At 39.8% G+C, this 64,046-nt stretch overlaps 2 protein-coding genes across 2 annotated transcripts; both read left to right on the forward strand.

Moving 5' to 3' along the window:
• The first annotated feature begins 7,753 nt into the window (after window positions 1-7,753).
• On the forward strand, window positions 7,754-25,516 carry C7H11orf97 (chromosome 7 C11orf97 homolog). The gene is made up of 4 exons (XM_004427434.3): window positions 7,754-7,922; window positions 12,472-12,576; window positions 21,762-21,887; window positions 25,218-25,516. Exons 1-4 carry the CDS (start codon window positions 7,775-7,777, stop codon window positions 25,220-25,222), a joined length of 384 nt encoding a protein of 127 aa, XP_004427491.1. The 5' UTR covers window positions 7,754-7,774; the 3' UTR covers window positions 25,223-25,516.
• A 15,223-nt stretch (window positions 25,517-40,739) lies between these two features.
• On the forward strand, window positions 40,740-46,607 carry FUT4 (fucosyltransferase 4). The gene has a single exon (XM_004427433.3). It carries the CDS (start codon window positions 40,985-40,987, stop codon window positions 42,200-42,202), a length of 1,218 nt encoding a protein of 405 aa, XP_004427490.1. The 5' UTR covers window positions 40,740-40,984; the 3' UTR covers window positions 42,203-46,607.
• Window positions 46,608-64,046: the final 17,439 nt, after the last annotated feature.

A 64,046-nucleotide genomic window follows, 5' to 3' on the forward strand; every position in this document is an offset into this window, starting at 1 on the left:
GAGGGAGAAAAACTTTCCCAGACAAGCAAAAATTAAAGGAGTTTGTTGCCAAGAAACCAGTACTACAAGAAATGCTAAGGGGACTTATTTAAGGGGAAAAGAGAAGACCACAAATAGGAAAAATTATCTATTTCCATGATAAGAGGGTAATGGATACAAATGCACAAAAAAGAGGTTAGATATGGTATCAAAAACATAAAATGTGGGATGAGGGGAGTTAAAGAGTAGAGCTTTCAGATAGAGGTCAAATTAAAGAGACTATCAACTTAATATAGACTGCTGTATATGTAGCTTACTATATATGAACCCCATGGTAATCACAAACCAGAAACCTATAATAAATACACAAAAAAACTAAAAGAAAGTAACCCAAACATAATACTAAAGAAAGCCATCAAACCACAAGGGAAGAAAGCAAGAGAAGAAGAATGGAACAGAGAAGAACTACTAAAACACCAAGAAAAAATAGTTAAAAAAATGGCAGTAAGTACATACTTATCAATAGCAACTTTAAAGGATAATAAAATCATAGGGTGGCTGACTGGATAAAAAACAAGACCCATATGTATGCTGCATACAAGAGACACATTTCAGACCTAAAGACACTCACAAACTGAAAGTAAAGGGATGGGAAAAGATACTGCATGCTAATGGCAATAAAAAGAAAGCTGGGGTAGCAATACTCATATCAGACAAAATAGACTTTAAAACAAAAACTGTAAAAAGAGACAAAGAAGGGCACTACATAATTATCAAGGGAACAATCCAACAAGAAGACATAACACTTGTAAATATCTATGCACCCAATGCAGGAGCACCTAAATATATAAAGCAATTATTAACAGACATAAAGAGAGAAATAGACAGTAACACAATAATAGTAGGGGACTTTAACACTCCACTTACACCAATGGATAGATCATCCAAACAGAAGATCAATAAGGAAACATTGGCCTTAAATGACACACTAGAAGAGATGGACCTAGTAGATATATAAAAAATGTTCCATCCAAAAACTGAAGAATATACATTCTTTTCAAATATACATGGAAGGTTCTCCAGGATTGATCACATATTAGGCCACAAAACAAGTCTCCATAAATTTAAGAAGACTGAAATAATACCAACCATCTTTTCTGACCACAACGGTATGAAACTAGAAATCAACTATAGGAAGAAAATCAGAAAAGCCACAAATACGTGGAGATTAAACAAAATACTACTGAACACCGACTGGGTCAAGAAAGAAATCCAAGAAGAAATCAAAAAATACCTGGAGACAAATGAAAATGAAAATACGACATGCCAGAATTTATGGGATACAGCAAAAGCGGTTCTAAGAGGGAAGTTTATAGCAATACAGGTCTACCTCAACAAACAAGAAAAATCTCAAATAAACAATCCAACAATGCACCTAAACGAACTAGAAAAAGAAGAACAAACAAAGCCTCAAATCAGTAGAAGAAGGGAAATAATAAAAATCAGAGCAGAAATAAATGAAATGGAGACTAAAAAAAACAATAGAAAAAATTAATAAAGCCAAGAGCTGGTTCTTTGAAAAGATAAACAAAATTGAAAAACTTTTATCTAGACTCACCAAGATAAAAAGAGAGAAGGCTCAAATAAGTAAAATCAGAAATGAAAGAGGAGAAATTACAACGGACACCTCAGAAATACAAAAGATTATAAGAGAATACTATGAAAAACTATATGCCAACCAATTTGACAATCTGGAAGAAATGGATAAATTCTTAGAATCATAGAACCTTCCAAAACTGGATCAAGAAGAAATAGAGAATTTGAATAGACAAATCACCAGTAAGGAGATCGAAACTGTAATCAAAAACCTCCCCAAAAGTAAAAGTCCATGTCCAGACTGCTTCCCTGGTGAAATCTACCAAACATTCAAAGAAGACTTAATACCTGTCCTTCTCAAACTCTTCCAAAAAATTGAGGGGGAGGGGAAGCTCCCTAACTTATTCTATGAAGCTAACATTACCCCGATACCCAAACTAGACAAGGACAACACAAAAAAAGAAAATTACAGGCCAATATCACTGATGAACATCAGTGCAAAAATCCTCAACAAAATACTAGCAAATTGCATACAACAATATATTAAAAAGATTATACACCATGATCAGGTGGGATTTATTCCAGGGATGCAGGGATGGTTCAACATTTGCAAATCAATCAACGAGATACACCACATTAATAAAATGAAGCATAAAAATCACATGATCATCTCAATAGATGCAGAGAAAGCATTTGACAAGATACAGCATCCATTTATGACAAAAACTCTGAATAAAATGGGTATAGAAGGAAAGTACCTCAAAATAATAAAGGCCATATATGACAAACCCACAGCTAATATCATCCTCAATGGTGAAAAACTGAAAGCTATCCTTCTAAAAACAGGAACCAGACAAGGATGCCCACTCTCACCACTCCTATTTCACATAGTATTGGAAGTCCTAGCCAGAGCAATCAGGCAAGAAAAAGAAATAAAAGGGATCCAAATTGGAAAGGAAGAAGTGAAACTGTCACTATTTGCAGATGACATGATTTTATATATAGAAAACCCTAAAGAATCCACCAGAAAACTTTTAGAAGCAATAAACAAATACGGTAAAGTTGCAGGTACAAAATCAACATACAAAAATCAGTTGCATTTCTATACACTGACAACGAAGTAGCAGAAAGAGAAATTAAGAATACAATGCCATTTACAATTGCAACAAAAAGAATAAAATACCTAGGAATAAACTTAACCAAAGAGGTGAAAGATCTGTACACCGACAACTATAAAACATTGCTGAAAGAAATTGAAGAAGACACAAAGAAATGGAAAGATATTCTGTGCTCTTGGATTGGAAGAATTAACATAGTTAAGATGTCTATACTTCCTAAAGCAATCTGTAGATTCAATGCAATCCCTATCAAAGTTCCAACAACATTTTTCACAGAAATAGAACAAAGAATCCTAAAATTTATGTGGAACAACAAAAGATCCCGAATAGCTAAAGGAATCCTGAGAAAAAAGAACAAAGCTGGAGGTATCACATTCCCTGATTTCAAAATATACTACAAAGCTATAGTAACCAAAACAGTATGGTACTGGCACAAAAACAGACACACAGATCAATGGAATAGAACCAAAAGCTCAGAAATAAACCCACACATCTATGGACAGCTAATCTTTGACAAAGGAGCCAAGAACATACAATGGAGAAAGAAAAGTCTCTTCAACAAATAGTGTTGGGAAAACTGGACAGCCATATGCAAAGAAATGAAAATAGACCTTTACCTTACACCATACACAAAGATTAACTCAAAATGGATTAAAGACTTAAATCTAAGACCTGAAACAATGCAACTTCTAGAAGAAAACATTGGCAGTATGCTCTTTGACATCGGTCTTAGCAACACATTTTCAAACACCATGTCTGACCGGACAGGAGAAACAACAGAAAAAATAAACAAATGGGACTACATCAAACTAAAAAGCTTCTGCACAGCAAAGGAAACCATCAACAAAATGAAAAGACAACCTAACAATTGGGAGAAGATATTTGCAAACCATACATCTGATAAGGGGTTAATCTCAAAAATATATAAAGAACTCATGCATCTCAACAAGAAAAAAACTAACAACCCAATTAAAAAATGGGCAAAAGACCGGAACAGACATTTCTCCAAAGAAAGATATACAGATGGCCAACAGACACATAAAAAGATGTTCAGCATCATTAATTATCAGGGAAATGCAAATCAAAACTACAATGAGATATCACCTCACGCCCGTCAGAAAAGCTATAATTAACAAGACAGGAAACAAGTGTTGGAGAGGATGTGGAGAGAAAGGAACTCTCATACACTGCTGGTGGGAGTGCAAACTGGTGCAGCCACTATGGAAAACAGTATGGAGATTCCTCAAAAAATTAAGGATAGAACTACCATATGATCCAGCTATTCCACTGCTGGGTATTTATCCAACGAACGTGAAAACACTAATGCATAAAATACATGCACTCCTCTGTTCATTGCAGTGTTATTCACAATAGCCAAGATGTGGAAGCAACCTAAGTGCCCATCAAGGGAAGAATGGATAACGAAGATGTGGTATTTATACACAATGGAATACTACTCAGCCATAAGAAACGATGAAATCCAGCCATTTGTGACAACATGGATGGACATTGAGGGTATTATGCAAAGTGAAATAAGTCAGAGGGAGAAGGTCAAATACTGTATGATCTCACTCATTAAGTAGTAGATAATAACAACAAACAAACACATAGAGACAGAGATTGGATTGGTGGTTACCAGAGGGGAAGGGGGGAAGGAGAAGGGTGAAAGGGATAATTAGGCACATGTGTGTGGTGATGGATTGTAATTAGTATTTGGGTGGTGAACATGAGAAAATGATGTAATACATGCAGAAATAGAAGTATAATGATGTACACCTGAAATTTATACAATGTTATAAACCAATGTTACCACAATAAACAAACAAACAAACAAAAATAAAGCACTTAGACCCCTAGTTCCCCCATTCCGAGCAGCTAGATGGATGAGCCCCACTCCAGTAGAAGAATGGATGCAATTCTCTGGGGGAAGCCAAAAAGAGACCCTCTGGACTGGAAAGTACAAAGCACAATTAAGGGCAGGACCGCCATATTGAAACACGGGAATTTCATGAATATTTACATACTGCATGTTGAGCCCTCAGTTCTCTTCTCCCACTCACTTCCCAGGGTACTGGTACCAGACTGATACCCTTCAGCAGGGAGACTGGAGGAGTCACCCCATGGAGAATCAGAGTAGTTCAAGAGATAAGAACTTAAAATACTGACATGAGGGGTTCCCCAACTGAGCAGCCCAGACAGATCACCCATCAGTGAAACCCCCAGTCTATAAGTCCCACCATATGCATTCATATGCTCCACTACTAGATAAGGAAAGACAGTCAAGGATCACCTGAAGATTGAGAAAGCTACTAAGAAGAGACCATAACAAACAGGAATGGATAACTTGGAGGAAGCAGCAATTATACAAGAAGAAAATAATGTTGGAAATGAAATATATCACTGATATCCTCAGAGAGATAAGATATTGCATTCATGATATAAGGCCAAGATATCATATAAAAAGGAAGATTCAGAGAGCTCTGAGAAATTAAAAACTGATAGCAGAAGTGAAAAATAGAATGTTTAGAAATAACATTGAGGAAATCTCTCAGAAAATAGTGCAAAAATAGAGATATAAAATAGGAAAAACAGGTCAGAAAATTAGAAGACAAATCAGGAGCTCTAACATGCAAATAACAGGAGTTCCAGGGAAAAAAACAGAGAAAACAAAGAAATTGCAATAAAATAATTCAAGAAAAATTCTCTAAAATGAAGTACATGAGTTTCTAGATTAAAATGATCTGCCAGGGCCGGTCAGGTGGTACAGCAGTTAAGTGCCTGCGCACTCCGCTTCAGTGGCCCGAGGGTTCACAGGTCCCGATCCCGGGTGCACACCAATGCACCGCTTGTCAAGCCATGCTGTGATGGCGTCCCATATAAAGTAGAGGAAGATGGGCACAGATGTTAGCCCAGGCTCAATCTTCCTTGGAGAAAAGAGGAGGTCTGGCATTGGATGTTAGCTCAGGGCTGATCTTCCTCACACACACACACAAAAATTATCTGCTAACTGCCCAGAAAAATGGATGCAAAATTTACCCATTTCAAGGTGTATCATCATGAAATTTCAGAACAATGAAGACAAAGAGAAGATCTTCCAAGTTTCTAGAAAGAAAAACAGGTCTTATGTAAGGGTCAGGAATAGAATGGCAGCAGAATTCTCTATGGCAACACTGGATGCCAGAAGACAATGGTGCAATGACTCTAAAATTCTGAGAAAAATTATTTCCAATCTAGAGTTCTTTACCCAGCCAAACTTCTACTTTAGTAGAGAGTAAAATAAAGACACTTGCAAACCTGTCCGGACTTGGACATGTTACCTCCTTACAGCATTTCTCAAAAAGCTACTAGAGATAGGCTCCATCAAATGTAAATGAGTAAACCATGAAAGAGAAAGAGATGGGATCCACAAAATAAGGGATCCAACACAAGCGAGAGGCATGGTGGTAAAGGGAAATCTTCAGACAACAGCTGTGCAACCGCAGGTCTAGAGAGCAACCAGTCCAGACTGGAGCAGATCAGGAGTCCCTCTGGGAGGCACTTTTTGAAAAAGATGAAATTGACAGAATTCCTCATGTGTTTGAACATATTAAGATATTTACACAAGGAGAAAGAGTTTGGGAATTAATTAGTGCTAAGGACATTAAAAACCAGGCAAACCAAAAAACAAGATAATTCAGCCAGCCCTGAAGGCCTAGTGGTGCAAGTTCAGCGGTTTCCGCTTCGGCGGCCTGGGTTGGGTTCCCAGACACGGGAACCACACCACTCATCTCTCAGTAGCCATGCTGTGACCACAGCTCCCATGGAAGAACTAGAAGGACCTGCAACTAGAATATACAATTATGTACTGGGGCTTTGGGGAGGGGGCAAAAAAAGAGATAGAGGAAGATTGGCAACAGATGTTATTAACTCCAGGTAATTAAAAGATTGTGCAAAAAGGAAAAGTGACCATAGGATCTTACATAGCTCACCCGTGACTAGAGTTTACATAGTCATAATAATGTAAATTCTCTAGCCAGAATTTTAATTTATCTATATTAGGAGTTTGAGGGGAGAGTAAGTACACGTGAGGAGCATGAAAGAGAACTAAATCCTCATCTTCCATAGTAGGAAATCAACATATGATACCTAAAAATGAAAAACATATAAGCAGCAAAATAAGCATTTGGTTATATTGCTGTAAATACTAAAGAGGTGCAAGTGGTTGCCTCTGGGGTGAAATGGAGGCAGACGGGCCCCCCTGTATTTGGTTACAAGCCTTGTAGAAGCATTTAACTCTGTAAAATAATGCACGTTTAGCTTTCATAAAATTAACACCACGCCATAATTTATTTTTTAAATGACTGCAAAAACAAAACAAAAGCAACCTCATGCTCAAATAAAACTCTGGATTTTCCCATTTGCTATTCAAACCAAACTTTTCTGAATTTGATTTCCTCATGTGTAAAATTACTTATTGTATGGATTGAAATAGATTGTGAACACAAAAGTACTTGAAAACTACACGAGTTGTTTAATAATAATAACTTATAATCCAAAAGTTTGGAATCCTCAACATTCATTTATTTGGTCACGTTGTATGAGTAGCAGGGAGTGCGACGCGACAGTATAACGCTGTGTGAAACCAGCGACCTTACGTTGAACTCACTTGTCCAGTATCTGCTTCCGCCCCTACCTGTTCAAGTGGTGATTTATTCTTCTGGCTTTGGGACCAGACTTTTCTGAGCTCAGATTCCAATTGTGCCACTTCCTAGCAATTGTCTGTGTGACCTCAGACAATTTCCTTAACTTTTCTGAATCTGTTTCCTACCTGGGAATAGTAAAGCCTCTCCTGCGAAGTTGGTGTGAGAAACAAACGAGAGATTAGTGGAAAGTCCTTTGTTTTGGTGGGTGAGTAATCGCAGCTCGCCAACTTCAGCGCCTTCCTGGGCCCGCGCGGGACCCCTGGGGCCTGAGAGAAGCCGGCTGAGAGCTGCTGGCAGCCGGGAGGACCCGCAGTCACTATGGCAACCGGAGACGCCTCGCGTTCCCTGGCCGCCTACCGAAGAGCTGAGCAGGTGGGCCGCGAAGACGACCTCAGCAGCATGAGGGGAGAGGAGGCGGTGGTGGTGACCGCGGTGGCGGCGCCCGAGGCGGGCCGCGACGGCGAGCAGCTTCGGCAGCCCGCAGGGCTCGGGTGCGGGGCGCGCGGGGAGCCCGGCGGCGGCGGCCCCCAGGAGTCCCGCAACCAGTGTGAGTTCCGCTCCAGCCGCGGGCCCTGCGCGGAGGGACGTGCGGCGCGGCGAGCGCGTGAAAGGGGCACTGGGGACACCGGAGAGACACTGGCTGAGGCCGCGAAGGTTTGGCAGGGAGCGGGTGGAGCTGCTGTTTTGGCAAAGGCAGAGGAGATGGCGCTGAGGCAAAGAGAGTCCGGTTCATTTCCCCAAGCCTTCCTTTACAAAAGGCTCCCTGAGCCCAGGTAGCCTCCAACTTAACTGGAAGTGGCATTGGCCTGGAAGGTATTGAAAAAAATGTGTGTATATATATATATAAATATATTTATAAAAATATGTAATATATAATTTTAAAATTTATATATAATAAAACATAAAATTTTAAAAACTTTATAAAATATATATAAATTTTATATATACACACATAGAAACACGTATATCATTTTTGCCACTTCCTTCATTTTACAGACCAGGAAACAGGGGTCTAAACTACAGGATAGGAAGCGACTTGCCCACGGTCACTGAGTCAGTGCTGGAAAAATACTTAAAACACTTCAACTCCCGTCTCTTGGGCTTTCAGTCCATAAATTATTGTTACCTGATCCTTTTAGAATCTCACAATTATGGGCCACATTTCAACACACTGCTGTTTCTTCCCTGCCCTGACAAAAACACAAACAATACTCAAGTAAGTAAAGGGAGTTCTGGTCCACAGTCACAACCAACGTGGTTGCAACTTTGATTCGGCGCCTGGTCGCAGCGCTCATCCTATTGTTCCATGAATTTACAGATATTTCACAGCCGTTTGTGCCCCACACGTCTTCAGTAGGTGCTAAGGAATGATGATGGTGAAAATAATAGGCCAAAGAGGAACGCGAGCGGTTTCCAGCCCTTCTGCGGCGCCTCCTTGGTTGCACCTCTGGAGAGCAGCCTCGGGTTCTCGTGCTCCCTCTGCGCTCAGCAGGCCCAGGAGGGGGGGTTGGGCTGAAGCCGCTCAGCTCCCGCGAGACTTGGTCAGGAAGCCGCAGGACCGCCGCCGCTGGTGAAAGCGCCTCCTCTCTCAGCGTCGGCCCCAGTATTCCTGATTATGAGACTTCATTCCTGTTATGATCAACAGCATCCAGAGGCCTTCCTTAGAGCAACTCAATTCAATATATTTAAGTATGCAGTATATTTAAGTAATTCCTTATTCTGACTTGAAAAATTCTGTCTGGGAATTTTCCCATTTAAGAGGCTAGAATTTAAAGGTTCTTTATTCCTGTGGCTGTAGGAGTAAAAGGTGGAATTAATCATTCACTCATCAATTCAACAAGCATTGAGTCTTTAGAGCATGCCAGACATTGGGCAAGTTGCAGGGAAATGAGTAATGAATTAAGGCGGGTGTCCAAACTTACAGGAAGTCACAGTCAGGGTAGGGCGTATAAAGAGTTCCTGCCCCCGCCTCCCTAAGACCTCCTTTTAGGGTCTCAGCCTAAGTAGAGGCAGGTTGTTCACACATTCAACTTTTAAATGTTTTTTGGAAAGGTCTTCAGTCTCTCTACAGTTTCTGCTCCCAGATCTGTTCTCAAATATATATGGAATGAAGTGTTGTCCTTTCACATCAAAGCATCCTTGAATTATATAAAGGCAGCTATTTGAGCACCCACCAAATCTTTCATAAATTTCAGTGTAACCTTTAAAATAATCTGCAGCAGTCTCACCATGCTGGCTGACCCCTTCCAACATTCTCCAGTTTATTAATTCACTGAACCTGGTACTCTAGGTACAATCAGATTATATAGTGTGATGGGACTATAACATCCCTTGATCTGAACATTATAATTCTATTAAATGGATCCAGAATTACATTAGCTGTTTTGGCAGACACATGATATCATTAACACATATAACAAATGCAGTCTCTGATGTCCCTAGTTTCTCTTTCCTCCTTTGTCCAAATGAAAACATTTGATCCAGGCCTTTTCTATCCTACATTTAGGCAGTCCAATTTGTTTGGTCCTAAATACAAGTCGTTATATTTATCCCCATCAATGCCATCCTATGGGTTTTAGCACTTCATTCCAGGTATAGAAGCAGCCTTTTGAGTCCTGAGTTTGCCATTCAGCAAGTTAACCATTCACCAAGTTTGTGCCATCTCACGTCTGGTGAGTTTGCTGGAAGTTCCTATATCCAGATGAGCAAATTAGATGGTGATCCCAATAGTTCCAAGTAGAGTCTCTAGAAGCCCCTGACCGACAGGGTCAATCAGCATCTTTGGCATGGACATCCTGCCTCCTACAAATACATTTTATCAAATGCCTTGCCAAAATGCAGATACTTTGTGACTACATCTTTGTAATCTAGCTAGTTTAGTAACATGGGTTTGGGAGAGTCAGGTAGGCATGGCTTTTAATTTTTATGACTAGTTTTGTGACTTCTGGGAGTTACTTTCTCATCTATAAAATAGGAATAATTATACCTGCCCATAGGGTGATTGTAAGAAAGAGAGATAGTATATGTAAGATGCCTAGGGCGTGGTAGCATTCAATAAATTGTAGCAATTGTCATTAGCTCTTAAAAAAAGAAAGCAGTTTGGTCTGGAATAATATTGTTTTTAGCAGTCCTTAACATTTAGCGATCACTGCTCCTCAATGTACTCACAAGCCAGCTGTTGACCAATCCACTCAAAATGCTGGTAAAGGTCAACAACAAGCTGCTATGTTAAAATTAGTAGAATTTTTTCTTTATTTTTCTCTCTCTTTCTTTCTTTTTTGGAGCAGGGAATATTTGCCTATACTAGCATTTTACTACTCTCATTTTTCACAGAAACCATCAGTGATTTCCTCTATAAATTCTCTTAGCAGCAGGGCTGAAATTTGTCACGAGACTTGAATTGAGAGCAGGTGATCTCTTCCTCTCTCCTGACCTGTTATAGGCTTTTCTTCCTTCTTAGCCATGTTTCTCAAACCTTTTCTGCAGGAAGATCATGATTTAACAAAAAAAAAGATTAAACCAAAGTTAAGCTTGAATAATGCTGACCCACGTTCATCTCTCATATGACTCCTAACTTTTGTGAAACAAGAATGAGACCCAGAAAGTATCTAATTCTACCTCGCCATGTCTAAGGGTGTGTTTGGGTCTTCATGATCGGGAATGACCCAGGGCCATGGTCAGAAGCAGCGGGTCCCTTGGCGCATTTGGGTCCTTCTGCACACAAGTCACATTGATTCAGTTGTGTTCTTTATTGGTTAGTCTGGAAAAGATGAGACATCTGCCATATCTTTCTGAGTTTAAACTCAAATTTTACGTAACGAAAGTATTTGGTGGTTTAGATTTTCCATGGTTCCTTGGATTGAGCTTTCGAATACTGAGACTAGAACTACTGGCTCCCTGACATTCACAAGGTTGCATTGGCACACGTGCATATAGAGTAGTCTTTGCGCTCCATCTTAATTTAACAATGCTTAGTTCTCTTGAACACACATTTGTTGAGCATCTATTATTATGCCAAGCTCTGTTCTAGGACTCTGATGAACAGAACAGACAACATCCCTGCCCTTCTGGTATTTGTGGTCTGGTAAGGAGGACATATATTAAACTAATACTTACACAAATAATTGTATATAAAGTAAATGAAGCCATACAAATTGCAATAAACAAAATGGAAGAGGAAAGTAGTATGAGAAAAAGTAACCAGGAACATTTCGAGATTGTGGAGTCAGGGAAAGTTTCCCTAAAGAATTGACATTTAAGCCTAGACCTGAAATTTGAGGAGGAGTTAACGTAGGCAAAAAACAAAACAGGAGAAAGGCAGTTTAGGCAGATAAAATAGAATGTACAAAGGCTTTGATATGGGAATGGGCAGAAGATGCCACGAGGGAGCTCAGCGAGCAAGAGAGAGATGCCAGCAGGAGGGATTGGAGAGACAGCTGGGGTCAGATAGCACAGAGCTCTCTGGGGTGAGCAGGAGAAGTGTAGCTAAGGTACTTAGAACAAATAATTCAGTCCTCCACTATAGCAGGGATGTCCTACAGGGCCGGGTTTAGAGGCCAGGAAAAAGTCTTATGTCCGTAAGTGGTTCACTACTTATGGTTTAGTAAGTAGTAAGTAAGTATGGTTTAGTAAGAGATTAAACTTCAGGTTTAATCTCTAAAAATGATGAGTAATAATGCTGAGGCTGTTCTGTGTTATGTGTCTGCATTGTAGGCTCTATGCATACATCTGTCTTTTTCATTGCTGTGTCCTCTGCCCCTTGCCAAATGCCTGGCACAGAGTAGGTCTCTAATAAGAATTTATTGAATAAATGAAAGGTTTCTTGAAGCTGATAAGTTATATTTCTCCATAATGCCTAAAAGAGGTATCCACAACTTACCCCCAAAGTTCAGCAATTATATGAAAGTGTGAAGGCCCAAAAGAACCAAAAGTTACAATGGAAGAGATCTTTCCAAAATAGAGTCTGCAGGGTGAATCGTCTGCTATTTGTATAGAAGGATAGGTCTTTTTAAAAAGTAGTTGTTCATGTAGGTATAATGGCTAGGAGATTGGGCAGAATTTATGATAAGTAACCAATTTTGTTAATGTCTTTATAGGGAAGAAATTTTTGTATTGTGAGCCACACAAGAGAATTAAGGAAGTACTAGAAGAAGAACTTTATGTTAAGAGAGATGAATGCCACATTAAAAATCCACCTGCAGGTAATCTCAGTGACAAATGAAGTGTATGTGTGAAATGGATATGAAATTGCCTATTTGATGGCAGAGTGATTGTTTTATTACAAAACCATGACTATCAAAAGAAAAATGGGAAATTCTTGAGCTAATTTTATAATTATTTTGCCTAAATCCAAATAAACTGTTATATTTAGAAAAAATGAGCTAAGTATCAGTATCCACATTGCTGTCCTACATTTTTGGTGGAGCTATTTCTATTTAATGACAAGTAGAATTTTTTCCAAGTGCCCGAAAAGCACAATAACATGTTCAATCTTTGTCAGTAGAGGTATGACAAATAACAGTGGTTCCCACAGTTTAGATTTCATCAGAATTACCTGGGAGCCTGTTAAAAGTAGATTCCTGGGCACCATCCCTAGAGTAACGGACTCAGCAGGGCTAGGGTGGGGCCCAAAGATTTGCATTTCTACCAAGTTCCCAGGTGATGTTGATGCTGCTGGTCCAGGGACCCAACTTTGCAAATCACTGACCCAGGAGAATCTAAGTCATTTGGGTAGGTCAACTCACCCAAGAATTTTATCCCACATACAAATAGTGTATGAGTTATATGGTCTGGGCCTTGATAGCTCTCACTGATGTTTCATTTAAGAAAAGATATGCTCTAGGAGCCTCAGAATCTCTTGCAGATGTTATTTTGAAATTGCTGGAGCCCCTCATTTTCATGGTTCCTTCTCAATGATTACTAGGTGCATGTTTCATGCTCTTCAAATTATCAGGTTTTTATTACAACCCTTTTGGGTGCCATCATTGCTAGAAGAAGTGAAAAAACCATAAGACATGATTCCTATACTCAGAGAACTTGACAGTTTCTGAGGAGGGTTGTTGAAGCCCTGGCAGGTGGGGCCCAAATTCTATCAGGATTCCTAAGAGCAGATGCTACGGGCTCAGAGGTGCGTCATTTCAGACTCCATGATGTATTTGCCTGCTTTACATTTCAACACCAGCCATAGAAACACCTTTTAGGCCTTTTTGTATCACCCATTCTTACAAGAGGAAAGACCAGCAAAATCACCAATTTTGTTCATATGGTATCTTGAAGGAAAGTTTAAAGTCTAGTTTGAACTCTATGAGTGGATGCAGAATGACCTACTAAATTGTTTCTCTGAAACCCAGCCTATATGTACTATTTCTCTGGTGGTTAAAAAAATGTTTTTTTAATTTTTTTAAGTTTATGTTTTGGGTTTACTTTCATTTATACCCTTATAAATTTATAATGAATATACTAGTTGGATGTTGTGTTATTCTTATCAGATACATTTGGTTATGAGACAGTCTAAGTGATCAGGCAATATCATTCTATTTATAAAAGTTTATTTTTCTAAGCAATCTTTTCAAATATCCTTCATGTAAAATGGAGAATGCTTGGGCTGCATTTTTATAACATCCACCAGAGGTCGCACAGATGTTCGCTACTATCTTAGCCTAGAAAAATCTTTCAAAGCTGAGAATAGATTCTACATTAAGTTTTAAAGGGCTCTATTTATGGAAAACAGAGACCTATTTTTTTCTTTTTGTTTTCTTCTTCCTCTCTTCTTCTCCTCCTCCTCCTTCTCCTCTTCTTCCTCCTCATCCTCCTCCTCTTCCTTCACTTCCTTCTCCTCCTCCTCCTGCCCCCCCTTTCTTTTTTTAATGGTGGGAAACCCCATGTACTTGGCCAGAACAGGGAACTAGAACCTAGAGAGGGGCCACACTCTCCCAGCTTAGTCTCAGAGTATTGGCAGCTCCGGGCCAGCCGCTGGACCTTCTAGTGCAGGGTTTTCAGTGATACAATCCTTTAAATATCTGATGGAAGCTATGGCTTCTCTTCCTGGAAAGCACAGCTTGACACAGACACCCAGAATTTGCATAAAAAATTAGGGACTAGTATGGCTCCTATAGCAGCTATTCCTAATGTTAAGAGTAGATACACTTGACACATTGTTTCCACTTCTTTACTTATCATTTGCTCCTTCACCCGTTTCAGTTAGGCTTTTGTTCTCATGAGTCCAGGGAAACTGTTCTTTTCCGGATTGCAAATGACCTCCCTTTTGAAGGTCAAATCCAATGATCTTGAAGGTCAAATACAATCCACAGACTCATCAAATTCAACTTCTCTGTAGCATCTGGCATAATTGTTTACTCCTTTCTGAAAACACTTTCTCAGCTTAGCCTCCAGGTCACATGCTCCAATCTCCTGGTTTTGCTGGTACCACTCTTTCTCTGTCATCTTTGCCGACTCTCCTTTCTCCTAGCCTCTGAACTCTGGAGAACTCAGTCACAAGCCCTTTTCTCTATCTACACTCACTGCCTGGGTGATCATATCTAGCCCTGTTGTGCTAGTGACTCCAAAATTTTTATCTCTGGCCTCTGCTTTTCCCCTCAAATCCCAAAAGCCTTCTTAACTTTCCACTTGGATGTCTAATAGGCCTCTCAAACTTAACGTGTCCAGAACAGAACTCTTGGTCTATACTCCAGCCTTTAAAATCCTACTCTTCAACAGGTCTTCCCCATCTCAAGAAATGGCACACTATTCACTCAGTTGATTAGGCCGAACACCTAGAAGTCAAATCCTCAGACTTCATATCCATCAGCTAATGCTGCTGAATCTACATTTGAAATATAGACTAAATCTCCTCAAGTACAGCCTTGCCCAAGCGTCTGTCATCTCTTGCAGGCTCAGCAGTAGCACCCTATAGCAGCTTCTGCTGTTGTCCCCTACAGTCTATGCTCTACGCAGAAACCAGAGAGATCTCTTACCAACATAAATCATTGCACGTCACCTCCATGCTCAAAACTCTCCAATGGCTTCTTATTACTCCCAGTCTAAATTTCAATCTCCTTATATGGCCTATACTTTCCTACTCCACTCATCTCCTATGCTTTCCCACTCCACTTTAGCCATATTGACTTTCTTGATATTCTGGAACCTGCCAAACCCATTCCCACCTCAAGACCTTTACCCTTCACCTAGACCGTCAAATGTCTTCCTCCCTCTTCATTCAAATTTCAGTTCAAATATCATCTTCTCAGAGGTAATCTCTCCACCAGGTTAAAATAGAAACTACCCCCCATCAGGTTATTCTCTAATCCTTTATACTACTTTCTTCTTTCTGCTTTTTTCTATCACTACCTGCAATTACATATTTATTTGTGTGCTCCTTGATTGACTCTCTCTCCCACTAGAACATAAGCTACCTGAGGACAGGGGCTTTATTTTGCTTACCACAAATCCTCACAAAAGCCATGTGATTATGGGTATTATGATCCCCCTTTTATGGATGAGTAGAAAGATTTTGAGAGGTTTTTACTGTCTAAGGTTATACATTAAGTGGCAAAACTGGATTCCAAATTCAAGTCTGACTCCAAATCCCACTGACTTTCTACTCACCATAGTGTCTCCAGTGACATGTTATGGCTAAATCTGGTGGATACTGTTCTACCCTTGGCTGGCTTGAGATTTCTGCAATATTTGACATAGTCGATGGTTCTTTCCCTAAACCTTGTTCCTTCCTCAAATTCCTTGATGCTAAAATGTCCTCATTTTCCTCTTACTTCTCTGGATATTCCTTCTCATCCCTTTAAGAACACTTTTTACTCACCCTGTCCCCAAATACTGATGTTTACTAGTGTGTTACCCACAGTCTTCTAATCTTGTTCCATTAGCTCTCCTTGGATTGTCTCAGCTATTCCCGTAGTTTCCACTACTACCTCACTACGATGTCCCAGAAATCTGTGACTCCAGGCTAAATTTCTCTTCCTGGATGTCTCATAAGTACTCAGGATCAACACGTCCAAAATGAAACTCATACCTCTCCCCTACTTGTTCCTTTGCATGTATCACCCATCTCACTGAATGACTTGGCCTAATGTCCAAGTCCAAAACCAGAGAGCCATCCTCCATACCCATTCCAGATCACCATGTCCCACCTCTAATGTCAGGGGTATCTTAGTTTGGCTCGGGATCCCAAACTGTTGATCAATATGCCAGATTCATCTTGCAAACGTATAGACATATTTATTTGTTCTGCATTGCATTTTTAAAATATATGAACCAGTTGTCAACATTTAAAAAATCAGGATCTTTTACATATAAATCTAGATTTCTAGATTATCTTGGGTAAAGAGGGAGGAGAGAGAAGAAAGGAAGATGTGACAACAGAGTTGACATTCACGCCTGGCAGCAGTGGCTGGACTTGGGTTATGCTGCCTGTCCACTCTGCTGTTAACCATTGCACATCAAGTTCCCCAGTCAAGCAGGGCATATCACAAGCTAGTTATGTTCACACATCTACTGCAGACTTGCTCTTTTCATGGCAGAAATAGGGAAAAAGTATTTCTCTGGTATCCATGCCTCCAACAAAAGTGGAAAAAAATAAAAGACTGGGAGAGCCAATTATTTCTTACCCTGGCCTGCTTTACTTACTTATTACCTACCTGGCCTCTCCCTGTATACATGTTGGAGTTTGTGACTTAGACAAACAATGTACACTATTTCTTTAGATATACCCAAGTCTATCTAAATTCTAGGGACCTCAAGGTATATGCATGTATCCAAGCATATTTGTGTAGCTATGTATGCATTGGCTGGGTTTGTTTGAATTTTTAAACAATCAACTCCACATGCTCTCACCACAATCTGTTTGGTGAAAGTGAGATTTCCATAAGTGTCCAGACTGGATTTCCCCTCAACCATTGATCAAGCACCAAAACACTGGGCCACACAGCAATGTATGGGTGAACTTACCAAAGGGCTTATGCCATCTATTAAGAGGGGGATTTGTCCTAAAGTTAAACAACTTAAATTATAGCATGTTTTATTTGTGACTGAGATAATGATGACAATTATCAAAGTACCCAGAAGCAGTGGACTTAAATTATTTCTGTGCTTTTTTTCTTTTCCTTTGGTTGAATGAAATTGATAAAAGGTCAAAAGTTTCTACTCCTTGGGTTGAATGAAATTGGTAAAAAGTCAAAAGATCCAGAAGTTAGGTTCTATGGATGTTTAACAGAGTGAACATTACATTTCTTTTGGAATATTGTTGTTTGGGTGGCAATAGGGAAAAAGAGCTGTTTGGTCTTCTGGGGCCCTCAGCTGAATGAGCTGTCCCACCTGTTCTTGCGGTGGTGTTGTGACAACAGTTAATAAGAGCCGTGAAGACATTCAAATGGCCAAGATGTCCCAGGTGGTTGTTACTGTGCACCTCATACTTGGGTCTAGGGAATGGCATCAGTGAGCACAGGAAAATGGGCTGCCAGGCCTCTAAGCCCTCTCTTCCATGGGCTTTTTATTCCTTCCAGGCTCCTGATGCAGAGATATGTGGGCCCAGTGAGAAGCATTGGATGCTGGGGTGAGGGGTGGGGTGGGTGATCAATATCTCTTTACATAATGATGGTGACGATAATAATATAATAATTATTATTATGGCTGTCATTCACAGTGTGTCTTCTGGACATGACAGTTTTTACAAATTATCTCTCTTAATCCTTTCAACAACCCTGTGCTCTTATTATGCCCATTTTGCAGATCTGGAAGCTGAGGCTCAGGGAGATACAGAGATTTGCCCATTGTCACACAGTGGAATAGCTGATATTTGAATGCAGGCTTATCAGAAGCTGATGTCCTTGCTCTTAGCCATTGGGTTATATTGTCTCTCTTTGAGATTATGTTTTCTGAGAGGAAAAAACATTTGAAATTGTATTGGTAGCAAATAGTATTCTCTTCAGTAAAAAAAAAGTTGTCACAGTCTTCTCTAGGTTCAGCCTCATTTTAGGTTCAAACTTGAGGTAGAACAGGTTTCAGAGACTTTACACATTCCTATCAGATAAGGACAGGGGCTGGGATCTACACAAAAAGGTTTTCATCATCCTGAAAAAAAAGAAATGGAATTTTCTGGTCAGATCTTCTGTCAGATAAAAATGGAATTTGGGGCAACTTAAGGAAATTTCTGGATAAGTAAGAATTTAGCTGACATCATCATTCACATATCCTTAGTGATTCCCTGAAGATTTTCTCCTTACAACTTTTTTTATAAAAGAGGTAAGCTTGTGAGGCATGCATTATGGAACTATTGCATTCATTTTACCATTTACCTTAAAACTATTTCTACATTTCTAAGAACTTTTAAAGAGGACTTTACAGAAATAAATTAATGTTCTAATTTAATGTTTTCAAATTGCAAGGGCTTTTATATTTTTCTGGCTAAAACCTGCAGATGTTATGGTACTCATGAAAACTTTGATTAATGAAGCTTACTAGTTTTCTCTTACACATTTTCTTTCCCAGTGAATTTTAAAAGTGTCCTGCCAAATCCATTAATTTATGTCTATGTGTGCCTTAATGCACAGAAACTTAATTTTGAGTCTGGTTTATTTATTATGTTTAGTACTAATTTAGAAAGTGTAAAATGTTGCTCAGCAAGTGTAGATAGTGTTATTCATTAATTCATTCAACAAAAATGTTTTGTGTACCTACAATATACAAGGAAGTTACTAGACACCAAAGGCATGTCAAGATAATTACAGAGCCTAGAAGTCACCAAACATGAATTTAAATTACTTAAGTTGTTCTTCCTCTGGTCAAATCTGTGACCATGTTTACACAAAGGGAGCATAGACAATAGTTTGGCTCTAAACTGGCTTTTCAAGCTCTAATGTTCATCACGCACAGTCCAGAGACAGCTGAAGGGAACAAAAATATTTTTACAAGGTGAGCTTCCGTTCCCTGAAAAACCAAGCCAGGTCTCACTGGCTAGAATTTCTGGCATCAAGGCATGGTTTAGTAACTTTAAAATTCAGGATAAAAACACACCTAAAAAGGTCTCTGAGCAGAAGGGGTTAGGGGCGTGAGAAGGAAGGAGAGAAGAAGAATCTCTAGAAGATTCTGAGCTTCAAGAAAGGATTTAATTCCTTTCTCCTAGCGTCTCTCTTGTGCCTGCTACCCTTTTCCTTTTCAGTTTAAGCGTGCCAATACTGAGGTCTCTCTGGCCCTGCCCCCACTTTGTCTTTCTTCCTCTCCTGGAACACACATGCCAGGGTTGAGAGAGTCAGATTTCTCTGAAGAAGTAGCAGCTTCAAAGGGCATGCGTGCTTCTTTCCAGACCTCTTTTTCTCCAGTTGAATGCATCACCTTCTGTAACTTCTTCACCCAAACATCATATCAAATCAAAGTGCTATTTTCTTCCAGCAGCCTCCATCCCTGAGAAAAGTAAATATTTATGCATAACTGTATTTTGCTTTGAGGTTTTTTTCCATGCATTTCTGAGCATCTGCATTTACATTCTGGTATTTTCCCTATTAACTTGCAAACTTCCAGCTGTTCCTGTGATTACATCTGAAAGAGCACAACTAAATTAGACTAGTACAATTCTTCTATCTAATCTACTGTGGTTTTTCTACATAGTTCTACCTCCTGATTTTAAACTGCTTTCCACTTGCCAGAACTTTCCACAATGTGGAACAAATCTAAATCTATTTCCTTGGTCTCTTACCAGGTGTTGTGCACAGGGGTATTTAATAAATGTTTGTGGACTCCTAAATCTGAGACTCTGTTACCCAGGGGCTGGGGAGTAGCCCTCTTCTATCACTAGACAGGAAAAAAGAAGAGAAAACTGGCTAGAATGGTGGGGAAAGATTTAGGTTAGATAAGGAACAGCTTAAACTTTGTAAGGTCTTGACAGAAGGAGATTGTGGAGCCTTCCTTGAAGGTTTTTGAAGAGGGAAGAAACTAACATTGGCAGATAGCTTCACCTACTCCATTCAGGTGTGGAGCGGAGAGGCAAGTATTGACATTCAGCTTGGTGAGTTAGCTCAGCGACTGTGCCTCTAGAGATGCAATCTGAGGGACCGGCCCGGTGGCGCAAGCTGTTAAGTGCGCGTGCACCGATGCACCACTTGTCAAGCCATGCTGTGGCGGTGTCCCATATAAAGTGGAGGAAGATGGGCACGGATGTTAGCCCAGGGCCAGTCTTCCTCGGCAAAAAAAGAGGAGGATTGGCAGATGTTAGCTCAGGGCTGATCTCCTCACAAAAAAAAAAGAAAGAAAGAAATGGAATCTGAGTCCATGCTTGCACAAGAAAATAGTTGTCCCTGTAAAAATAAGAGCTACCATTTCTTGAGTGCAAAGCACTTTATATCCATTTCATCCAAATTCTATAATAATCCTTTGAGGTAGAAATTATTATCTCTATTTCAAAGATGAGGAAACTGAGACATATTGGGTTAAATAACTTGCCCAAAGTCATATAATTGGTAGGTGGTGGAGCAGATTCTGAAACCCACATCTCCTCTGAACCCAAAGGCTGTGCCCCTAATCATTACATGGTACGGAATCCTTTAGGGAGGGATCAAATGTCAGTGTGGATACCAGTGGGAAGTCTGGGATCTGTGGAGAATATTCGGCATTGAAATTTGCAGCTTCAAAAATGGGAAAAACAACTTATGGCACTAACCTGAATAACCTTACTTGACTTGGGTCCAGTTTTCTAGCAGTAGATTTTCACCAAATGCTTGTTGACTGACTCTCAAAACCTAAATAAGTGATTTTAGGATATGGAGGACAGCCCAGTGCACATCATTACTAAGCCAATACTTATTGAGTGGTGTCAGGATTTAAGACTATCATTTGCCTTGTACCAATGTGTAGATGTCACTTTCTAAATATTTTGCTATAGTGTTTTTCAGTAAATTTGTTGTTTCTTTCAAGGGGAGATTAAATAGCCTCTAGTTCATGGCTTTTAGAAGATTGTTGGATGTATTAGATGAATTAATGTGGTAACTTTCGGTTATATTATCTTTGGAAATATTTGCACTCCTAGGAATTAAATCAGAATCAGATAAAGTTGACTGAATGGAGCCTATTATTAACTGTTATTTATTCCTGATGATTCTGTGTTTTGTTATATACTATGTTTCTATATTGACTTTTCATTTATTTCTTTAGGGGCAAGTTAAATTATCTAATAGCACTGTAGATGTTTAATTGCATAAGGAATAACTGAACGATTGAACTGGAATAAAAGATTAAACAAAGGATAAAGACCTTGGATCAATCAAACCAAATAAACTTCTGCCCAAGTGACTAAAAAAATAATCACCAAGTAAATACTTTAAAAACACTTTGTGCTAAAAAGAGAATAAGCTAATAATCATCTCGCTTTTGAAAATATTGACAGTGGCCCTGGAGGGGATTTGGAGCATTAAAAGGAATCTCCCTGTGGGAGGCTTGAAGCCAGGACTGCCAAACAGAAACAGTTTACTGCCACAAGCCAAGTACTATTCAAGGCACGGAGGACTGAGAAGTAAGAGCCCCGTACCCTTGATCCTGCTGAAGCCCCTGAGGGTGCTGGACAATTTACAGACCAGTAGTGTCTGCTTTATTTATAGTTCTCAATCAAAATTCAATCTTCTTTGGACTTGCTTCTCTCAGGTTACTTTTAGTTTAGCCACATGACCTCACTGTGGAACTGAACAGTAAAGGCTCAGCTAAGCCATTTATCCCATGGAGACAATAGAAGCTCATACTCTGAGTCATACTCCTGACTCTTTACTTTCCTTTTTATCCACGTAAGACTTTCTAGCACACAGTCAGCCTCAGCGGGGAGGAATGTTCTGCTGTCCTTTCTTCCACGTGGATGATCTTTGCTTACCAGTGGAAATGAAGAAAGACAGATGAGGGAATTAAGGAAAAATAAGGCAACTATTTTGCTTGGCTCCCTTAGCTTCACCCTATTTTAGGTAAGAGGGTGCCAGGCTGGACTCAGTGTACTGTTTCTCACAGACATAAAGTTTGGAACAAAATATTACTCAATCCTCACTGTCGTAGCTAGTGTCTGCCAGGAACATTTGTGGCAGGATGTGGAGAAGGCAAGGGTCTTGACATGGAAGCAGTGTCCAGATAGTCTAGGGACATGAAATTGGGCCTACAAATCCTAAAAATAGCTCTACAAGTGAGAGGTTACCTTGAGGTGAGAAAAGAGAAGCGGTAGTGCCAAGCCTACATACTCTTACCCAAGATATGACTCATGATGGCAAACACTACATAGCGCTTATTATTCTAGATTCTTCGTGTATAATAATTTATTTAATCTTTACAACAATCACATGAAACAGGTACAATTCATTTTTCAGAGGAGGAAACCGAGGCACAGAAAGGTTGACTCATTTACACAGAGTCACTCAGCTAGTGAGTGGAAGTGCTGAGATTCAAACCTGGGCAGCCAGTCTCCAGTTTTAACCACTAAGCGCTGCCTTTATAAGCCAAACAGTGCCCAGGAGCTGGAGTGTCTCTGAACCCGGAGTGGGGTGAGAGTTCAGCAAAAGTGCCACAAAGGAGGAGGGTCTCCAGGGAGGCAGCCTGTGGGATATGACTTCAATAGGGAGAAAATACAGCCAGCCACTAAGAGACTGAGACACAAGGTTAAAAAAAAAAAAAAACAACTTGTTACCAAAGGGAATTCATGTAGCAAAAAGGAACCAGAATGGAGACCTGGGTTTAAAAATAATAAAGTAGTAGGAGCCACCATTTACCATGTGCCAGGCAAGGCAGCGAGTGGTTTATATAGTTATGTAATCCACATGGTCACATGAGAGGAGAGTTTTAATCTCCATTTTCCAGGTGAGAAAACTGAGACATAGAGACATTACATCACCCAAGATCCTATGTCTAGGAGGTAGTGAGGCCAGAACTGCAAACCTGTGTCCGTCGGACTTCTGAGACTCTGCTCTTAACTTCTGGGCCATCATGGCAGAGAATCCAGTCACTGGACAACAAGGCTGCAACGGTCGTGGGTGTTGGTTAATCAGGCACAAATACCAGGGCTATGGGAATGCAGGGTTAGGAACCTGGGAGGCAACTACACTCAGAATCCACAAAGATATCAGTGTCCTGCAGCAATGGTTGATTCAACTCAGGTCTGGGCCACTTGCCCATTGGGGGCTGTTTATTTCAACTTTCCACCCAATTTGTCAGGTCCCAATTAAAAGTAGGTAAATCCATCATTCCAGGAAAACTTACAAAGCAATTTATTTTAAAGATGAATTATTTTCTAAATGCCCTATTATAAGACTGGTTAGAAGAACAAATTACCTTCATTTGAAGGCATAAAAGTCCCATAGATTACCCCGTTCATTAATTGGGGACATATGATGAAAAAATGTATGTTTGATTTTGACCATAATTGCATTACCTTCATCCATACAACTTAGGAGAGACTTTTTCATGGCTCCTGCTCATTTTCACTCATCCACATTGCCTTCCTATCAGTCCCCAGCCCTCTATCTAGAGCCTATGTCAAGCCTTTCCACTGATCACGTTACAATATGTAGCTGTTATTGTAACATATCTTAGCTTCATCTCTGTAAATTACCAGCTGCATTTTGCCATATGAACTGCTACTATGTGCTACACAAATCACAACTGATCAATCTATATGAATCAGACTGATGACTAAGAATTAGACATTTCTTATCATCAATGAAAAAAGCTAGATGCTAGGCACAGAAATATCATAGATGAACAAAATCCACAGATAATTTTCAAAAATTCATCAGTAGTAATTCATACACTATTGGAAGTTCCATGAAGGCAGGAACCATGTCTCTTTCACTCACCACTGTGTTTCTGGTAGTTAGCACAGTGCCTGGCACAGGAGGTATTCAATCATCTTTTGTCACAAGAATGACCAATGAACGATGAACTAGGAGGTATATGTGAATGCCTACTGTATGTTCAGAATCTTCTTGCTGCTAACACACATATGTCTCCTTCTCCACAGAAGTATATGGTTTTACTTACTTGAGACTGCCAAATTGAACAGAATGCAAACAATAGAGGGAAAATCAAGGGAACCTATTGACGTTAGTATGTGAATCCTGAAAAGTTGCATATATGTTATATACATTTGGAACTGATGCTTTCTAAGAGAGGTTTCCATGGATTGCAATATTTCCAGGAACTTCTCCTGTGAAGTATACTTCAGTTAGGTAATTCAGTCAATTCTCACTGTCATCTTTTTCCTATTCACTTGTGCTTTTTTTCTCTTTCTCATGAAAAACATGTTCATTGCAGTTGTGACTCTTCCAACATTTAATACACATTATTTAAAATTTAAATTTTAAATCATGATCATCTAATTGTGGTTCTAAAACACGTTTCTCTTAGAGACTGCAAAGCATCTGCTGCTTTCATCACACTAACAAATTTTATGCATTTACTTTTATCATTTCCTTCTTATTCTGTGGCATGTAACAACAACAACAACGCGTTGTCTAGCCCAGTGCTTCTCAAGCTCTAATGTGCCTACAAATTACATGTGTATCTTATTAAAATTCAGATTCTGATACATTAAGTCTGGGGTGGGGTCTGAGATTCTGCATTTCTAACCAGCTCCCACGTGATGCCAATGCTGCTTGTCCGGACACTATACTCTGAGTAATGAAGGTCTAGAAGACTGAGTAGTGGTTTCTCCAGTTATTTGGATCACATGGGTTATGGCTTTTACATTCTGCTCTACCAAATGAAGCACTGTTGGGAACATTAAATCAAGTTTAGAGTCAAATGGAGTTGGGATTAAAGAGCATTTCCCCAAAGTAAAAACTTACTTATTTGTTCACATATTTCTTTACTCTAGGATAAAATGAATAAATTTTTCCATGGAGAAGAAACCTCTTTCTCCTGATGTCTGAAAAACAGAGAAGAAACCCAGGCTTGTTTCACAGTTTAAGACATGTAAAAAAAATGTGTATTAGTCTGTAATTCCTATTATTGGTATTAATTGCTATCTATAAATTAATGCAAAGTAATGAAATATTATTGATAAAGTTTGCTAAGCACCTGAAAACAATGAAGAAAAATATATTTTTAGTTGTCTGAGTTGGAATACATTGGGATTCTAATTCAGCTTATTTTATTAAATATGTGAAACATGATAAAACAAAGACATGTTTATTGAGTCTTTACTTCAAGGTAAATATTGTAAACTTTAACTCTTCCCTCTAGTATAATTATGCTCATCCATAAAAAAGAAAAAAGCAGAAATAAATCCGGGTATAGGTAAGATTCATAAATTAATGACATAGATGAAAAGTCTCTGACTCAGAGACAACCATTTCAATGCAAGCCTTGGTAGAGCTCATCCTCTCTAGAATTTGTCCACTAAATAGTAAGGAGCCAAGAAATTTTTAGAGATCTAAAGAAGGATTTTACTAATACTGCTGAGTTAAAAAGAAGAAAAAAACCCAACCTGTCTTTCTCCCTCTCAATTGTCAAAAGTAACATATATACAGTATAGAAAAATAGGAAAATAAAGAAATGTAAAGGAAAAGAATTCATCTGTAATTTAATTCCCAGAAACAATCACTGATAACATGTTGATATATTTTTGTTTTTTCCCCATGCATATGTTTTATTTTACATGTTTAAAATCACACTGTATAGCATATACGTTTATTATCCCTTTTAACATAACATCATATAATTTCCCATTCATGAAAATATAACTTTAAATAATTAAATTTAAACATCTTCATATGTTTGTACTAAATTTTTGCATTTATTTTTCTATTTTTTGGACATTTGGGTTTTTCCAGTTTTTCATTTTATATACATAACTATTGTGATTTACTCACCCCCTTCCCCTTAAAAAGTTCTTTTACCCAGTATTCTGGTTACACAACTTTTTCTTCTCCTTCTTTTCTAAGCTAAGCTCATCTTAAAACTTCCTCTAGTTCACAAATTCTCAAGTTCATTTCTCAGTTTTAATGTAGTAAATCAAATCAAGTCAACAAAGATTTGTTGACTGGGTGTGTCCCTTCCCTACTTAAAAATATTTACACTGTGAAACAGTCAATAATCTCTTGAGTCAAGATCCAAACTTTTCCAGATTTAATATAAAAATTTCCATTTAGTTACTGCACACTAGAAGAAATCCTCCAAGTAAGCCAGTTCCAGCCACCATCTTGTTTATGGAACTCTCTCATCACTAACTGGCTGCTTCAAAACAGTGTTTTGGGCCAGTGGCTAAAACTGGAGAGATTACATCTTAAATGAGTCAAGAAATATAACAGCAAAACCTATCTGGAGTTGGGCAAAGCACTTACTATTCTTACAAATCGAAAGTCTTAACCTTCTAAAAGTTCTTACTATCAACGTTTTTACATGTATGTCAGGATGCCACACAAAAAGTGCGGTGGGTGGGGAGTATTGACTTTTATTCATCCCTTAGAAATGATGTCCTTTTTGCACTTAAACTCCCAGTGTGACTTTACAAACACACGCTTGGGGATTTCCTTCCTCACTTCCACTCTACTCCTGCCCGACAAACAAGCTCTTCCTGTTTATTCTCAGCCTTGCTGTCTGGGCTGGGTGCTCTGCATCAGTCTCTCCCTTCCTGACTACCTGCTAACGCCACCACGGAGGACTGATCTCCTGGCACTGTTTCCTTGCTAAGGGTTCTGTCCTTATTCCACTTTAGGGCCCTGGTTCCTTTTGTGGTTAAATTTTGTTCTTCAGTGCCCCATTGCACGTTTTCCCAACTGGATTCACGTACAGGGTTTTTCATGCCAGCATTATTTATAATAGTGAATAACTGAAACCATCTAAAGGCCAAATGTAGGGGATGATTTTAAAAATTACTACATGATACAGCTGTTTTTTTAAATTCAGTTAGCATTTTTTAATAAAAACTCTTTGAAAACCAGGATTACAAGGACACTTCTTTTTTTTTCTTTCTTGATGAGGAAGATTGGCTCTGAGCTAACATCTGTTGCCAATCTTCCTCTTTTTGCTTGAGGAAGATTGTCCCTGAGCTAACATCTGTGCCAGTCTTCCTCCATTTTGTATGTGGGATGCCGCTACAGCATGGCTTGACGAGTAGTGTGTAGGTCCACGCCTGGGATCCAAACCCGCAAACCCCAGGCTGCTGAAGCAAAGCAGGCGAACCCAGCCACTACACCCCAGGGAGACTTCTTTTAAATGATACAGCAATCGTAAACCAATAGCTATTTTAATACTTCATGAAATACACTGGAAGCATTCCTTCTGAGGTCAGGAATAAAACAAAAATGCTTTTTTCCTAGAGATGTTTGCAGCTTGCTCACTTTCATTTTTCATTTTCTATGCCCCTGGCCCCAGAGTTCTTGAATTTCCTCAGTTATGCTGGAGAAGTTGCTCCAGGGTACCAGGATAACTTGGTGTCATAGGGCTTGCACCCCACTTCCTAATTTGGCCAAATGGTCATGGCAAAAGTGTCGGTGAACCACCTGGATTAAAAGATTAGAAGTAGAAAATAAAAAGCCAAAATGATTAGGAAAACTATTTAGCTGCATGAGATGGAACAAAGTTTTTCTGAAAAGACAACTTTTTGGTCTTACTTGAAAAAAAATCTATCCCCTAGTTTATTTTATTAACATATCCTTGGTCTTACAACTAAAATATTTATAGAAATAGAAATCATACAATGAGGAGGGTTTTTTAATAAAAATACTATCATTTTACACACATTTTGTAGCCTGCATTTTTTTGCTCAGTCATACATTACAACCATTTTCCTATGTAATATATGTTTATCTAAGTCACGATTTTATAGGCTATATAATATATCCTGATATTTCAGTACCACAATTTATTTGATCTTGTCCCTATTGATGGGTATTCATTTTGCATCCAATTTTTCTAAACTTGGCATTTTAAGTACTGTCTCCCCCTCCTCCTGTCCACACAGCAAATAGGAAACTCCTCAGCTTTCCCTCATAGCTCAGGTGACTCTCTCCCTAATCTTGATAGAAATCTGCAAATTTACACTCTAGAAGGAATAAACCAGGAGGACTTTGGGTGAAAATAGGGTGATCAAGTTGGGAGTCAACATTGTCTATTTCAAAAGCCCCAGTCTCCTTCGTTCCCAGGATGTTTCAGCCAGATTCACACTCTTCTCTACACACACACACACAGGACAGGGGATTGGAGGTTAACATGGATGGACCTGGAGGACATTATGCTAAGTGAAATAAGCCAGTCACAGAAGAACAAATACTGCATGATTCCACTTATATGAAGTATCTAAAATAGTCGAACTCATAGAAGCAAAGAATAGAATGGTGGTTACCAGAGGCTGGGGTAAGGGCAAGTCGAGGAGTTGCTATTCGAGAGAGATAAAATCTCAATTATGCAAGATGAATGAGTTCTAGAGATCTGCTGTACAACATTCTGCCTGTAGATAACAATACTGCATTGTACACTCAAACATCTGTTAAGAGGGTAGATCTCATGTTAAGTGTTCTTACTGAAATAAAATAAAATAAAGTAACTAAAAAACTAAAATGCTGATTAAAACACATGCATGAGCAGGGCTTGTTGACTGGTAGTTTTCCCTCTACATGATATGGTCCAGGACCTGGCCATTGTTAGAGAGAATTCCAACCATTGGTAACTACCGATCCTTTCTCTTGGTCATATCTTGAAACTATTAAAATCATGTTTTAAAAATGCATTTAATGGCATGGGACAAAGCTTATATTAAAGGGGGAAAGTCAAATACAAATAGTATTACAATGTGATCCTAGTTTATATATACTGTATCTTCATTAAATACCAAAATATAAACTGGTTACCTTGGGGTGCAGATGGGAGGGGAGCATTATTTTCTTCTTTATACTTTTCTATGTTTAAAAAATTTCATATAATAAATATGTGCTGTATCTATGAGACAAACACAATAAATGCTATGAAAACATCCCCCCTGACTTTACCAACGTACTTTTATATCGTTTATTTCTTACCCTGTCTCAGTTACTTTTAGTCTTTATTTTTTTACCTTTCAGATGCCCTTTTGATGGTAAATAGTAAAGACATCTCTTAAATAACATAACATACCCATATTTTTTTCTGGGGCCGGTACAATAGATGATACCACTCAAAATGACAATAAAAAATGTTTGTAATGGCTTTATTCATAATAGCCTAAAAATGAAAATGACTCAAATGTCTATCAACTGGAGACCGGATAAACTGGAATATATTCATGGGGTGGAATGCTACACGGAAATAAAAAAGAATGAACCACAGCTACACACAACACCAATGAATATTACGGTCATTATGATGACGAAAAGAAGTCAGACACAAAAGAGAACATATTGGAGGATCCATGCATAGATTTTGAAAAAGAGATAAAACTAATCTAGGGAGACAGAAGTCAGAATAGTGGTTTCCTTTGGGAATTATTGAGTAGAAAGGGGCATGAAGGAGCCTGTTGGGTTTTATGTCTTCATCTGGGTAGTTGATACACAGGTGTGTGGGTGTGTGCGCGCATGTGTAGTACATGTAAAAAATCATCGAGCTGTATGCTTAAGTTTTGTGTTCTTTATGCATAGTATATCTTAAAAACAAAACAAACCAAAAAAGAACATAGGAAAGTCATGTTGGAAAGAAAGGATTGCTTCTCAGAATCTGAAAGCAAATAGGTTAGGATTTCCCTTGCAGCTGGGATTGTGTGGAAACTCTAATTGGGCTTTCTGTATTCTTATTTAAGAGTGTTATCTATTTCCTAAAGAAATCACAATATTACAATATGTAAAGAGAAAATGTAAAAGAAAAATATACCAAAACTAATTATCCAGGGACGTAAGGGGTAGGGTGCAGCATCATTGGGCCTAAGATTTAGGTGTGTCTGAATAGCCAAGATTAGGATTAGGTCCCTCTCAATCTCAATCTCTCTCTCTCTCTCTCCCCTTCTCTTTTTCCTTCCTTCCTTCTCATCTTTTCTTCCTTTGTTCTTTTCTTCCTGACTGCCTGTCAGCCTTCCTTTCTTCCTTCCCCACCCATCCTTTATTTCTTTATACTCTGGTTAGTTTCAAAAGAGATTTAATCTTTCTTACTAGAATTCTTAAAACAATGAAATTTTTGGTCCCTCTACCGTTAGGTGTGCATAGCTCATTAAGATATGTCTTTTTTTCCCCGATCTTGATCTTTACTTCACTAAATTCTTTCATCCAAATTCTAATTTGATGTTTATCAAGTTGGATTCTGGCAGCCAATATTGAAAGGAAAGCCTTGTAAATTAACCAATTCACATTGTTTATAAAAATTTTTTAAAAAGTTCTCAGGAAAAAGGTTGTTTGGGGTTGAATTATGTCTCCCCAAAATTCGTATGTTGAAATCCTAATCCCCAGTACCTCAATAAAGTTGATTTTTGAAAGCACTTAGATTTAAAAAGAAGAAGAAGAAAGAAAAAGAAATCATGGTGCCTTGGAGGAATGTCTGATTCCCGGTCTGAGGCAGGAAACCTCCAGGATGAGCTTGAGACATCTTGTTGTAGCAGAAAACGGGGAATTTTCCAAAGACCACTGGGTCATGCCAACAAGACACGAAGCCAACATGAAGGTAATCCTCTGGCCAAAGATGGGAAAATTTGAGCATGAAATAATTGACACGATGAATATAAAAAGCCATGAGTTCATAAGATATTTTTAAAATGAGAGAGAGAGAATGAAGGAAAATAGCAACAACAAAAACAAAACTCAACTTCATTAAACACCAATTGAAATAACAAAGGCATCAATTCTTACTTAGGAAGGCGGCAACTGAAAAGAAATAATTATCTATTATCCTACCTTTCCTGAACAATTTGTAATTTAAGGTGCCAAATAGCCCTAGGAGATTAAGGGAAGTCCTCTTTACAGAAGAATTTCAGTTAATAAATGTAGGAAGAATGATAGATTAGTAAAATCTCTATTTTACAATCCCCAAAACATTGACTGACTCTGATTGTCAGTGGATGAAATCATTAGACAAACGTTTGGTGGGAGATTCTTTATTGGGGGAGAAGGCTGGGCCGACACCACTAGAACTCATTGACTGGCTCAATCTTAACATCATACAAGTGCAACAATCAGACACTGTGCGCACCCGATGTGACACACATGAAGTACACAGCCACCTATGAATATACTTACCAAAGGAGTTGAACCTAATCAAGCCACAGGAAACTTCTGTTTATAGGAAGTACAGAGATAAGAGGAACAAGGTAAATGACACTACCAGGAAGCAAAGGACAGATCCAGAAGGTGGAACATTGTACAGAACAATTGACCCAGTTTCTGTACAAGTCAATGACACAAGTTTAAATGTCGTACTTAAGATAAGTACTACTTAAGATAAAAAGAAACTTAAAAGATATAACAACAAGATGTAATGTTCGGACCTTCTTTACATACTGATTCAAACAAGCCCTGTTAAAAAGACAATTTTGAAACAATTGAGAAAATTTAATTTTAATTTTTAAAATTTAATTTAAAAAATTGGACTGTGTTTTAGAAAATTCCAGGACAGTTTTGTCAAATTTATAGTCTGATAATAGCATTGTGGTCATGAAAGAAAATATCTATATATTTTTAAGATGCACACTGAATTATGTAGGAGTGAAATGGCATGATATATGGAATTTACTTTAAAATATATCAGAAATAAAAGAATTAGGTGAAGCATATGTGGGCAATCTTTATAATTGTTGAATCTTTTTTTTTTTTTTTGGTGAGGAAGTTTAGCCTTGAGCTAACATCTGTCGCCAATCTTCTTTTCTTCACTTGAGGAAGATTAGCCCTGAGAGAACATCTGTGCCAATCTTCCTCCATTTTGTATGTGGGTTGCCACCTCAGCATGGCTGAGGAGTGGTGGTGGTCTGTGCCAGGGATCTGAACCCTCAAACCCAGGCCAGCGAAGCGGAGCACGCCGAATTTAACCACTACGCCACAGGGCCGGCCCCATTATAATTGTTGAATCTTGATAAAGGGAATTGGGGGTTCATCACCCTATTCTTTCTACTTTGTGTATGTTTAAAGTTTTTCATTACAAATTGTTTTCAAGTATTTACTTTAGACATAAGGAAGCATTTGTTTACGGAAATAATAGAGAGACTGAGGAAGTTCCTTCCTTGGTCATCTATTGAAACACAAAACAAACTTAAGAGGTAGACACCTCTCCAGAACTCACCTCTCACACCTCTCACAAAGATGTTCATTCCTCTGAGAATTGACCATCCCCCACTCCCTGCCCCCACCAACCCACTGACCACTATCACTCTGGACTCTGTTCTAGGCCATAGCTAGTTTCACCAAGGTGAACACCAGGCTCAAGATGGTCCAGTTGGATTCTTGCTGCCAAAGATTTAAAATCGAGATTCAAAACCTGCTTATCAGAATCTGCTGTTGGAGAACTCCAGAGTCAGGGAGAACTATATTCTGCCAAGTGAACTGCAGAAACACATAAAGCTGATCTAGAGGGTAGGGGTGGGAGGGGAAGGAAGAGGATGAAGCAGATGCAGAATTCTGACAGTATTCTCTGCCCTATTTTCATCTCTCCCTGAGGGCCAGCTGTAGTTCTCCTCTTAGGGTCTATGAGACCCACTTCTCCCTGATAGTAAATTTTGTCCAAGGGAGCACTCTGTCACAGGCTAGCCTTGGGAGCAGGACACCAAGACCTTAGCTACTGGTGAGCGTCAGCTGACAGCCTGGGAACCACTGGGCCTGGACGATGTTGCTGGTGATTGTCCTCAGTGGAGGAGGCCTTTGGTCTCACAGAAGGGTTAAGTCTCTCATTATCATTTAAGGAAATTTCTGCCTAATGACTGTTTAACTTAATTATATTAGCTTTTTTACTATCTTTAATAAAACTCTTTAACTATAGAAGAAAAGTGGGTCTCTATGAGACCTACTCACACAATAGTCAATTTTGCCCCCCACCTTGCCCTTTTTTTTTTTGTCTAAAGTTGCCTCCAGTAAGTCACTGTAATTGCAACCAAAAGAATCCTTACTAATACTAACTGCCTTTAGTTTTATCTGGCTTAATTATAGTGCTTGCTTGGAGCACATGTGTGTGGGCTAAATAGCTTCCTTCTGGTTTATAATTCCATATCTCTATAACTAAAGGAGAGAGAGTGGAGACTTTGGGGTGGTACTACTTTGGGTGGACTCATGTCTACCCCCTTGCCCCAATAAAAACTTGCTTCCCTTAAACTTGAAAAACTTCCTTGACAATCTGAGAAACCTTGCCTAATTAATCATAAGTGGAGATAAGACAGTTGTAAAGATAGGTGCCTAAAGGAATTTTCTACGCTGACAATGACACTTGATCAATACAGAAGTGACAAACAACAAATTAACAAAGTAATCACGGAAATGCTTCTAGAGGCAAGTGGGCAGGGTTACTGAAGGCCTAATACATCACAGCTTCCGATGTCCACCTTTGGACTCTTTAGGTCTGGAATTGCTCTAAAGCTATAATTCAAATTGGTGGGTTGAGTGTGATGGCTGGCATATCCCACAAGGGCAGAAATGTTTGTTCAGATATACTTCATGTACCTGCACATAACTGGCTTTCAAGAAATGGTATTGCATGAAGTTATAGCTTTTGTAGGTTTACAAGCCCAAACAAGGCCAGACCCCAATGTAGCCCTGCAAATGTCAATATAGGACAATTCTCAGTCCTGTATTGCTTGGAAAACAGTTTAGAAACAGCTCTACAAGCTGATAATGACAAAGAAGTCATGCCAAAATATATCAAAGTAAAGAAAAACAAATATTTTATCTTTTAAAGTAACACAGCAAATTCTGGGTCATTATCTCAAAATCTAACAACAATCTCCATCACTCTTTCTCAAACCGTAAACCGGGAAATGCGCCCACGAGAGCTTCAAGGGAGCCAAAGACGCAAAACATTTGTTCAGTGGTGGAAGTGATGAACGGTGGGCTCTCTGAATGAGTAGTCAGACAGCATCTACTTCTTTCATTCACGTCTAATTTCTCTTCTCTGACTTTAAGAGTTGCTGCTATTTCCCTGCTGTCTTGGATGATCCAGGAAATTAAGTTGAACAGTGAGCTCACTCAAGAAAGAAGTTTCCTTTTTATGCAGAGCTTTTTAATGCAGTGGTGCTGCCAGGACAGAAGTGGTCCCTGCAATGCAGTTAGACTGTCAGGCAGTGTTTATTCATCTGTCTTTCTCTTTCTCCCAAGACCAAATGATTGTGGAATTGCACTGAACATTACCAAGGATAAATACAAACCAAAGGTTCTTTCTGGAGTGGTTGAAAATAATCTTATTATAACCTGCATTATTCATGTGATTTCACCCTCATGCATCATGCAAGATTTCCGGGCTGTGGTTTATTTAGCCACAGTAAGCTTGACCTAGAATTATAAAATTTGGCTGTCCCACTTCTTCAGGAGTGTTTTTTCCCTTGCCACATGAGCAACATGCATTTACCCTTCCATTTTCACACTTTTTCAAAATCATTTATATGTCACTAATATTGTTTACTTTAATCCGACAAGAATTTCTTTCTGCAAGTGCCTCAGACCCCTTTCAGAGGAAGAATCACAGGAATGAATTGTGATGGAACCCAGTCCAACCACTATTGTGTTCTGATTGGCTGCTTGGGGGGAATTTACTGGTCAAAGCAGAATTACTTGACTTCAAGGAAAAATGCATCTCCTCTCCATTTTCTTTCATGAATCATTCCTAGGGTCTGTGGGGTTAGGACATGAGGAGAAGTGGGGTCAGGACAGGGGGAGAGGGAGAGTAGTCAAGATCCCTTCCTCCATCTGCAGAGAGTTGGGCTGCACCCTGAATTTGGGCCTGGTTGCTTTGAGTGTGGCCAAATGTAAGTACTGATGTGGGGCAGGTACTACAGTAAGCCCAGATCAGATATGTTTGAATTTCTGAAACTGTGCACGATTTGTGCTAACTCACTTGACTGAGGACCCAGGTAGACTTGGGGTGGGGATAGGAGGCTAGTGCTGGTGAACCTGATAAGGATTTGGGAAGGCCAGTATGATACTTACCATTTTTCCCCTACACTTGGGTGCTATTTTATTTATCTTAGTCATTATTTTACAGTTCAAAGTCTTTTGCATAATCTTCATGAGTGCAGAAATTGAATTGTTTCATAAGTGCTTCATGAAATGTAAAATTAATAGTAGTGTTCACTCATTCAGTCACTCATTCATCTATTCATTTATTTAACACATATTTATTAAACACCTCCTATGTGCCAGGCATTGCACTGTCTGATATCAACATGTTTATTTCAATGTCAAAATAATTTTCTTGTATTCCATAAGTTTTACATGTGATTGCAAATAATCTGTATTTTAGGAAAGGATAGTTTAACAAGAAGAATGCAGAGGTAAACCCTCCAAATATTTAAAAATAGCATACAAATATTTCTGACTGTAACCAAAATTTCACTATATATATTTTTCTGAATGTCCAAAATTCTTGCAGTACTTGTTCAGTCAAGTAAGTGTACAAGTTACTCCAGGAAGAACTTGAGTGTATAAAGAGTAAAACCCTAAAATAAATATAATAAGTTCTCATATTGACCATTCATAACACCATATTTAGGGTAAATATTTGCACCTGGATAAAAAGAAAAGACCTTATAAGTTGATGTTAGGTTTCTTTTTCCATCAAGGATTTAATAGGGCAATGAACAATAAATTGTGATGTTGTTGAACTTACACAGTTCCTAATACTTTTTAACTAACAATTATTTCCATACTTATCTGCCCAATTATACATGCTTAAAAAATTGTACCTGACAGGGCTGGCCCCGTGGCTTAGTGGTTGGGTGCGCGCGCTCTACTGCTGGCGGCCTGGGTTCGGATCCCGGGCGCACACCGAAGCATGGCTTCTCCGGCCCTGCTGAGGCCGCGTCCCACATACAGCAACTAGAAGGATGTGCAACCATGACATACAACTATTTACTGGGGCTTTGGGGGAAAAAATAAATAAAATTAAAAAAAAAAAATTGTACCTGACAAAGGAAACAATCTCCACCTATTTGCCTACACACACCCTTTCCAACCATACCTGCTCACTGGCTGCTCCCCATTTCCCGGTAAGTACATAATACTGGGAGGGACTTTGAACTGCCCTTTTCTCCCTTCAAGGAAAAACACTGAAAGTATCTTGGCAAGTCAATGTTCAGCCACAGAAATCTCAGATACAACCAAAAATAGCAAGCCATTGAGCCTCACAGAGCCTAGGCTGACAGAGTATGGTGCTGGGGGGAAGACCTAAGGCAGTCAGAACATGTTCTGGGGCTTCCCTAGGAAATGGCAAATGTCTCTGGTGAGGAACACGAGGACAGGCTTAAAACGAACAATTTTCCTGAGGAAGAGCAAAGAATGAGCTAGGCTTTTAGAAACCACAGTTGGCCTACTTCTTCCCCCAGAGAATTCTGTCCTATATTAAATTTTGGGACTGAATAGGTCATTCTTGGACACATTGTGAGTTGACTGTTCATTCAGCTTGACAAAACGAGCTTTGAATTATGGAGCTCTCTTCTACCCAGCTTTAGCAATCCTCAGGGGCCAAAAGCCCTTCTTTACGCCCAACTTTGTGGTCTTCATGCTTGCAACTGAAAGCCAGCTCTTCCCTGTGTCATATTTTGTAAAAACTGAGAGGTCTTTAAATACACAAAGAATCATTTGTTTATTTTTACCAAATTAAAAAGAATCATAGGATGTTTAAAGTTCTAAGGTGATTTAGAGTTCATTTAGAATAATAATAATTCTTTACACAGACATGTTGTCTTGGCCTGCCCACCATCCCTTCCCTCTTCTTCAGGTAACGGCACTTCATTTTTTCCTTCGGGAAACTACCCTCCCCCACTGTTAGTCCATGAGGTTGAAATGGGGCTGATTCTACCCACAGCTCCAGAAAAGGGTCCAAAGAGAGTCCATATCCCCTGACCACAGTGACTACTTCAAGAATGAGCACCTGGTCCAGGTTGAGCCAACGAGAGCCAGCCTAATTTGATGGAGTTTCTGATGCTTCTCATCAGAGTTCCCATTAATACATATGTAGCATTTTCCACTGAAAGCTTAAGGGGCTTCTTAAGGCCACAGCAAGTCGTTCACATAGCCAATTTCTCCTGATACCAACCCACTTTCTAGTGGGGAATAGAGGTACTGACAGATCATTTCAGTAATACATTAAGAGCATTCATTCATTCAACAAGTATTCAATGAGATGATGAATACTACTAGATGCCTGGTTCCATGCTAGGGATGGAGTTATGAATGAAACATTCATGATTCCTGCTCCATGATGTTCTGAAAGATGTATATATAGGAGCACACAGGAGGGGCAAGTAACCTACCCTGGATATGGGCATATGGGTGTCCAGGAAGGCTTCCTGGAGACAGGGACTGGCCTGCTAAATATCTCTGAATCTGTTCTCCTTTAGTTTTATTTTAATCCCATTCTCACAGCTACTGTCTTAGTGCAGGCCCTTTTTGTTTCACTTCTGAATTATAGAAATAGCTTTCCAATTGGACTAGAAACTTCTGCTCTTATTCTCGTCCCTAATACCCAACTCATTCTTTACTGATGACAAAATGATTTTTTTCTTAGAAACATTTTACTGAAGCATTATATATATATATATACATATATATATATAAAAGTACATATGTAAGCATACAGCTTGATGAATTTCCTCAGCCAAACATACCCATTAACCAGTGCCTACATCAATAAACATGGCCAGCAGACCAGAAGGCTACCTCATATCCCCTTCCATATACTCACCTCCCCTCACAAATGAGCTTTTAAAAATACTAATTTATTATATTGCTCCCTTGTTTTGTTAAAACCTTTTAAGGACTCTCCACAGCCCTCAGGATAAAACCCCATCTCCTTAGACAAACTAAACGCTGGTAATTCCTAACCCACCATCCCAGTCCTCACTGCCTGGCCTTTGCGTATGCTGCTGCTTGTGTTTAGACCAGCTTCTCAGCCCTCTTCCTCCCCCATTTTAATCATTCCTATTTATTCCAGGAGTCCCCACCTCAAAGCCTTCCAAGATCCCTTCCCTCTCCACTGTCTGTTTCTCTTATAGATTTTTGAAGGTGAAAATAGTGTTTTTTGTCCCAGTTTGCCAATTGGTTAAATGAATAAATGAGAATACCTAGCTTTATTACTTTCCTTTGAAGCCTTTCTTCCCCTTTCTTCCTCCCCTCCATTCCTTTTAAATAAGAACAAGCCATTGTCCTGTGAATAAATCAATGTGTGTGGCCTTCAATCAGTAGTTTGTAGAGAAGTTGTGATTGATTTCCATTGATCCAGCCATCCCTCTTGCTGGGTATCCTCTCTTTCCACCAAGATAAGATTAAAGTAGGGACAGTTTGCAGTCCTGCACCCTACCAAGTGGACACAATGGAAACTGATATTCATGAGATCTGAGCCATTTCACCAGTAAAAAGTTGGTTTAACTGGAATATCTGGAGGACTTAAGGGAAAATTGGGAGTGGGGTTAGGAAGCAAGGAACCAGGTTAACATTTACTAAATGTCTACCTATGATATGCTGGATACAGTGTTAGGCTCTATTTATGATGTCTTATTTAACTGAAGTGGAGGAGGAATGTGCATAAATGTATAGATATTTGAATTGCATAAAAAGAAAAACCAATATGTCCTTTCCTTCATTTGGTTGAAAAAAGTTATTTTTGCATTTATAGCTTTTTAAAAAAAATTAAAAATAACAGAGTGGAGAATCGCTGAAATTCTTAATTTCAATGACAATTTGCTTAACTAGATGAAAATGATTCTATGAAATTTAAAAAAACCCAAAAACATTATAAAAGGGTTTAGTGTGCAGGAGAAAGTGTCACTAGGTTGATGAGTATAGCCAGAGCACCTAAAGCTATCCATTCAGCTTTCAAACTGTCACTGCGAGCTGGCAGGTCGTGCCACCTGAAACTACTTTTATTGAAGCTGTTACAATCTGTACTTGATTTTTAATGAAAAAGTTCTTCACAATAAATCCAAACAGCAAACCCAAGTTTATTTTCCGTATGCGTAATGTCAAAACACCTGACAGGTTGGCCTCATTCCCAGCAAGTCTATTTCTCCCCAAACATTCTGTAATTTATATGGCACTGGGCTGGGGCACCACCAATACACAGCTGTGATCTACTAAAAATTCCTCAAAACTGCCTCCTCTTCTTAGGTCGGCAGCCCACTTATGGCCCATTTAGAATTTCGCTGAATAAAAGTGTAATAACACAAATGAAAGCCCAAACCCATAAATTCAAATTCAAGCTGTAGGAAAAAAAAAATTCCTCGAGTGACTGTAGAAGTAGATGCCTCCATTGTTGCCTCACTGATAATCATGAAGAGGCCAGTGTGATACTCATCCTTTACAGCCTAAAATTGGGTGCTATGATATTTATCTTAGTCATCATTTTATAAGTCCAGAGCGTTTTGCATAATCTTCATGAGTGCAGAAATTAAGTTGTTTCTTACGTGCTTGGTAAAATTAACAGTGATTCATTCATTGATCTCACTGAACAGGCAGGAAGTTCCTATAGGACAAAGAGCTCAAGAGGCCTATCTTTATCTTTGGTTTATGAGTCCTCGTAGCCCTAGTACAAAGAATGCTATGAGCTGGCAGTCAGAAGTGTTCAGTGGCGGAGAGAAGGAAAAGAACGTGTTTTGATTGCTCACAAAACGTTTTATTGTTCTCTATTCTCTGCTGGGGCGGTAGGCAAAGGAAATGTTCTTATGACAGTTAGGTTTAACTATGCGCCTTGAAAACTTGGTTTCACAAAATGCACCACCTTCGTGGGCCGCGCCGCGGGGGGCCAACTGCACAACTGGTCCGTCTCGGCGGGTCACGAGCTCACCGTCACCCACGCGGTGGCAGCGCCTCTGCCCGCAGCCTCTCGGGCTCCCTCCCTCCGGCAGGAGTCGCTGGCCGCAGCAGGGCGGTGAGAAAGGAAGCTGACTCCGTGCCTCCGTCCTGCCAGGAGTCTCGGCATCCCGAGCCCGCCTTCCTTCCGTGTCTGCGCCTGCACTCACGCCCCCTGCACGCGCCCAGGGATGCACCGGGCCTTCACTCGGGAAGGCGAGGGTTCGGGCCACTGCGATTGAGATCCGGGGCGCAGCTGGTGGGGGGAGCTCCGCGCGTGCTCGGGCGCAAGGCCAGGGCGGTGGGCACGTGCAGAAAGGCCCGGGACCCGCTGAGACGGGATCCAGAGTAGTGGGTGAGAAGCCTGCGAGGCGCGGTGGAGGGGGTGGGGAGTGGGCGGAGGTGCAGCAGGAAACGCCCCGGGTCTGGCCGGGCTGGTCGGGCTGGGGGCGCAGTGGAGAAGGACGGGGCGGCGCCCGGCCGGGCTGCCCGGCCCGCTCACCTCGCCCTGGCGGCGCGCCCCGCGGGGACTCGCGGGGAGGGGAGCCAGACCCGCGGGCCTTTGGATTCCGGGACCGCCCTCTCCCGCTCCAGGGCCAGCGGCGAGCGGCAACGACGGCTGGAGCCGCAGCGGCAGCATGAGAGCGGGCGCCGCTGCTCCACGCCTGCGGACGCGCGGCGAGCGGCGGCGGCTCTGCCTGAGCGCTCCATGGGGGCGCAGTGGGGCCGGGCGGCCGTCTGGCCGCGCGGGCTGCGCAAAGGCCGAGGGCTGCCACGGACCGCCCGGGCGCTGGCGGCCGCCGGCCTGCTGTGCACCGCTCTGGCCGCCTACGCCTGCTGGGGGCAGCTGCCGCCGCTGCCCTGGGCATCCTCCGCCCCGCCGCGGCCGGTGGGCGTGCTGCTGTGGTGGGAGCCCTTCCGGAGGCGCGACAGCGCCGCGAGGCCGCCCCCCGACTGCTGGCTGCGCTTCAACATCAGCGGCTGCCGCCTGCTCACCGACCGTGCGGCCTACGGGGAGGCGCAGGCTGTGCTTTTCCACCACCGAGACCTCGTGAAGGGACCTCCCGACTGGCCCCCGCCCTGGGGCGTCCAAGTGCACACGGCAGAGGAGCTGGAGCTGCGGGTGTTGGACGACGAGGAGGAAGCGGCGGCGGCGGCGGCTGCCGAAGCCCTAGCCGTCTCGGGCCCCAGACCCCCGGGCCAGCGCTGGGTGTGGATGAACTTCGAGTCGCCCTCCCACTCCCCGGGGCTGCGAAGCCTGGCAGCTAATCTCTTCAACTGGACGCTCTCCTACCGGGCGGACTCGGACGTCTTCGTTCCATATGGCTACCTCTACCCCAGGACCCATCCTGGCGAGCAGCCACCAGGCTTGGCTCCGCCGCTGGCCCGGAAACGGGGGCTGGTGGCCTGGGTGGTGAGCAACTGGGATGAGCGCCAAGTCCGGGTCCGCTACTACCACCAGCTGAGCCAGCACGTGCCCGTGGACGTTTTCGGCAAGGGCGGGCATGGGCGGCCGGTGCCGGACATTGGGCTCCTGCACACGGTGGCCCGCTACAAGTTCTACCTGGCCTTCGAGAACTCGCAGCACCTGGATTATATCACCGAGAAGCTCTGGCGCAACTCGTTGCTGGCCGGGGCGGTGCCCGTGGTGCTGGGCCCCGAGCGTGCCAATTACGAGCGCTTCGTGCCTCGCGGTGCCTTCATCCACGTGGAAGACTTCCCTAGTGCCTCGTCCCTGGCCGCCTACCTGCTCTTCCTCGACCGAAACCCAGCTGTCTACCGCCGCTACTTCTACTGGCGCCGGAGCTACGCCGTGCACATCACCTCCTTCTGGGACGAGCCTTGGTGCCGGGCCTGCCAGGCTGTGCAGATGGCTGGGGAGCGGCCCAAGAGCGTACCCAACTTGGCTCGCTGGTTTGAGCGGTGAGGCCGTGCCCCCCTGGGGGTAACCCGGGAGGCCAGGTCGTCGGCGTTTTGATCCTCTGCCGTGCATCTCCTTGACTGCCGAATCGTGCCGAACACCCATTTTTACTCTATGGGAAAAAAGTGATTTACCAGTTAATATTATTCAGCACAAAGACGGGGTGGGGAGGATCCCCGGTTCTCAAGTTTTTTGCACAGCTAGAAGTTGGGCTCCCTTGGTTGTTGATGGATATCAGTGTTGAGGGGTGACAAAGGGGGCCCTTTCTCACCCTGTAACCAGTGCAGAGGTGAAGAAGTAGTTTAGCTACAAGAAGACTGTTGAGTCAGTTGCTCTGAGTTGCCTCATCTGCCACAGGCGTGTTTGTGGCCTGTGCCCAGTCCAAATCTCATACACACTACTCCTCAACTCAACATTTCCGGGGCCAACGTGCAGCAAACCCCTGGTTTTAGCAAGAGCATTGTTGCTGAATAGTGCAAGGACTGTGGCCACAAGTGGGTCTTTCTCTTTGTTGGTTGAATTCCTCAAAGACTCAGCTCCTAAGAAAGGTGAAGAGGGTGGTCCACGAATCCCTTGGTTGTTCCTTAGCAAGTACTGTTTGTCCCCCTGCCCTATGAATGGAAACAAGATGCTTGATGGTCCTTGGAGAAGATTAGGATGAATATATCGGTGTACCTCACTTTATACAAATGTATTCCTGAAAAGCTGCTTTCAAATCAAATCCCAGATTCACTGCTTGATGAGAGTTCAGTATTTAATGAAATCCTATGGCAAATCCCTTTACAATGTGAATAATCATCTCCTAATTTATTCCTTCTGTGTCTATGTTTTTCTATAACCTGAATTTTTTAAAAAGCATATTAAAATTACAGATGTGGAAGTAATGCAGAAGCAACATTCTTCTCCCCTCTTCCCAGAAAACCAGCCTGTGTTTACAAACAGAAGAGAAAGAAGCCACAGTGTCACTTTGCACAAAATGATTTTGTGGAAATAAGGACCAGAATTTAAACCGGAATGTTAGTCTTCCAGGGGTGCTGGAATTATCTGTCTGCAGAACAATGAAAGAGATTGTACTGCATTTTGGTATCATGCAAAAGGAAAAAAGTTTCATGGTGTCTGTTAATGGCGGTTTTTGTTTCTGTCCGTTTTTAGTTAAATATTTAGTTGTGAGGGAATGGAACTAAATTAGTGCCTGCAATGAACTTTGTCTTTTGTTAAAGGCTAAATCTGCCATTCTCTCTGGGGCCAGCAGGTTCTCCTCCTAGTCTGCATAGTAGTATGATGTATCCTCACATTTCTAGTGCCCTTGAGACTGTGCCATGGGAACAACTGTGAAAATCTATGCATTGACTTTAAAAGTTGTTGAATGAACAGCATATGAAATAGGTGTTACCATGTGCCTACTCTGTGCCAAACACTGGGCTTGGGGTGCCAGGAAAGACACAAAAATGTATAAGGCAAGGTCCTTCTCCTTAAAGCTCTTACAGTCTACCACTGCCAAGAAGTAAATAGTGAACTTGGATAAGTCAATTGGCAGAAACTGTTTGTTTAAAGTGACATTCTTAATAAGACAGACCATAAATCAATTATTAGAAAGCCAGTTGATTTAAAGCTTGAAATAATGGGGTTTTTTTTCTCCTCTATTTATTATAATAAGGACCCATAGTGACTAATTATTATGAGTAGGGTCCAAGATTAATTAGGTTTATAGAGGGTTCTGGTGTAAACAGTAATTTTGCATTTGATTAGTATAATTAGCTGAATCATAAAGTAAGTTTTATCTCCATGTACATTTGTTTCAGACTCACTTGCAGAGCTCGCAAAAATCTAGGTGCTTCAATTCTCCCTTTTGCTTAAAAGGAGAAATTAAAATCCCTGGATAAAATCTCCTTTTTAAAATATCACAGTATGGCAGAATTACAAAGTAGCAGCCATCCATTAAAGAAAAAGGAAAAATTCTCTTCTTAAAATGAGTATTTATGACATTTGGCCAATGATCTTGGTGTTATTGGAAATCTACATGGGGAAGTGGGAGTTTGGTTTTGAAGGTAATCTGGCTTAGATTTGAATTCCAGCTGTGTGACCTTGGGCAAATTAGTAATAACCCTGAGCCTCGGCTTCCTTATCTGTAGAATGGGGAAGGAAAGTACTTCACAGCTCATGTGAGCGTCTCAGGAAATAAAGTAAGTAAAGATGCCTAACACATAGTTATCTCCCAATTGGTAAGAGTGATTTTTTTTTTCCTTCTTGCAGTGATTTCAGGGGCCCTCCATATCCATTTATATGTCAAAAATTAAATCTCAAGGTATGTCACAGAATATATATGAAGTAAAAAGGAACAGGCCTCATATTGTGTATTTCAAATGAGTCCCTAAAGCTAAGCCATATTATTTCAAGAATCATCATTGCCCTTTAGCTTGAGCTTGAATTTGCAGACTAAGAGGAAGCACCTATGCTTTCTTTGAAAAAAAAATTTTTTTGTTTTTGTTTTGGTTTTCATACAGTTAAATAATTATGCATTATTTTACTAATGCTCTTCTTAGTATTGTCTATTTAAAACTAACCACATATTTATTGAGTATTTAGCATGAGGAAGGTATAATTGCATTTTTCATGTGCAAATTTTGTGTGTGGAACAAACAGAATTTTTTTTAGGCTAATCTCATCAAAGAGCAAAAGAAATGTGGCAATGGCTCATTTTATGTTATTTTATTTTTCATATTCTAAATTGAGTAGGTTAAAATTTCATATACATTAACATAAAAATGCATATAAATGCATCATATATTTCAATATGTATTTCCTATGATTGTCATGCCCTTCCTTTAAGGCATAAACTTTTCTTTCAAATTTATTACAAATTTAATTTAATATTTTTAGCACTTGATGACTAATTACATGAGTGCACCTTGAATGATATTTGCCTCAGGAAGACAGTCTGACTTGCTTTCAGTATTCACAGTTTCTTTTCAGTCTCCCAGCCCTTCCCTGGCAGTAATTTAGGGGAGACAGAGTGGCTTTATGGAAAGAGCTTGCAATTTGGAGTCAGAACCAGGTATGTGGCTCTGCCCCTGTGGCCCTGATTAGGCAAGTTACTTAAACTCTCTGAGTTTAAGCTTCCTCCTTTACAATGCATGCATGTCCCTACAAAGCAAGGATTAACTGTGACGATGTACCTTGATGTCCAAGGTGCTTTGTACATTGTAAAATGCTGTACAGTTACAGGATGCTCTACATTTTCAAGCCTCTAGAGGAGGGGTGGCAAACTTTTTCTGTAAGGGGCCAGAGAATAAATATTTCAGGCTTTGCAGGCTGTAAAGTTTCTGCTGCCACTACTCAACACTGCTGTGTAGTGCAAAAGCAGCCATTGACAATTCGTAAATAAATGAGTTGCCTGGGTTTGGCCCAAGGGCCATAGTTTGTTAACTCTGCTCTAGACTTAGAGATATAAGGAATTTGAGAACCTACCTGAGGGGGTTTCTTAGAAGGGATTTAAGAATTGGAATTTAAGAATTTTGGAGGCCGATATTCCTGGGTTCCTAAACCAGATTTGCAACATTTTCTAATTGTCTTATCTTGGCAAATTATTTCAGCTCTCTGTGTTTTGATATTCTCAGCTCTAATTGAGGGTAATCATATATAATTTATGGAGGTGTTGGGAGAATTAAATAAGACATTTAAAGTACTCAGAACAGCATCTGGCACATAAGAAGCATCTGAAAAATGTTAGCTGTGATTATCACCAGCCCATTTTACAGAGAAAGGAGCTGAGGTCCAGACCCATTGAAGGATTTGCCTAAGGTTACAGTAGTAGTGGCAGAACCAGCCATGTTGTGCAAGTCATAACTAATTCAGCCTGTCACTTGAATTGCAAAATGAGGGGATTGGACAAAATCATCTCCTGGGACTTTCTAGTTCCACTTGCCATCATTCTACTACCTGGCACCCTAGGGCTTCAAGATCTAATTCACCTCCCAATGTGCCTTCCTTACAGTCTGGAAATGACTTACTACACAGCAGCAGTAAACTGGCAGGAAACCAGGCACCAGCGAGGGAGACTCTGATTTAGTACTAAAAAATTACGTATAATTATATTTATTATATATATTATAATATATATTATATATTTAATATTATATATATTAAAGTGTCACATGCCTTAGATATCAGGGAAAGGAGCCAAGTCCTTGGTAATTAGTATGGTGAATAATTGCATTGAATACGTTTCAAGTGATTCTTGGATGTGTCTCAGGGACTTTTATGCTAGACGTTCATATAACAAATCAAGTATTTATGTACGCATGTTCAGATTATTTTACAAAATTATTAAAGTAATAAGATGGAAAACAACTCTTTGTTTATACTGTATATTCCGCCAGGCACTAATGTGTTCAACCATGATACATGGGCTGTTTCTTGGTCAAGGGGTTTCTGAAGTTCACTTGTTCTAGATTGGTTCTAGCTTGGTTCTTGATTGGTAACTGAAATGGGATGCCTCTGCCTCTTCTAAGTCGTCCCAGATCCAGTTCAGCTCGTCCTCTTGTTTTTCTCACCTGGCTTCTTCCCTTTAACCTGGTGACTCATCTCCAAGGCCTAAGAAGAAAACTCCTTTCTCTCAGTCCAGTTTATTTTACTAAGTGCTCTGATGCCCTCTGTACTGTCTCTAGCTCCTGTTCACTAAATTAAATCATGACATTTTTTTAAAGAGGTGGAATGAAGACTGAGAACATGATAGTGAACAGAGGTGTCTTTCTTCTTAACAGCTGATGATGAAATTATTGAAAGGGGAAAATATGAAGTTGGAAAAAAACACTGAATGTTGTCTCTGCTTTCCCTCCTCCAACACACACGCTGACATGCTGCTCATTGAAGTACAGATTTTGAAAAGTGATGGCCAGCTGAGGGTGGGAGCAGCAGTGACAAGAAAGGAGGATTCAATAATGAATGAGTGAAAAGAAAAGTGCATTATAAAGTAGACAGGTGGTGAATATAGATGGGGAGTAAAGGAAAAAAGAAAGACATTGGGGTAAATGAATAAGAAGTGTTTGAAGAGAAAGTGAGAAGATTGGAGAGAAAAAAAGGAGGGAAGATAAGAGTCAGATGACAATGAGAGAGAGAGATAGAGGAGGAACATATGCACAGAGAAAGAGGGAATAGTGTAAAATCCGCCACTCAATGCCGCTTTTCTGAAAAGAAACCTTTGTTCCAGCTGCATCTGTTGGCAAATGGAGAGTGAAATCAAGAAGCCTGAGCTCACTGACAGGGAAAGTCAGGAACTTAACAAGGAGTAAACTAACCTTTCAGCAGAAATATAACACCATCCCTTGATTCATTACGACTTATTCTTGAACTCTTATGAATGCTTCTTTTCCACCTTGGAAAAATCACATTCATTGCCGTTTTTTTTTCATTTCCAGTCGGCATACTTCAAATGTACTCAAGATCCACTTTTAGAGAAATTTATATTTTTTTACATAGCCATAATCACCACTTGACTTTTTTTGAAGAAGAGTCAGAGGAGAATATGTGAGGGACTCGGTACATTTAGTACACTTATTAGTGTGTTATGGAACCCTATTAAAAAATTATTTCAAGTAAGTTGTAAAGAATTGGATTTTTGAGATATTTGAATTAATGTTTTTATTTTTATTTATTTATTTATTTTTTAATTAATTAATTTATTTATTTATTTTTTCCCCCAAAACCCCAGTAGATAGTTGTATGTCATAGCTGCACATCCTTCTAGTTGCTGTATGTGGGACGCGGCCTCAGCATGACCGGAGAAGCGGTGCGTCGGTGCGTGCCCGGGATCCGACCCCGGGCCGCCAGCAGCGGAGCGCACGCACTTAACTGCTAAGCCACCGGGCCGGCCCTGAATTAATGTTTTTAAAAATTACTGAATCTTACCTAAATATACTAAAAAATAATGCCCTGTTAGACATGAGTGCTAAAAATCTTAATCTGAATTATCTTTAAAAGGAGGAGAAGTGGACTATTCAACAACATTTAACACACATTTCTTGAGTGCCTTCTATGTACTAGGACTTGGAGATGTAAATAAAAGTAAGGCAAGGACTCTGCGCTCAAAAGCGTATGTTCTAGTGGGAGAAACAGACATGTTGACAAATAATCCTAAAACAGTAGTCTTGTCATAATAAAGGTATGTCATAGAAAAATGCATTAGATCGTGCAGAATCACAGAATTTAAGGGAAAAAGAGCAAACTCTCAGTAGGAAGCTCCGAGGGGTCAGAGGATTACATGTCAGGAATGAACTTCCTTCAGCACAAACTAAGTCTTCTTAATGTTCTTTCCGAAAAATACACATATGACAGCCTCTGGTCTCAACACTTGTCTCTCTGATTATTTTCACTAATATTACAGTTAAAAATAAATGTCATTATTAAGCATCACCTTCAACATGTTGAATCTCTATAGGGATTTTGCTCTCCTAGCAACCAGGAACACCTGCCCTCACCCTATGATTTTTCTTCTTCTCATAACGTTAGGTAAACATTTTAGAAATCTCTGTTCCACTTCCTGAAACTTAGTCTGAAATACAATTAAGCACGATCAGCTTAGTCACCAAACAGAAATACTTTTAGATAAAAATGAGTCTTATCTGACGATTTATCAAAACTCCTTCTTTGGGAGGTACAAATTTGTGGCTTTTAAAGGAGGATTCTTTGCCAAAAATTGTAGTTCACTAATATTTGTTATTTATTAAGCTCCTGATATTTGCAGGGGTGCCTTACATATATTTTTTTTTCTATTTGTTTTGCTCTTTACATTAAAGGCATTGTGGTAGGCAGCCTCTAAGATGACCCCCATTGGTTCTGGCCTCCTAGTATCCCCTTAAGTAATCATCTCCTCTTGAGTTTGGTCTGGATTTAGTGACTCCTTTCTAAAGAAGAGAGTTTGAAGAAGTGAAAGGCTGAAACTTCCGAGATCAGGTTATAGAAAGCCTGGTTTTCCATCTTGAAGGCCCTTTCTTGCTTTCTGGCTTGCTCTTTCTGAGAGAAGCTGACTGACATGTGAGCTGCCCTGTGGCCAACCCCAGAGAGGAACTGAAGCCTCAGTCCTACCGCTCCAGAGAAATTCAGTCCTGCCAACTAGATGAGTGAGCTTGGAGGAAATTCTCCCCAAGCTGAGCCTTCAGATGAGACCAGGCCTGGCTGACATCTTAACTGGCACCTTGAGTCAGAGGTCCCCAGGTGAGCCACACACCAGATTCCTGACCTGCAGAATCTGTGAGATAATAAATGTTGGTTGTTTTAGGGTTTGTATGCGGGTATTAGTTATGCGACAATAGATAACTAATGCAGGCATTATCCCCATTTTAGAGATAAGATTAATCATCTACAATCATGCTATGAATTCTCCCATCAACCAGAATTCTAACATATGCCCATTTGATTCCAAATCTTTCTTTCATTATAGTACTCTGTCATTATGTCTAAGTTTTACAATAATTGTGATGTATGCCTCTCTGTCCTAGTTTACATACGTTTTACTAATCTTCAGCTGCTTAGATGGGCAAACTACTCTGAATTTGGATATTCTCATCTATGAAATATAGGGGCACATATCTAGCATTGGCTTACCAGGAAGCTTGCTGGGACCTCAATGTCTGGACATTTGGAAATAAGCGGGAGCCAGGATTGGGAAGGGCTTAGACAAGGTCAGGTGACTCACTACGGGCAATGCCTTTGCATGGTGACCAGCAGCTCTTACCATGGAATCTGCAAGAGCCTAGAGACCTCAGGGGAGGGCCAGTATCAAGTTAACAGCAGTTGTGATTTTATGGGCCAAGTACGAGAGTCTTCAGGTAGACATGACTTTGGCCAGATAGGCAGCAGCAACCCGCCTTTTTCAGGTGGTCAGTCCCTGTGGTTTAAAGCAAGATCACAGCCACGGGCTAGGAGTGCAGGAAATGGGGTCCTGTCCCTGGGAGGAGGAGGTTGGCAAGAGCTAGAGAAGATTCTAGGTCTTCTGAGCAGGGCTGGGGAAGGAGAGGCTGGAAAACACAACTGCTCGATGGGTTCCTCTGGTGCCAGTTTCCTCATCACATCACTAGCTTTCTAGTTCTCTGCATTCTGTGATGGAAGGACAGGGAATACTGGGAACATGAAGAAATAGTACTGGCTCTAGAGTGATATGGAGCCACAGCCATTGATTCCAGCTCCCAACTTATTGCAGCCGAAGCCCTGGATTGTCTCAATGCCCCAATTTACAATATTTTGTAATGAATGCATATTTATCCCCATTTCCCAGTTTTAGGTTTTAAAGTGTGGTACCATAACTTTGGAGGGCAGCCTCCCTGCTCATGGATTGGTGATTGAAGGTTTATGCCATCTGTGGTCAATGCCCCAATCCAATCAGGACAACATCTGTTTGTCTGTGAGTGAATGCGGAGGGGAGGTGTGTGCATGTTGGGGAGCCAGGGAGATGTTGCTGAGCTGCCCACTGGGGGCTTCTGATTACTTCTTTGCTTTTAGAGAACCAGAAGTTTAGAGACTGAAAATAATTTACCATATTCAGGAGATGGTTTCTCGGATTTAGTCTGAAAACTTCTAACAATACTAAAAAAAGTTTTGCAAAGGAATTTAGTAGCTATCTACAGCATTTTAATCTACGTGTTATTGACACTGTGGATTTATGTTTTTCTCCTTACATGGGCTTCTCTAAAACTGGAACACTAGAATATATCTATCGCCTCTTAAATATCAGCTCTTTCCTGTCTTGTAATAATATCATTACTCTGGAATTATGTTCAGATCTAAGGCATCTGTGTTCTAGAATTATGTTTCTATTATTAATAGATTTATATTACTTAAAACAGGTAAACAGAAATAACAAGAAGCTATGATAAAATTTGGCAATAGTTATTCCAATTACCAGAACTCAAAATTATTACACTGACTTTCAATACTATTTTAATAACAGCCTGACAATTGGCTACTTTTCTTTTCATGCCACATTATGTGCATATTTATAGTTATTATTTATATTACTTGAATTGTATGTTGTACCAACTTAATAAATTTAAAAGACATTTAGGAGAAAACATTGTTATGCCAAAAGTAGATATTAAAGGTACTTTTTTTATTTTTAGGTCGTTCCTTCACGTGTAGTTATTTAATTATTTTTGTTTTATTTATCTAAGCCTAGCTCTGTCTTCAACTCATTATCTAAGTAAAGTACATTGTCCTCCTCTCCTTCTCCTCATTCCTGTCACTTCTCCTTTTCTTCAATGCAGAGTAGGCAGAATTATAGTTATATTTCAGTTATTTGACATTATACTTGAGATGAAATCTGGGTTTATAGAACCATGATCAAATTGGAAGTATGCAGTAACTTTGGCTAGCCTGATTTGCCTGGTCGTCTGGGCATTGTGTAAGCGATGAGACTAGAATTTCCCTAATGGTGCTGCTATGTGGGTGATCCATAACCAACAAATGCTAAAATACCTGAGTCCCCTCCAACTTGGTATGTATTATCTCCTACAGCTATTATAATCCAACTTAATCTGTATAAATTTCATATCTGAAAACAGGGAGTGGCGGTGGGATCACTAGAAATCCAAATCAGTGTTAGTAAATCAAATTTATTAATGCACCAGAGACACAGTGTATAGTTCCCAGAGTGCTTTTTACGTACTTATTTTGTAACCTTTATCTATCTATCCATCCATAATTCATCCATCCACATCTATCCAAGAATCCAGCCAGCCATTCACTTAATCAATATATATTTACACATAATAGGTATAATGCTAGATTCTGGGGACACAGAGGTGAAAAACGTGGTCCCTGCCCTCAAACAGATCACAGTCTAGAAGCAGACACAGACAAATGAAGCAACAGTTTTCAAGTGGCTTCATTAGAGTCGTGGCAGAGGAATGTATGGAGTGTAATGGGAGCATAGATAACGGGTGTCTAATTCAGTGTGGGTGTTGAGAGTGAGCGGAGATTAGGGAAGGTGTCCCTGAGCTAGAAGAGATGTTTGGGTGAATCTTAAGTCTTTAAGTGTGAAGAGGAGTTGCCAGTACACTTTAGAGGTGAGTATAAGAGATATGAATTTGGCAAAAGTCCATACATGTGAGAGACTACGGTAAGTTAGAGGCACTGCGTGTTATCCTGGACTAGAAGACAAAGGTTTGCTTGGGACAAGAGTGGGAGCTGAGGAGGGTAAGAGATGATTCTGGAGAGGAGAGCAGGGTCTGATCATGAAGAGCTTTGAAAATGGGACTAAGAATTTTGGATTGTTTCCTAAAAGTTAGGGGAACCATTGAAGAATTCAAAATAAATACCAAACAGAGACGTGACCTTTGCCAGTGCTTCCTCTCCTTACAGATTTTTGAGCAGATAGCAATCGCAGGTGTTCAGTTCACCATGTTCCATTTGCATGTCTGCAGCCTAATGAAATTTAGTTAGTTCAATTAATTCACTTCAGTGATTCTGGGGGTGCAGCACTACCAATGCCACTCCAGGATCTAGGAACCAGGTCTTGTGGTCAAGTTTTATCATTCCCCAAATCCTCCTCACGCCTTTGGACATAGCTTCTCCCACCACCCCATCTCTTGAAAACCACTGATCTGTTTTCTGTTGCTATACTTTGCTTTTTCTAAAATTTCATAAATGAAACTGAGCAGTATGTAACCTTTCAATCTGGCTTCTTTTGCTTAACATAATGCATTTGAGACTCTTCAATGTTGTTGCTGTATCACTAGTTCCTTCCTTTTTATTGCTGAGTAATATTCCATTAAATCTTTGTGTATTTTGTATACAAGTTCTTTATCATATATACATATATTTAATAGACTTTATATTTTAGAGCAGTTTTAGGGTCACAGCAAAATTGAGGGGAAAGTACAGATATTTCCCATATACCTCCTACCCCAACACGTGCATAGTCTCCCTCATTATCAGTATCCCCACCAGAGTGGTACATTTGCTACACGACACGTCATAATTACTCAAAGTCTATAGTTTACAGTAGGGTTCACTCTTGAAGTTGTACATCTTATGGGGTTGGACAAATGAATAATGACATGTATTCACCATTCTGGTTTCATACAGAGTAGTTTCATTGCCTTAAAAATCCTCTTTGCTCCAAGTATTTGCTCCTCCTTCCCCTCAACCCCTGGAAACCACTGATCTTTTTACTGTCTCCCTAGTTTTGCCTTTTCTAGAATGTCATATAGTTGGAATTATAGACTATGTAGCCTTTTCAGATTGGTTTCTTTCACTTAGTAATATGCATTTAAGTTTCCTTCATATCTTTAGTGGCTTGATACCGCATTTCTTTTTAGTGTTGAATAATATTCCATTGTCTGGATGTACCACGGTTTATTTATCCATTCACCTACTGAAGGACATCTTGGTAGCTTCCAAGTTTTGGCAATTATGAATAAAGCTTCTATAAACATCCATGTGCAGGTTTTTGTGTGTACATAAGTTTTCAACTCTTTTGGGTAAATACCACTGAGTGCAATTGCTGGGTCATAGGGTAAGTGTTCAGTTATTTACGTTTATACCTTGAACTGTGCCACTTAATCATATTCTCTCAGGTTTTTATGTCCTAAGAAATAAGAAGAAATTATTATTTTATTGTTGCCTTAGTTGCTACTGCCACATTCTTCTTCTTCTTTGTTGTCATTTAAAGGTCTGACAATACTATCCTTTTACTTTATGTACTGGAAAGGAAATGGTTTAAGATATTCTTATCCAGGAGACTAAAATGGTCAATGGGCCAACTTCAAGTGGTGTTATCCTTAGTTTTAAATCAGTACTACTGTTTTGGGTCAGGACACTTAGGAAGCCTAGAGTAGGCTCCCGCATACAAATAGATAGGCACATCCTGTTATTCATTTATTAAGAGGGAATGATATGAGATGAAGGTGATTAATTCATAGTAGCACAGGCAGCTTAGCTCTCTAACTCTCAATGTGTAAAGCAAATCAGTAAGACTGACTACAGAGTTGCTCTTTCTTTCCACTTAGCCATGTATCTGAGTTCTCAGGGCATAAACACTTTGCCTGTGGTATTTTCTGAGTTACACTTTTAAATAAGCATCTATTTATCACACTCCATATATAATTGAATAGAAAATCCTCAGTAATTCAGATGCCATTTTAAAAGTTTCCAATTACAAAATCCATTTGCTCCTTTGTTTTTTATTTTTTTATTTTTTTATTTTTTGTGAGGAGGATCAGCCGTGAGCTAACATCCATGCTAATCCTCCTCTTTTTGCTGAGGAAGACCAGCTCTGAGCTAACATCTATTGCCAATCCTCCTCCTTTTTTTTCCCCCAAAGCCCCAGTAGATAGTTGTATGTCATAGCTGCACATCCTTCTAGTTGCTGTATGTGGGACGCGGCCTCAGCATGGCCAGAGAAGTGGTGTATCCGTGTGCGCCTGGGATCCGAACCCGGTCTGCCAGTAGCGGAGCGCGCGCACTTAACTGCTAAGCCACGGGGCCGGCCCTGCTCCTTTGTTTTTATACTTTTGTATATTATATTTATTCTTTCCACCAGTCTTAACAGATGAACTCTCCTTGAAGCCAAAAGAAATGAATGTCTTTACTCATTACATCTGCCTTGCTCTATTTGAAAGCACTTTATTTGCCAGTAATCCTCTGGAATGACTAATAAAGTCTTAAACTTTTTTTCATAATAAAATAATCAAAAGTATTATATAGCACTCTTGGAAATTAGTCATACTCCACTCTGTTCCTTCTTAAAAGATTTATCAAGGTTCTTTATTGCCCAGTAATTCTATAAACATGTAGCATAGACCATAAACCACAATTATTTAGACATCAATTTAGACAATCTGCCATTCTGCTTGAAATTCCATTTGCATTCTCTGGGGATTAGGGATATAATATCTTGATTTATTTATTAAGTATACCAGTCTAGGACCTAGATTCTAGGCCGTGAGCAAGTTAAACTAAGTAAGCAAGATTCAAGTTTATTTCTGTGTATCATAAGGCATGAGGGTAATAATTTTGTCTTACTTTAACTAGTATTCTGCTTTCATAATTCCTAAAATTGCTGAGTCATTTGAGAAACATGATTAAAGAGTTGAAATGCAAGTTCTTTATGGAAAACTGTGAAGTAATAGGACAATATAAACCAGAGAAGAAAAAGCTAAAGGGAATTTTCATGGTCTTCAAGCATCTTCAATCATCCAACAAATATTTTGCCAAGTGCTGGGCCCTGACTAATTGCTGGGGAAAAAATAGCGAGTACACAAAGTTCAAGTCCTCATGATGGAATCATATGGAGGGAACAGAAAATGTAACCAAATAAATGAAATAATTTTCTATACCACATGAGGGCTCATTGTTCAGAAAGATATCCAGCATCTTTTATCTTTGCTTGGGCCCAAATAAGAGAAAATGGGTTTTGAACCAGAGGGTAGGAAGGAAGTTCCTTTAACAGGGAGAGGACATGAGGTTCCCCTAAGGGGGAAAGGGAGTGCAGAGAAGGTGACTTTATCAAACCTGCCATGTGGCCATCTAAGCTCGGTACTTTCCTGTGTACATCATCCCATTTTGCAATCACAATACTCCCTGTGAGTTAAGTTTTATGATCCCCATTTTATAGATAACTAATTCTCAAACAAAATTGTATGTGAATCCCAATATATGAAATAGATTAGAGCAGAGCAGTCCTGGTGGAGCTGGGGTGCTTCGTTAGAGCCTCACCCACTGCTGCCCTCACCCACCCCTCCGAGGAACTTCCCCTCAATAACTAAGCTCCATCGTGTCCCAGGAACTTTCTCTTTGCCTCATGAGTATATATATATATATATTCTAAGTTATCTAAAGAGTTGGGAGTTTTATTATCTTAAGAGGTCTTGAGGTAGACTTTTTATTAAAAATTATTTTATTGAGATCATATTGGCTTATATATTGTGTAAATTTCAGGTGTGCTTATTATATTTCAGCTTCTGTATAGATTGCATTGTGTTCATCACCAATAGTTTAGTTTTTATCTGTCACCATACATATAAGCCCCTTTACCCCTTTTGCCCTCCCCCCACCTTCTTCCCTTCTGGTAACCACCAATCTGTTCTTCTCATTACGTGTTTGTTTATCTTCCAGATATGAATGAAATCATACAGTATTTGTCTTTCTCTGTCTGGCCTATTTTGCTTAGCATAATACCCTCAAGGTCCATCCATGTTGTCACAAATGGCACAATTTTGTCTTTTTTATGGCTGAGTAGTATTCCATTGTATATATATACCACATCTTCTTTATCCATTCATCTGTTGATGGGCACTTGAGTTGCTTCCAAGTCTTGGCTATTGTGAATAATGCTGTTATGAACAAGGGGTGCATATATCTTTTACCACCTTATCAGGCTAAAACAAGATTAGACTCGGTTACTTGGAATCTCACCAAATTGAATTTTATCACCGTAAGAAATCTCAGCTATCATAACTCATTTGGGAAGACCTGACTTTGACCATCAAGTCTGACAACAGGGCATATTGGGGGCATAGTTATTTGAGTCATGAGTTCAGAAGGGAGTTACTGGAAGCTGAGTCCAGAGGACATGCAAGAGGCTTACGTTCTCAATTCTTCAGATTGAAGTCAACAGCTCTAAACTTTGTAAAGGTTAAGCCAGTTTGTTATGGACTCTTGATAATGCTCCTTTACATTATAGAGTTGCTAATGAACTATATCCCTCCATCTCAACCTCCAGACTTAGAAAGTCAAAAGTTTTCATTGAATCTTTACTGGAGTCATAAATTTGGAGCCCTTCCTTGAAGTAACAAAATGAGCAGCCGATGTTGAGAGACTATAACTTCATTTTTTATTCTGATAGGCTCTAAGGTAGAGCTGGAAAGAAACCAAAGGCAACTCCACACAATAATGGGAGACATGCTACTTGCAGGAAAGGAGGAGGAGCCTTGCTAAATTAAGGAAATATTTCCTTTCCCAGTGTGAGTTTAGGCAGTACTGCCCCCACCCATATTATACCTGTCCCTAGGAGAGGTGCCTGTATCACTCTAACAGGTTCCATAATTTAATAAAATAAGTGAACATACCTGCAACTCACCCAGAGGGGACTACTGCAAATGAAATCTGACCTGGAGACCCACATCTACCCTTGGGTTTGATCTTGGGTCTGGGATCCACCCTCACGCACCTACTATGCATTTCTGTGGGGATTGGATGTCAGGGACCAGTCCTGACCTTCCTGCTGTAGCCCCTCAGTATGTTTCCACATCAAATCACTCAATTTGGGAAACGCATGTGGGGTAAGAGCAGGGCTGCCTTATGCTTTAGACACAGCAGGCTCAGTGCCCAAGGCCCACAACACTTCTGAGTGTGCATGAAATGTTTTAATTTCCTTTAAAAGGAGAAGAGAAATTTTGAGGTCAAAGAAAATGTTTTAATATATAATATTAATATATTCATCTTTATATCATCTAAGTTGTAAGGTATAATTTTTTTAATTAAAGAAAAAGCCCACCCTTAGGGCCAAGGGAAGTCAAAATGCCTCCCTGTGGTCATTGGGTGGGGCTTCCTGCTGGAAGGGATGGATTTTCACAGGGAAAGAGAGTGCTTGGGGGAGGAAAGTACAAACCTGATGGCTAGAGAACTACAGGAGGAACAGGGTAGAGAAGCTCTCCGTTGTAACCATTTTCCTTTTGTCACCGCCAAATAGGGGTCCTCTACTCGCCGCAAAGACAAGCCAACAGTCCAGAGGCAAGGTGGTAGGAGAGAAAGGGTCTTTTATTATTATTACAGCTTGCTAGCAAGGGGGAAGATGGCGGACTAGTGTCCAGAAAGAACCATCTTAAAACTACAAACTTTTGAAGCAGTTATACAGGGTAAATGGGCAGGTTTCAGAATGTGACCATCTTGTGTTGTAGTCCTGGAGGCGCCAGATCATCCCTTTTTCTTGTCACTGGCGATGGATACCAGCATAGGGGCTCCTTTCTGAAGGTCATTACATTCCTGGGAAACTTAAAGAACAAAAAGTTACTGTCTTATCACAATAGGGAGCTCTATGTATAAGCTAAGGCTGAAAAAGTAGCAGAGCATATATATTGCTCACAAGCAGGTGTGGATTTATCCAGGCTATGTGCAAACTAAAGCATTGCAGACTCAACAAAGGGGCGCCTTGTGGATCAGGGTTATTTATAGCTCCAACATGGTTCCCTTCTACAAGATGGCTTCCCTTATGCTAACTTATGCTAACCTGTGACTACATATCTATCATAGCTATTTAAGCAGCACTAACACTTTCGTTTTATTTTGTACATATGTAAGTAATCTTAAATCCTCTCTGGAGCACAATGGGGTATGCATAAATGAACAGAAATACCTATACAGACAGAATATTCAATACTCCTAAGTTCAGGTCTCCGGAAGGAGTTAACTGACCTTTAGAGCATTCACTGTAGACCAGGAGACAGATGATGTGTTTTGGAAAGATTTCCATCACAATGGTTAAGCAGTTAACATCTAGTGCATAATGGGAATTTTGCTTTCTCTGGACATTTCAATAATGTGTTTCTCACAATTTGTTTAAAAAAAAAAAGAGAGAGGGAGACTGTTCATGTTACAGATTAAAGAAAACTAAAGAGGCATGCCAACCAGATGCAATGCATTATACTGACCTAACTGTACTCTGGATGAGGAAAAAAAGTTTTAAAAGACATTTGGGGACAATGGTCAAAATTTAACTATGGACTGTAGATTCAACAATAGAATTTTATCCAAGTTAAATTTTGTGATTGTATTTTGGTTATAAAACAGAATGGGAAATACATGAATAAATACATACTAAAATATTTGGAGTTCAAAGGGCATGATGTCTACAGCTTCTTTGTGAATGGGTCAGAAAAATATATATATATACATATAAAGAGAGAAAATAATAAAGCAAATATGTCAAATTGTTAACTGATGAATCTTGGTGAAAAGTTCTTTGGGCTATTCTTGTGACTTTACTGTAAATGTGATATATTTCCAAATAAAAGGTTAAAAAACGAGACTGTTCAAAATTAATCCAGTAAGTATTGTTGAAATAAGGTCCAAAGAAGACACCACCATTGATGCACTAATTTCACGGATGTTCAACCATCTATACCTGTGCCTGGGGAATTAATTTTGTACTAGCAGAAAACATGGATACTGAACAAACAAATTAGCTGCTCTGAACATGTCCGCTCTTGTAGGTTGTCATTATTTACAGGGTTTTCCTAATAAAAATCATTTAAAAAATTAAGCTACAGCCACAGGACTGAATAACTGAAAAATTGATTCTACAGCTGACTTGTAAGATGAGTTTAGGTAAATCTTTAGTTGTATATTTCCTCATTGATAAAATTCAGATACCAATGCTTAGGTCCACAGTAGGCATGATCTACGTTTTAAATGAGTGAATATTATATTCTCTTACTGAAATAGGCGGGTCTATGTTCCCTTCAAAATATAACCTGAGATAAGGGCTTGCACGCGGTTGGTTTATTTTGGGAAGTGATTACAAGGAACAGTAGAGAGGGACTGGGAAGAGCGAAACAGGGAAGGATGAAGTCGATCCAAGGATTCGTTATCAAGGTGATTACCACTGTGGCATCTGATGGCTGATCTCACCAGGACCCTCTGTGAAGCCATAGAATGCATCACCAAATTGTCTGCCCAGTGGATGGAAGAGGAATGATTTATCCACCATCTCCCACCCCACACTGGCCAACGGTTGCCCCATGAGGTGTTAAATCCCTTGTACTTTGAGGTTTGCTCCTGTGTCTGAATGGCCGAGTGGATTCCTGCAGCAGCGGGGAAGCCCTGGGACAGAAGTGAGAGATGTATGGTTTAGCTGAGGTTATACCGTGTGCAGCTGATCGCCACAGCAATGGCCAGAGTTAAAAGATGGTCCGAGGAAAATGTGAAGGACCTTAGAAGACAAGAGTTGTCTATGACTAGTAACATTGTAAGCTGCTAAGTGAACAGGAAGTGATTTGACACAAGTTTGCAAGTACGAAATACAACCAAAATTATATTAAATCTATTTTTGTAAAATTTGTCCATCACACATTCTTACAATAATAATAACAAATTATCCAATTTTTATTACATGCCAAACACTGCACTAAGCATCATATCATTATTATTTCCTTTAGTCCTCAAAACAACCCTGGGAGGTGGCCATATCTCAGTGCTTCTGAATCTTAGGCGATTTACCCTCCAGGAGACATTTGGCAGTGTCTAGAGACAGTTTTGGTTCTCTCAAGTAGAGGTGATAACTGGCATCTAGTGAGTAGAGGCCAGGGATACTGCTAAACATCTTATAATGCATAGGACACCCTTCCACAATAGCGAATTATCTGGCCCAAAATGTAAATAGTGCCAAGATTGAGAAATCCTGGCATATCTTTATCCCCATTTTATAGTTGAGGAAACTGAGACTACATTTTCTGGAATGAGAGAGCTAGTAGGTGATGGAGTTGGGATATAACCTATAGTCTGTCTGATTCTAAAGCCCATGTAACCATGCTGTACTGCCTCCCTATACAGGGAAAATGTAAGTGCCTTTAAAACTCATTGTGGAGAGCCAATGTGACTGATTTGTATGTCAGTTATTATAGTAATCATGATAAAGAGTTGAAAAATGCCAATAATTATTGGAAATAATTGATACTTCTGATTTTATAACGAGTCAGTATTTGGAAAATGGGAAGGATTTAACTGTTCAAAGTCACATATGTGCATTCTCAGCCTTTCTTGTCACTCTGTAGTGCTGTCACATCAAAACAAGTCAAATTTACCAGGAGGTGGTAAATTTGGAAAACATGGCATAAAGATTACTCTTAAGTTCAGAAACAAAGGATAGATTTTCAAAAGTAGATTCCTTGTCCAGATTCTGCTTTCCACCTGCCTTCCTTTTTGACATCACAGCTTATGATCACTCACAACTTCACACTCATTCATTTTCAAAGAGATGTATAATTCCTTACAGTGGCTCCACTGAGCCACGTCCAAGACTGGCCATCTCTACCCAAGGCCATCATTACCTTTTGTACTTGCCAGCCCTCAGGATTAATGGCTTCCCAAGAGAACCTGATAAAAGAGTATTCTGACAGGAAATAAAAAGAAGTCAGAGCATGGCAAATTATAAAGGATTTGGGCTTTTTCCTCTAGTAAGGGCTGTATCTAAAGTAATGCAGATCACTTTCTCGGAGTGGGGGAATAGGAGATGAGTGGATATGGTGTGGGCTCAGATAATCAGAACTAAGTTGGAATCCCAGCTCTGCCACACAAGCTGTGGCACCTTGGGCAAGTCACTTAAGTTTCCTAAGCTTTAATTTCCTCATCTATAGGGCTGGCCCTGTGGCTCAGCGGTTAAGTGCGCGTGCTCCGCTACTGGCGGCCCAGGTTCGGATCCCGGGCGTGCACTGACGCACCGCTTCTCCGGCCATGCTGAGACTGCGTCCCACATACAGCAACTAGAAGCATGTGCAACTATGACATACAACTATCTACTGGGGCTTTGGGGGAAAAAAAAGGAGGAGGATTGGCAGTAGATGTTAGCTCAGAGCCGGTCTTCCTCAGCAAAAAGAGGAGGATTAGCATGGATGTTAGCTCAGGGCTGATCTTCCTCACAAAATAAATAAATAAATTAATTAATTAATTAAAATAAATAAATAAATAATTTCTTCATCTACAAAATGAGGACAATAATGTTTTCCACAAAGCCAGGGCTACTGTAGATATTCAATAAACATTAGCTATTATATTTATTTAATTTTAGGGCCTTAAGTACAGAAAGTTGAATGAATCATATTCTTCAATTCATTGTACATGATTCTCATGAATCTGTAAGTTCTATAGTCTTATACTTTGCTTTCCCTTTCACTTCTCCCATTCCCACTCTTATTCTTCTCCCTTATGTAGGTACTAATTTATTTTGTCTGTTGGGTGTCCTTGGATATACATGTTTACTTGAAAAAATTAGTACATATCCATATACATGTGTCCCTACTGTTTTAAAAATTAACGTATGTGATATTCTGCCATTGTATAGATCTCAATCTTTTCTTGCTTTTTCTTCATTCAACACAATATGTTTAAGAGCTACTCATGCTGCTGAATGTATCTCTAGGTGATTGTTCCTTACTGTTGGCCAATATTCCACTCTAAGCATCTACCACCTTTTATCTACCTATTGCTCCTTCTGATGGACACGTAGGCTGCCATCCCAAATAACTGATGAACAGTCTGTACATGTGCCCTTATAAGCTCTGCACAAACTTTTCGATAGATCCACAGTAGTCTTTAAAAAAGTTCTACACATATTTATAACTAAAATAATCTTCGAAAACTAGGAACAAAAGAGGAGAGCTTCCTTAAAATGATAAAGACGATAAACCAGATATTTACAGCCTATATTAAATAAAATGGAGACATTTCAGAGATAGTCTCCTTAAAATCAGACAAGAATGCTAGCTATTACAGTACTTTCAACATTGTACAGGAAAACCTAACCAACATAATAAGAAAAAGAAATAAGAATAAGGATAAGATAAAATTGTTATCATTTGTAGATGATATGATCATCTACATGTAAACTCAGTGAAATCAAAAGACAAATTATAAGACCTAAGGAGTTCAGTAAACTTGATAAACAATATCAACTTACAAAAATCAGTATCATGTGTCTGTACTAATCATAACTGACTAGGAAGTATAGTGAAAGCAAGATACAGTTCATAATAGTAACAAAAACTACAAAATTTCCAGAAATTAAACAATACACAAGACTTCTATGAAAAAAATTTAAATGTTATTAAAGGGCATAAAGAGAAATTTGAATCAATAGAGAAATCTAACATTGTAAGTATGACAGTTCTTTCCAGATTTATATATTCCATACAATGCCAATTAAAAATTAAGCAAGATTTTTAAAGAAGTTTGACAAACTTTTTAAAATATTTATACGGAGGAATACAGTTTGTGAAGAAATAAATCAATTGAAGAAATTTCAAAGAGTAAAGACTTCCCTCCTATATTTTATGAATACTATAAAGAAATAATAATAAAAAGTGGTAAAGTACTGGTGCAGAGCAGATATAGATAAGCAGAATAGAAACAGAGGGCACAGAACCAGATCTAGGTATACTATAAGGGAATTTGTCATTTGCTGGAGGTGGCTTCACAAACCATTACATAAAGTATACACTGTTTAATAGATGATGTTAGGGGAAAATGGCTCACTTTGGAGATAAAGTTAGATCTCTCCTCACATCACATATATATATATATGTTCAAATACATATATATGTTCAAATATATATACATGAACTCCTGAAGGATACAAGATATTTAATGTGAACAGTAAATTTATAAAGTCAAGAGAAAATGGCATATAATGTCCTTGTAAGCTTAGGGCAGCAAAAGTTTTCTTTCAAAAAGTACAAACTATAAAATTAAAAATTGGTAGATTTGACTACCTCAAAATTAAAGATTTTGGTTACATAAAAGGCTTTATAGTCAAAATCAATGTGATAGATCGATAGTAGATATTCAAAATGTTAAAAAAAAAAAAAAAAGAAAATTTCTTCCAAATCACAAAGAAAAACATTAGAAACCAAATGATAAAAATGGCAACGGATGTAAATGGACAACTCACAGAATGGAAAACTCCATAGCTATGACACATAAGAAGAGGTGCTTACCTACGCCAGTGAGCGGAAAAGACAAACTGAGAAAAGTAACAGTGTGATGCAGCCTTACACACAGATGATGGGGGAAAACCAGACAGCCGGATAATGCCAAATTCGGGGGAGAGAGGCGAGGGTGATGGAAAGAAAAGGGAATCTGGGCC

The sequence above is a fragment of the Ceratotherium simum genome, chromosome 7, assembly GCF_057802395.1.
Source record: "Ceratotherium simum simum isolate JZ-2026a chromosome 7, ASM5780239v1, whole genome shotgun sequence".
In the NCBI taxonomy this organism is placed as follows: Eukaryota; Metazoa; Chordata; class Mammalia; order Perissodactyla; family Rhinocerotidae; genus Ceratotherium; species Ceratotherium simum.

What these genes read in the sequence shown, in the direction of transcription:
- C7H11orf97 (XM_004427434.3), top strand. Translation starts at nt 7,775, where the DNA reads ATGAGGGGAGAGGAGGCGGTGGTGGTGACCGCGGTGGCGGCGCCCGAG. An exon ending in CCAGGAGTCCCGCAACCAGT is followed by an intron (nt 7,923 to 12,471) that starts GTGAGTTCCGCT and finishes ATGTCTTTATAG; the next exon opens with GGAAGAAATTTTTGTATTGT. An exon ending in CATTAAAAATCCACCTGCAG is followed by an intron (nt 12,577 to 21,761) that starts GTAATCTCAGTG and finishes AAATATTGACAG; the next exon opens with TGGCCCTGGAGGGGATTTGG.
- FUT4 (XM_004427433.3), top strand. Translation starts at nt 40,985, where the DNA reads ATGGGGGCGCAGTGGGGCCGGGCGGCCGTCTGGCCGCGCGGGCTGCGC.